Consider the following 72,089-nt stretch of genomic DNA (forward strand, 5'->3'; position numbering starts at 1 on the left):
CCCCTGCATGGTTAATAGCCTCCTCACATAAGTAATGCTGTTACCTGTGGGGGGCACTATTACTGTAATAGTGCTGGAATAGTGCACCCACCAACAGTTAATAGTTCCCTTCCCCACAAAAGTAATGCTGGTCTAATAGTGCCCCCCACAGGTTACACATAAGCAATACTGTTACCTGTGGGGGCACTTTTACTGTAATAGTGAGATAGTATTCCCCCTCCCCCCCCCATACTATGCCATATTATGTTGCTCTCTGTATTTAAACTATACTTACAGAGCAGTGATGGGGTTGGTGGGGCCCCCTCTTGCAGCCTGTGCGCCTCTTCTATTTTCTTCCCACTGGAAACATAGAATAGATATCAAGTTCCCGGTGGGATCTTCTTCACACAGACTTTCCTTCTGGAACCAGTGACAAGAAAATAGAAGATGTGCACAGGCTATGTGCAGGAGGAGGAGGTACTGCTCACCTCATCACAGATCTGTATGTACAGGTTATTTTTATGGCAGAGCAGGAAGCTAATAGCTTCCTGAGCTATCACGTATTTCAGCTGCATCTGTGTGCTGAAGATGCCGATATAGTTGAAGTTTTTGTGTGCACTGGTGGTGGTCCTGGAGTGAGCCCTATAAAGTCAGTTGGCCCGTGGCCACCACACCTCCTGTCCATTACAGTGTATGGGCAAAATACTGATATAGTCCAACTTGTCTGCAGTCGTGCCATGATGTGAAGAATAGCACGGCAGCATCATGACCTCCCCATGCATAGGTGTCTACTCTCTGAATCCCAGACCATTTTCTGGTGTCTGAATCCGAAAAGATACACCATTATTAATTGTTATTGAATACAATTGTATATAATGAGACCGTTTTTATTCATATGCTAATTAGCTTCCAGCAAGCACAGGAAGTTCTCAGTGAGCACCCTCTGCTATACTCTTCTATGTGTGTGAAAGCAGGGAGATGAGTCATCAGCAGCAGCAGCCTGTCCTGTACATACAGCAGATAGTGCTCGCTGAGAACTTTCTGTGCACACTGCCCCCGCTCCCACATTACCCCACATGATATGATGTCATCTCAGGATAACTTTATAGGTCCAAGCTCCATCCACATGTTACAGGACACGACTGGTGACGGCTCATAAAGTTTTATGTTTGTGTAATGACAGTCACCTCTATTACAGAAGTGTCTGACCCCTGTATAAGTAATGCCGCCCCTGCTACCTCTTGTGTCACCCCCTCTACCTCATAGATTGTAAGCTCTTGCGAGCAGGGCCCTCAGTCCCATTGTGTGAAATGATTCTCTTTGTAATGTATCTGTCTGTATTTTAACCCTACAAATTGTACAGCGCTGCGGAATATGTTGGCGCTATATAAATAAAATGTATTATTATTATTATTCTGCGCACACTGGAAGCTAATTACCATATGAATAAAAACAGATTAATTTAAAAACTACAGAGGCGATTTACATACAAAAAGTATGTGTGTGATAGCCTTTGTAAAGGCTATGCAAATATGTGCTTAGTTAAAAATGACTTTTCCCAATGATAGAGCCCCTTTAAGGCAAAACACAGCTAAAAATGCTACAGAAAAAAACACATTGTGTTTGTCTATGCGGTTTTTCTTCCCTTATTAAATCCATAGGAAAAATGTGAGCATTTCTGTAGGAAAAAAATTTACATACTGCGCATTTTTCCCCCAGTTTTTTTTTTTTTTTTTCCCCACAATGTGTGGATGTGATTAGCCACAATCTCATTCACCTTGCTGGTACTGTAAAGTGCAGCATTTTTTTCTGCTGTATTTCCACAGAAGGAAAAATGCTGCATTTCTGCAACGTGAGACCTTAGTCTTATGGTCAAAGTCCCATGTTGCAAAGGTGCAGCATTTTTATTGCAGTGTTTTATTTTGCTGCATTTCACATTTCACTGGGGCCTTAGCCTAATGAAACGGATGGCATTTTTTTTTTTACATCAGTTGCAGATGGATCCATTGATTTCTATTGGGTCTGTGAAAATGGACAAAAATAGTGCAGGTCAGTTTTTTTTACGGCTATGAAAAATGGACCATCAACAAAGCTGACATATGAATGGACACATTGAATTCAATGTGTTCTCAAAACAGATGTTTGATGGACATGGCAAAAACGTCCATCACATGTCCTTTTTTCACTATCATGTGCAAGAGGGCGTCACAGACCATGAAAATATAGGTCATGTTCTACTTTTGGCAGTTTTCATGAATCCCTCCAACAGCCAACAAGCATGTCAATTTTACCCACGGAAACACTTGTGTTTTCCATATATATATATATATATATATATATATATATATATATATATATTAATAATGAAAGAAAAACGCAGTGATAAAAACTGCAGGGGAAAAAACGCAACGTGTTTCCACTGCATTTTTTCGCACAGCTTGGGGCCTTAGCCTTACTTTAGTTTTATTTGCTGTAACACTGATGAACTTAAGATTTAAAAATTCTGTATGTTTGGGCATTAACACTTTTTTCCAGCTTTTTTGAGCTTTTATTTATCTCTATATTGACATAGACAAATAAGAGAATATTTTTACATGGTGAATTCTTTTATATGCCACCATTTTTGGGTATGTACAGTAAAATGTGTTATTTAACTTTAATATTTTTGGGGGACTGCCTATAAAAGTGCAATTTAGTCATTATTTTTGTTCACTTTGCAATAAAAATGAAACTTTTGTCAACATTATGATTGTTGTGATACCATATTTAGTCCGATTTTATGTTACTCTGAAAAAAACCTCATTCCTTTATTTCTACCCCACCAAACTGTACATTTGTCACAGTGCAGTCTGGCTGGTAACATTCTACTGGCAGTCACCAAACCCAGACTCATGCATCAGATGGCCAAAAAAGTGAAACTTCATTTGTCATCCAAGAGAGTTTCCATTATTCCAGACTCCACTCTGACGCTTGGCATTGTGCTTGGTGATGTAAGGATTGAATATAGCTGCTCAGCTATGGAAACCAATGTGATGAAGCTGCTGGTGCATATTTTTCTGGTGATGTTAACGGCAAAGGACGTATTCAAAACTGCAATCACTGGAGCACATTTAGCAACATGTTTGCACAAGTTTTCGGCATGAGCTGCACCTTTTTTTGCACCTTTTTGTTGGATTTATGAAGTATTTGTGCCTTTTTTTTAGGTGAGATTTCCCTATCCAACACTTTGCACATGCACATAAATAGGTGCAAATCCACTCATCCACTCCACTCTGGGAGACCACAATTGCCCAAGCAAAACACACACACACACACACACACACACACACACACACACAAAACTATGCAAAGTTGACAACTTAAGTGGATAATTGCATGGCTATAGGTGTAGCTAGCGGGGGGCAGAGGGTGCGGCCGACCTGGCCACAGAATTGCTTTTTCTGTTTTAATTTTGTGGGCAAAGTTTGCTCTGAAGCTGAACAATTAGAGGAGCTCTTTTCATTGGACAAGTTGAATAGATTTGAAGCCATCTTTGAAGATCCAGAGAAGTCACTTGATTCTGCTTCTTTAAATACCAAGTCTGTTCTGTGCCTGCACCGTATTTATTCGGTAGTTGCGAGTATTCATTCTGTAGTCACATGGCGACGACATGTCCATGGAATTTATCAACAGCTCATAGATCTCGCCAGAAATAGAAAGGGCGCACAAAAGGCGACACTTACATTGATAAATGACCCCCACTAAGTCAGTAGAGGTGAAATTTATGAATTAGGCACCTCAATAGTCTTTGTGGCTGAGGTTCCTAAATGCTTCCACTTTTCAATAATACCAATCACACTTCATTGTGGGGTATCTAGAAGGGAAGAAGGTTCCCAAAGTGAATTGTCACAATGGTGGAATCCTATCACAAAACCACATTCTATAGAATGACCCATTCTTTCTCAAATGTTTGTAAACGCAGAGTGCATGGCTAGGTGCTTGACTTTATAGACCTGGGGGCAAAGGGACTGAATTAAAGGGGTTGTCCCATCACAAGGATCCTATCTATACTGCTTGTTAATGTCGATGTAAGTCTTTTCCTAAACACACTGCTTCAGCAAAACTGCTTTGTTTGTCCACTATCTTACTTTATTCAATCCATTGTTGACACAGCCCTTGACTTATCTGCTCAAAAGTCAAGTGATATATCTGCCTGCTCTCGGGAAGGGGGGGGGGGGAGAGGGGGGGCTGCCTGCTCTCAGGGGGGAGGGAGGAGGGGCTAAGTGCACAGGAGAGAGCTATAGCTTCTAGCTATTCCTGTGTCTACACCACGTAACCTAGCATCCTGCTCTCAGATAGGGGAGAGGAGCTGCTTTCATTTCTTCTGTTCTCCCAGTTATCAGGCTAGCTAATTCAATTGTGTTCATTATGGCAGAGACAGGCAGTCTCTGTATGTAACACAGAATGGAGTTGCTGATGCCTGTACTTCATAGTCCAATATGGGTGGGTGGAGCTACACGCTAATTTGGGGGCAGAGCTAAATGGCAGGTTGCATGTGAAACCCCGCCCACCAAATGATGCAAGAAACCAGGAAGAAAGAAGATTTTACAGCAGTGAAGACTGGTGAGTATGAGACGTGGGAATACCCCTTTAAATACCTGAATTCATTGATTTAGAGGCAACAATACCTTTGCCCATATAATGTATTTTCTGGATTTTTTTCTTACGCAATTTTTCATTAAAAATGACCTATAACGTTCACAAACTGTTGATCCTGAATATTGCACAAGGAACTTTGATACTAATATAGTTTGAAAACTATAATTACAGATAATATAACGAATAATACAGTAAAAGTAAAATTAGAGAGCGATCACCAGTATCACCAACTATTTACAATGCAGACTTATTCATTTAGAAGTCTGTAAGCTATAAACTTTTTTTTTTTTAGGATTTACAGAGTAGAACTGTTATTATGATTATGTAGCGCTTCCATGTTACATTTACCCCGTCTTTCTCAACAGAAGCTGATAGCCATTCTGAAAGGGGGCTTGGCCACAGTTTTACTTAATGAGAACAAGTATGTATGTAATTTGCATATTCGATTATCCAAATTCCATCATTCTATCTTCATTATACATTTACAGCAATGATAGAATGACAGTTTAATCTATAGTTCAAATGGACTATTTTTTTTTTATTAAAAACTTAATATTTTTACCAAACAGAAATAATGTTACTACTAGAGAAAAGTTTTATTAAAACCTCTGTTTATAGTTTATTTCCTAATATGAATCTTTGGAAAAATATAAAAAGAAGACTGCATTTGGCTAAATGACGTTCTTTGTAAGCTTTGTCCACATAAACAAATAAATAGATATTTACAATCTTTTGGCAAACAAAAAAACTTCTCTTTTAAATTTAAACAAAGCTATAAAATGTAATAGGAAAAACATAAATAATTTACAAAGAATAAAGATGTACAGTCTATTAATATTAACATCTTTGCTCCATGCAGAACTTGGTGGAGCAAATCCCAAATAGACTCCATATGAAATACAATGCATACATTTAATGAGTTAATGGTTGACAGGAGAAAACAAGACAGCTGAAGACATGACAATAATAATACAAAGACAACACATGGATTCATAACAAATGTATAAATGTGCTATATATCCTGAACATAGTTCATATTGCATAAAATGGCAAAAATGTGGATTAAAATTCTATTATAGTAACAGATGCAACAATATTCCCTTATATCCTAATTGTACACCAAAAAAAAACATTAATTAAAAAGCTTCCCATATTTTCTATTTAATGATTATATTGCAATTGAATATTTCATATTTGACATTATACTATTAGTATTACAATTATTCTTCATAATAATTAAAAAATGCCTATGTACACCAGTACTATGCGGAAAAAAACTAGGAGCAAACCAATCATAAATCAGCAGTTGATAATAAAACAAAATGGGTAAGCGGTGATTTAACAAACTGGCAGTGTTTAGGTCATACTAAAATAAATATGTTTTTGTATCTATTCTTCAGCTATCTTTGCAATATTAGGCCTTGTGCACACAGCAAATTTTCATAATAGGGAGGTATTTTCCCGTAGAAGCAATGCTTTGGACCATGCCATGAATGAAAAAAAAACAAATGGAAAAAAACCTTGGTAAAGGGGCGTTCACACTACTGCAGCTGTCCTAAACCCCAAGAAAACTGGACATGCAGGACTTTGTGTCCTTGCGAAAAAAACAAAAGCAAAACAATTTCCAGATGAAGAGACTGACAATTAACTTTAAAAACCCATACAAATGAATGGGTTTTTAATGCGGACCGCCGGCAAGCCGTCCCCTGTCCAGTTTTCCCGGGGGTTTAGGAAGGAAACCCCTGGGCGGACAGCGGCAGTAGTGGGAACGCCCCCTAAGTCTCCACATGAAAGCAGAGGCATGCAATGTTGTAGCTGAAGCCCACATAATTCCACCATATTAAAGCTCGGCACACTTTGCAGCTTGTACTAAGCTATATTACAATATTAGTTAGGTTTTAGAACATGGCAACTTCTAAAAAAGGACAAGGGAAGGCGTCAGCCTGGATATCTATTGCTTTGGCTATTGCTTTAGTTTAAAGTGCTAGACATAATAAATGTGTTCTGCTTTCTTTAGATTGGACCATTAAGTCTTTTCTTATCATGTCTGGTTGTAGTGTCCTAATACATCACTAAATGTATATTCTATACACATAAGTATGTGAGAAGCATATGTAATCCTTTAATGATGCTACTTTGCCATGAGAATCTTGCTCATGACACTTTGCTAGTTCAGCTGAGGATTTTCTTAGCATATAATAAGATGTTTATTCTTGTCATCTTTCTTACATCACAAGAGTATTCAAAATAGTAGAACAATGGTAGCGATTGTGGTTATCCCTGAGGAAGGGCATTTTAGCCTGTGACATATATGTACTTGCCTTTACTATTGAAGAATATTGTTACTATGATTAACAATGGAAGCTATTCAAATGGAAATAAAATGCACACATATTTTTCATTATGTGCTAGTAGAGTATATTTTATATGCTCTTATATTCTGTGAATACTGCTAGCGATTAGTTCTAGTATTTGGCATTATGAAGAGATGTGTAAATTATAGTGTACTTTTAAGCATTGACACATATAGAAATCTTATGTTTTCTTACTAAGTAAGTGACTTTTTTCCTAGTTACTACAATACATAAAAGCATTCATTACTGTGCAGAGAACACTAGTAAGTCCTAAAAAGAGTCTAGGATACATTGCCACGACCCGAGTTCTCATTTTCTAGCATCCTGTGACATAACTGTCATTCAGAGGTCTGCTACATTTAACAATACCATATCTAATTGAAATTTGAGATTATCTATCAAAATTACTGAAAGCTAAGGGTGCATTCACACATTCAGAATTTAACAAAGAATTATAAAGGTAATCTACTGTACCAAGGATTATAATCCACATTCAATGCATGTAAATGGAATTTATGTAATCCTATTCACACACATGGAAATAATCCACACAGATTTTTGTCTCGATTGATAAAAAAAAAAGTCTGCAATAACAAGCAGCACACTACTTATTCTTGCAAATTCTGCATTGAAAATCCAGTAGATTATCCCTATTAAATGGGGTGAATTCTGGTGCAGATCCACAGCACAATGTATAGCACAGCCCTGCCAAAAATTCCAGTGTCAGTCTTGGATTTCTGCTGTGGATCCTGTAGTAAATACATGTTAGGTTTGCTTTACTTGCCTGACAGTGAATGGCCTATCTTTAGCATACCCTTGTAACTGTTTCAACTACATTGAAAGTATTAAAGTAAGGTTGAAATAAGGCCAGACCTACACTTTACATTAAACACTTTTCCATGTATTAAATAAAAATTTGAAACAGAAAATCAAAAGTATTGTGACAATGGTATAGACCTGATCTATAATTCCAGGACTCGGGATACACAAGCACAGTTATAAAGCTTCTAGGTAAAATGTGTGAAATGGCTATTAAGGGCCGAGAATAAATTATAATGTTGCCTTAACATTTTACACAAATCACCCATCTAAATCTGCTTAATCAACCCAGTAAGAACATTTATGCCACCCCCTCTCTGATGAGGTGCTGCATTTCTGCACCTTGTTCTTCTACATTGTCCTTAGAGGTTACATTAGGCATTTCCCTGCCTGCAGTAAAGAGGTAATTTTGATAGTAATTGGGAGTCCTAGGTTGAGTTGAGGTGTCTTGGTCACATGGGATGTACAGTACACGTATCTCAACAAATATTTCTTTAAAAATCTGTAAAAAAAGAAAAATTTAAAATAATTAAAATGTTTCATCCAAAATGTATATTAAACCAAATGATTATAAATGCAGATAATGAACAACTTACAGTAACATTCTGACTACTGAACAACCATTATTATTTCTACTTATATAAGTGTATAAGGGCATGTTTACATAGCATCTGTCAATCATGTTGAGACATCCATCATTGAGCATGCTTTTGTACTGGGGATGGGTTATAAAAACTAACAAAAAACAACCCCATCATGGTTACTCAATAACAGTGTAGTTTTCATTTTACATACTAGTTTAAAGGGAGTCTATCACCTCTAGCAAACATATTCAACTATGAGTTTATGTATTTTTTAAAATCATTTTAGAACAAGTTTTTGATTTGCAAAAATGTATTTTTTGAGTGCCCTGTTGGCGTTATATATGGTTTGCACATATATTTTAATATTCTTTTCCTGATTATATGTCATATAGCTCTGATTTATTAATGCACTTTATTTAGGGTATGCATGATTAATATCTATCTATCTATCTATCTATCTATCTATCTATCTATCTATTATCTATCTATCTATCATTGTAATTAATGCAATAGTCTGTTAAATTTGTTTGTTTCCTTTATTATTTTGGGGTATCTGAGAGCTCATATTGTCATACACTTTTAAAAAATAATAAGCATTGGTGGTTATTATTTATCCTCTAAGACCTGATGTTCCTAGTTAGCTGCAGTCTGTAGGGAACACAGAAAGCCATTCACAAAATCACCTTTAACCCTAAATATTTAAAAAGAAATGGGTCTAAAGTATGACCAGAAATGATCATTGCAGTAAAAAAGATTATATTTCAAAGTGTCCATTTTTTGGCAAACTGACCTTGAAGATGCTGATAAGACTATTTCTTTTGTACATGGCCAGTATTTCCTTAATATAGAGGGGAATATTTGGACGTGTTGCACTGTTTTCCACCAGTCTGAATATTAGAAACTTTCAAACTGTTTTGTTGTGCTATAATCTGCCAAGGCGTACCAAAGTTAACCAAGATTATAGAAGTCATTAAATGTCCAGCTTTCCATCTCATATATAAAATTGCTGTAGGAAATTTCAACAGCTGAGGAGCATCTACATTCCTCAGAGACTCTGTATAGTAACTTTACAAGATAGCTTATTTCTTGGATGAACACAGATAGATGACATAATGCTTTGAATAAACATATGGAGTTATGATTGTAAATTCATATAGATTGGGCTTTATTCCACCCCAACATTTTAGTGAGAGCAAGAACCACTTTATAGATTTGCCAAATCTGTTGTCATAGCAATATATTTTCATATTCTATTTATCCTAGTTAACTTGGATATTCTCCAATATTCCATTCCTAGATAGTGTCAAGAAGTGTCAAAAATACAGAATCAAATAAGTTTTAGTCTATGAAGCATCATTTGAAGGGTGTCAGTTATATTATTTATAGTCTTGTTTGTGTGATGTCAAGCCCATTTTTATACCTGGCATCTGAACAGAGATATCCATATATCTATCCAATTGTATTTTACATTTGAGCTTTTTTAATTTATTGAAGATAAAAACATGACACGTGGTTAAATTTACATTTTTCAACATTACAGTACCAGGTTTTATTAAACATGAACATTAAGTTGTCAAAAAGTGTTAATTTTAGGTGAGTTCCAGGTAATTATTCTGTTATCAATTCAGTGGCGCTATCAGTAAATTCCCATCTCATCGTACCAATAATAACACAGTATTTTTTTGGCATATTCTGTATGCTCAAATTTTTTTCTTCACTAAAATATCACAATTTTTCAAAAAAAAAAAAAAAAAAGGTCTACAGTAGGTAGCTTAAAACGTAACACTCACCTTTACATTCATACTTGAGATCAGAGAAATACACCAACTCTTGGGAGAAAACAAAGAGTCCCAGTCGTCCACCTGCATATGTCTTGTCAAATAGTGGGCCAGAGTCTGCCATAATCTGTTTTCCTTCATAGACGACAACTCTGAGGCAGAAAAGAAAGTTGTTATGGTTTACAGTATGCACAGCACAAAATACTTTTTCTGAAGCAAAAGTGCTATTTTTAAGAGTTTTAAAATTCAAATAAGTGAACTGATCCATTTCCCTGCACTTTTATAACCGTGCACTGAGCTGTAGAAAAGAAATAAGCAAATACGTCCTCCTTACTAGAAAAGGGAAGCTTGCTCTAGCACCACCTTTTGAAATGTAGCTCCCTAGCGATAAATACCTAGCTTTCTTGAATCCTATTGGCATAATCTGGGAATAAAGTCAAGACAGAATAACTTCTCAAGGGTTTTTTTATTAGCAGAGCATGCATAGTTTAATAATTCCCAGTACGCTACAAGGCAACCTTTTTGAGGCAATGTCTGCTTAAGGAAACATAGCCCCTCTTCTGATCCATGCACTGAGATGAAATAGTGCCCTGTGGACTGCTGTTTCTTCAGCTGCTTTAAATGTATATTATAAATGTCTAAGCAAGCATTATTTGTCACCACTCTGTGTGCCAGGATCAGTGAGTATCCTAACACATCTTCACTGATTAGACTTATAGTCCTTACAATGCATATTTGGTGGGAAACCTGCTTTAGGTCGGGGTCCTATGTAGTAAAACGTGGTACATTTTCACAGACTTTTCCTCTGCAGATTTTCTGTCTGTATTATACCTATACGGAAAATTCCAGCGGGTATAATGCCATGCAGGTATAAGCAACATGCTGCGATTTTTAAAAATGTGTTCATATTTGAAAACACAACTTTTCCATTGCAGATTTTATCCTGCAATGTGTAAATGGGATTAGCCAGAATGCCATCTACTTCGCAGGTACTGTAAAATGCTGCATTTTTACAACGTAAGGCCCCCAGGCTTTATAACATTTAAAAGACAAGCTATGATAAACTAAAATAAAGCATACAGTGAAAAAAGTAAATTTTGTAAGAGAAAGCAAAAGAAATAGTAAATGTCTACGATGCATAATGTAAAATATAATTAGTAAATTGTTACACTGGATAGAGAAGAAAGGAGGAAGTGGAGCACTTTTTGAAAAAAGCGGCCATGTCTTTATTGTGTGAAGGCTATCACAGCTATTTGAGGAAGATATTTATGAAGTTTAGAGAGCTTAGAAAAGAACAGTTTGGTCTTCCAAAGATTTGTAACTTTTATTATCAAATATATCATGCATGCACCATGTTAAATAGTATAGCTTTCAGACAGTCCACTAGTTGTTAGCTAGAATGAAGTTCTCTCTGTATAATATTAGAAGACAAGAAGACTGTACAAATTCAGGAACTTTGGGACACAGTTATTCTTAGCCAGCAGCTGCCTTTCGTTTCTGTAATGTTTTGATGATCTTCACCAAAAACAAATAGAATAACTTCACCAACACCAGTTGGACTTTTTCTTTAGTCTCGACCATTCCTTATCATTCAGCGCTGTTAGCTTTTGCACTCAATATGCTAATTATCCACCCTAATGTACGGGGGTGGTTCTGGGCTGTATTAGGCTGCTAGTGACCACCCACCTTATAGTAAAAACCCTAGTTAGCATATTGGATACAGAAACTAACAACACCAATTGCTGAGGAAAAGTAGGGTCTAAGAAAACATTTCAACTGTGCTGGAATCAGTGGAGCAGCATCTATTGAAGGATGCAAAGAGATGGAGTTGGTGAAAGGTCCTCTTTAATTGAATCCTGAGTCTATAGTGGGCCAAAAGTCCCCCATACAAATTAGTTTTTTGATTTTTTATTTTATTTCATACACAGTCAATTGAAGTAATCCACCAATGACATAATAATATCAATGATACTTATAGACTGCCTGGGTGTTTGCTCTTCAGTGTAATAATTTTGTACATATTTAATCAGTCTATTTGACACATCATGTCATATGTCTTACCTAATAAAACCAGTCTTGGGTCTATGAGTTAGATGCCACCTATATGCAGTGTAATCTTTCCAGCCAATATTCTTGGGATCATGCCATAATGTTCTCACCTAAAGAAGTTAAGTTTGAGCTGTTAACTGAAAACACAAGCAACACTTCAATTTCAGGTAGCAAACGATATATATAAATATATTTTATATACCTCTCCTGGTGTATTTCCGGTATGCCAAAGAGCATTTCTCAAGTGCTCACCAGTGCCTGTTGTAGAATTGACAACTTTTAAGGAAACTCCAGAGTAACCGTAGGCCCTGGATGGTTTATCCTCCCAATACGTCTGTGTGACTTGTTTCCACATGAGAACATAAAACCTGCTGCTAGACTGATAACCAAACACAAAACCAGCATAATCATCATCCCGGTCTGTGTTCACAAAAAATGTTCCACTGAAGTCCACTGCAGTGAATTCATCATAACCTAGGAGACAAATAAAAATCCTGTAAGCAGATTCAGTATCTATGCCGTGAATAAGTTAAATGGTCACTGGATTCAGCAGGGCCGGCTCCAGGTTTTTATGGGCCCTTGGGCGACAGAGCCTCAGTGGGCCCCCTTGTAAAGGAGGCGGGGGAGTCGAGACACTGTGCGTCACAGATGAAGTGAGTGACGTCATGCAGGAGTGTGGCGTCACCAACGCCATACCTCCCAATTTTTAAAGAGAAGAAAGAGGAGCAAAATGTGCGGCGCGGCAAATTTGGCTCTGGCCAATTTTGTTGATTCCACCCATTCTCATTCATTTATCATGTGCTCCCACACAGTACAATCCTCCTACAGTCACCCGTAAATTATATGCCCCTCCTCCATCTCTCCCCCAGTTTCATATACACCCTTCCTCTGCCCCAGTTTCATGTCCCCCCCCTCCATCTCTGTCCCCAGTTTCATCACGTTCTCCCCCTTCATCTGCCCACAGTTTCATGTCCCCCGTCTCTGCCCCAGTGTCATGCTGTTCTCTCCCCACCCCCTTCATCTGCCCCAGTGTCATGCGTTCCCCCCTCCCCTTCATTTGCCCCCGTTTCATTGGGCCCCCTCCATCTCTGTCCCCAGTGTCATGCCGTTCTCTCCCCACCCCCTTCATCTTCCCCAGTGTCATGCTGTTCCCCCCTCCCCTTCATTTGCCCCCCGGTTTCTTTGGGCCCCCTCCATCTTTGTCCCCAGTTTCATGCCGTTCTCTCCCCACCACCTTCATCTTCCCCAGTGTCATGCCGTTCCCCCCCTCCCCTTCATTTGCCCCCCAGTTTCATGGGCCCCCTCCATCTTTGTCCCCAGTTTCATGCCGTTCTCTCCCCACCACCTTCATCTTCCCCAGTGTCATGCCGTTCCCCCCCTCCCCTTCATTTGCCCCCCCCAGTTTCATGGGCCCCCTTCATTATGTTCCACCTTTATATTTAATACAAAACAAACACTTACACTCACCTTCCATCACTCACCTTCCATCGTTCCCCCGACGCTCCTCTCTCCAGTCACATACGCGATTAAAGCAGGAGCTGTGAGTTCAGCTCCTGCTTAGCTGCGGCCCGGTTTGCGTGTGTAGGCGTGATGACGTCATCGCACCTACACACGCAAGCCGGGCCGGAGCTTTAAAGTAGGAGCTGAACTCACAGCTCCTGCTTTAATCGCGTATGTATTCCAGCTCATCGGCGGACGGACGCCGATGAGCTGAAATCGTGACAGGCAAGTGCCGGGGGGCCCCCAGAGGCTCTGTGGGCCCCGGCACTTGCCCGACTATGCCGTGCGCTGACGCCGGCCCTGGAATTCAGTATATTATTTAAGTCCATTACATACCATCAACTGATTAATTTATATTAATTACAGCTTAGAAGGTATCAAACAAGTTGGAACTAAAGACTGCTTACTAGTTGCTGCAGTACAGTTACTCATGTAGCCAACTGCTAGTACAGTAAGTGCTTTGGTAAAGAAAGTATGATGCTAGGACAGACCAAACAAGTTTTTATTATGAGTGTCCAGTGTTGTCAAGTGCACTATAGAGAATTGTGTGCTTCTTTACTGGGAATTTACATTGTAGTGATTCCTTGTGAATTCATTATGAATGATATATAAATGAAATAAGAGTAGGAAAGACTTTTGTTTACATCAGTGCTGTAAGGATGATTTATGGTAGGATGGATAGCTTATTATATTTGGTGGCCTTCTCATTGCAATGTGAGCCAAGCCCACAGAAGGCCACCACAGAAGGCCAGGTTTTGGTCACTCATATAAGGTTGAGTGCATTTCCTTTTTAAGTGTTCTTCATGAAAAAAAAAAATAGTTCGTTCTTATTTTACAAATTGTCTTAAGTAAAATGATCAGTTATTTGTGATGTGATATTTTTAATACAACTGATAAAAGTGCAAGCACATTGCGTTGAAAAAGCACTGCGGGAAAAACAGCGGTGGTAACGCATCACGGTTCTTCCCTCAACGCTTTAGACAGAAAGTTTGCGTAGTTTTCCTCTGTGGACTTTCTGCTTCCATTATACCTATAGGGAAACCGCCGGCATTTCCGTAGGTATAATTGACCTGCTGTGATTTTCGTGTGGTGTTCACCCCGCGGTTTTTACTGCAAAGTGGGCATGGGATTTGCTAGAACCATATCCACTTTGCCCTTACTGTAACGCGCTGCGGGCAAATGGCGGCGTTTCCGTTCCATCTGGCCTTAAAGTTTAATAATCTGTTTTATGTATTTTTTTTTTTTTTTTAAATGTATCTCCTAAGAAGATAAACAAAACATTCAGAATAATTGTACATTTACATACCCACAGCTATTCCAGGATCAGAATTGGCAGTCTGAACTAGCTCTTTGCCCTGGTGGCGAATGACCCAATTGGGATCGATTTGTGCTGTTCCCTTAGGATCCAGAGGAACCATCTGAAATTTCCTAAAGTCTGTCTCACTAATTCCACTGTATTCCGGGCAGACATCATAAATGTCAGGAATACCATCATTATCAAAATCATCTTTGCAGGCATCACCCCGGCCATCACCTGTAATATGAAAGAAATCATATGACATTAATATTTATCAGTCAGGATTGTATGTCACAACTGAGCACTTCAATGACAAAACAAAAGACTAAATGAATTTTGTCTGAGATTAAATACTATGAACCTTTTGCCTTGCTGTGAGCAGTTTTGGCAGGAATAATGGATAGTGGTAGGTCTCCCTGATTCATTATATTTTGGCATGCTGCAAGGTATGTAATTTAGCAATGACTGGCTTAGGCTTTTTATCCCTGACACTGTTGCCTGGAGGAACATTCCATAATAGATATTTAATATCAAGCGCATACTACTGTGGCTTCGCTATTAGGACCAAGATACTGTAAATCATAAATTTAAGCTTAAGGCCATTTGTGATTGTATGTGAAAAATGAATATCTTTCACAAGTACAGGCTATTACTGTTAAAATGACATGGAAACCTAGAATCCAAGACATGAAATAAACAAAAAGATTATGATTTGTATGACATGGTTTGTATTATTATTTAAATACAAAATGATTTATTGTATTAAATAGCTGTGAACCGTTCTAGAGAACACACACATTTATTAGCAGTCTATATACCATTAAACTTGCTTACAATAGGCCACATTTATATTTTGTAGATTGGATGTTACATTGATAGTTCAAGTGCCTTTGCTGTCTGTGAATAGAGATCATTGTCTTTTCCTTTATTTAAAGTTTAGCACATCTTTCAGTGAATCTAATAACCCCAAATAAATAAAAATCTTAGTAATAACACTAATTTGCATAGTTTATTTGTCTAGAAATCATCTCATTACAAACAACCACTGGGGGAGCAGTATATCAACCAGGGACAGACATAGACTTGGCAGGCTAATCTCAAGGGCCAGCTCTGTCCTGGGGAGCCCCCTGGACCCAGTACAGGTGGTGGGTGACAGAAGGATACTGTCTGTGGTGAGCTCCATGCGGGAGAATAAATTCCACCCTATGTATGAGACCTTCCTGCTCTACAACGCATGGTATAATCCTGAAAGCTAGTGCAGGAAGGCATTTGGTCAAACAATATGATAATTTAAATATGACCTTTTGACAGGTCTGAAAAGCCCAATGAAATACATAGTCTGATGAATCTCTATCACCCCAAGTATTTTGCTGTTTAATTTTTAGAAACCTGTTCAGCCATTACAAACATATAAGTCCTTCTATTGTTTGTTTGTTTTTAAAAAAGGGTATACTAGCCAATTAGGTGGTATCATGATGGTTTCTTTGGGTCCCCTGCATGCTGTAAGTCAAATAGGGTTACCACCCACTTGGCTAGTTTACAGCAAATTACTGACATCCTAGACACCAACAGTAGGCGAACATTAAAGACTCTTTCAAAACAACAATCTCTCACGCAATGCTTTGCAGAAATACAGTGATGTGCTTCAATAAAATGTATAGCTAGAGGGGTTGAGTCTGTCTTGTGTGTTAAGAATATGAGTGCATTTATACTTTATATCTGTCATGAATGACCTTATACAGATAAACTGAGTCTGTCCAGGATAGCTCTGGAATGTCTCTATGCTAAGATAGCAATATTGTTTTTATTGCTTCATTAAATATTGTTTGGTACAGAACACAATTCACTGAAGAGGAAATAGATTTTGCAACATACTGCAGAATATCACTGAAAGGGGCCATACCTACTGATACAAGGGTAGCTTAAAGCATTACTTCCATCATTCTGTAATGGTATACGAGATTGGTCACACATGTGCAAAATACTGTATATTGACTCATACAGTACATCTACCATCCATGGAGATGCCTAGTTTTCTAAATGCATACAGATAAGGATTATACACATTTCTATTTGTGCAAATTTAAAATATTAAGAATTCAGTACGGCCTTCTCAGGGGTATGTAATGAAATTATTGGAATATCACAAGAAAAGGTGCTATTACACGTAGCAGGTAGCGATTGTAGGATAGGAAGTGTGCCACATAGCAAAGCTTCAGGTAGTATTACAACAAAGCTACAGACTTCTGGGGCAACTGCACTCTAGTACACGGGTAGCATAAAAAGCATGAGGTATCTGACAGCACTGGAATTTTCATGGTGAATTTTGTGCAACATTTATGATGCAGATGCAGCTAAGTAAATTAGGCATACTGAATGACAAAGCTTCAAAAAGTGCGTGCTAGAAAAAGCACAAAAATATTTAGCAGAAATAATCCTTGTGGTGTTCATTGGAAAAAATCTGCTGGGTGAGAAACCACCCTTTCCCCTACTTGTATTGCATTTCAAGAAGTAGAAGCGAACAATCTCATCTGAGGTACCATTTAAACTCTCCCTCATAATGGTCTAGTGAGCACAGGAAGGGGACACCAGCAATCATACATGTTTCACCTATCTTGTGCATAGTTGATAAATGTCCAGAGGTAGCAAAGTTAACCTGAAATTCTGCAATCTACAAATCGGGAAAACATAGCATAAAAAAAACATTAAGCTCATATCTAGCATAAAAGGGCATTACTGTTGTATCCTACCATTGGAGTCCAGTTGGTCAGGGTTATACACCAGCCGACAGTTGTCCCGATCATCTGGGACACCATCATTGTCATCATCTGAGTCACAGGCATCTCCTCTTCCATCCTTATCGTGATCTGCTTGATTTGCATTAGGTATGTATGGACAGTTGTCCAGATTGTTCTGGTAGCCATCGTCATCAATATCCTCATTGCTATCACACTGGTCTCCCACAAGGTCATTGTCTACATCAGTCTAGAAGTAAATAAAATCATTACGGAGGAGAAAAGCTCAGTTGAGTACACAGCAAAGAGCTGATATGAATTGCCACAAATATCTGGAGAACTCTTTAGTGACACAGGGGCCACAATGCTTTTTTTTATTATGCATGATTTATTCTAGAAATGATAATGCACTGTTCACATTTGCAGACTCAGAATCTGAATAGAGCTTTCTCTAGTTTATATGCATTGTGGAAGTTGCTAACATTTTTTTTTATTATTATTATTTCTTTATTTATATTTTTCAAAGTGCACCAAAAAGATAAAGACAGTTATACAACATGATAACACTGATGCAGGGTGTACTAAATCAATGTGAACATAGTCACATGTCAGTTTTGAATCGGCGGACACCCCGTGGATCCCATTATAGTTAATAGGGTCCACCAGTGTTTGCATTTAGCAGTTTTCTCCTCTGAAGCTCTACCTCAATTACTCAGTTACCCCTGAGCTGGGTAGTTGGGATACGCTACTATAATGTCTCCCACAGACAGAAAACAAAGAAAATGGGAAATTCTTCTTCACAACTCTTTCTCATTTAGGATGTCATGAAGGGTGAAATTTATTAATCTGTACTGATGTACAGTGGGGCAAAAAAGTATTTAGTCAGTCACCAATAGTGCAAGTTCCACCACTTAAAAAGATGAGAGGCGTCTGTAATTTACATCATAGGTAGACCTCAACTATGAGAGACAAAATGAGAAAACAAATCCAGAAAATCACATTGTCTGATTTTGTAAGAATTTATTTGCTAATTATGGTGGAAAATAAGTATTTGGTCAGTAACAAAATTTCATCTCAATACTTTGTTATATATCCTTTGTTGGCAATGACAGAGGTCAAACGTTTTCTGTAAGTCTTCACAAGGTTGGCACACACTGTTGTTGGTATGTTGGTCCATTCCTCCATGCAGATCTCCTCTAGAGCAGTGATGTTTTGGGGCTGTCGCTTGGCAACACGGACTTTCAACTCCCTCCAAAGGTTTTCTATAGGGTTGAGATCTGGAGACTGGCTAGGCCACTCCAGGACCTTGAAATGCTTCTTACAAAGCCACTCCTTCGTTGCCCTGGCGGTGTGCTTTGGATCATTGTCATGTTGAAAGACTCAGCCACGCTTCATCTTCAATGCCCTTGCTGATGGAAGGAGGTTTGTACTCAAAATCTCACGATACATAGCCCCATTCATTCTTTCATGTACCCCGATCAGTCGTCCTGGCCCCTTTGCAGAGAAACAGCCCCAAAGCATGATGTTTCCACCCCCATGCTTTACAGTAGGTATGGTGTTTGATGGATGCAACTCAGTATTCTTTTTCCTCCAAACACGTAAAGTTGTGTTTCTACCAAACAGTTCTAGTTTGGTTTCATCAGACCATAGGACATTCTCCCAATACTCTTCTGGATCATCCAAATGCTCTCTAGCAAACTTCAGATGGGCCCAGACATGTACTGGCTTAAGCAGTGGGACACGTCTGGCACTGCAGGATCTGAGTCCTTGGCGGCGTAGTGTGTTACTGATGGTAGGCTTTGTTACATTGGTCCCAGCTCTCTGCAGTTCATTCACTAGGTCCCCCCGCGTTGTTCTGGGATTTTTGCTCACCGTTCTTGTGATCATTTTGACCCCACGGGGTGAGATTTTGCGTGGAGCCCCAGAGCGAGGGAGATTATCAGTGGTCTTGTATGTCTTCCATTTTCTAATTATTGCTCCCACAGTTGATTTCTTCAATCCAAGCTGGTTGCCTATTGCAAATTCAGTCTTCCCAGCCTGGTGCAGGGCTACAATTTTGTTTCTGGTGTCCTTTGACAGTTCTTCGGTCTTCACCATAGTGGAGTTTGGAGTCTGAATGTTTGAGGGTGTGCACAGGTGTCTTTTTATAGTGATAACAAGTTTAAACAGGTGCCATTACTACAGGTAATGAGTGGAGGAAAGAGGAGACTCTTAAAGAAGAAGTTACAGGTCTGTGAGAGCCAGAAATCTTGATTGCTTGTAGGTGACCAAATACTTATTTTCCACCATAATTTGCAAATAAATTCTTACAAAATCAGACAATGTGATTTTCTGGATTTGTTTTCTCATTTTGTCTCTCATAGTTGAGGTCTACCTATGATGTAAATTACAGACGCCTCTCATCTTTTTAAGTGGTGGAACTTGCACTATTGGTGACTGACTAAATACTTTTTTGCCCCACTGTATATAAATGTTTTGGGATAAGATTAATCTTCAGTAAAAACTCTCTAAATTGTCTCTGAAGTAGGCAGAGTTGTATAACTTCAATGTACGTGTTAAATGAAATAAGTAATTTAGAACTCTGTAACAGAAAAATGCATCTCCCATCCTAAAGAGATGATAATGAAATAAACACTGAATTTTAAAAAAAGATGCTAAAATATCACCTCCACACTACGTCTAAAGCATCATCCCCTATAAAACAAATGACCTTGTATTATCATCAATAGATATTTCTAAATGTTGGATTTTGTGCTACAATTAATGGAGCTTTCCATGGAGTTTTTGCCTTTACATGTAAACATTTTTGGAAAATGTCAGCACAACAAATGAAAAAAAATCATCCGCCCCCCACTATAGTTTTATTAAATAGAAATATCCTATGTATAATAGTTATTTGTGCATTGCACAAGAGTAAGTTTGTACGCAAGACATTTAGAGAAAGAAATGTGAGGCTCTGAATTTCACATTGAACTGTCTTGCCCAAACAAAAGCCTCTGGGTATGAATGACTGCCATTGACTTTCACAATTTTCAACTGTTCAGCCTGGAGGTATAATTTCTGAGTAGTTCTACATTCCACAGATAATATGTATTAAACCAAACTACTATATTTGAGGATGAAATGAGAGAATCCCATTATATATTTATAAGTACATGAGTCTGGCAGCAGATATATATATGTTTGTGATTTTTTTTTTATAACATACTTGGTCAGGGTTATGCATCAATGGACAGTTATCACACTGGTCTCCCACTCCATCTTTATCTGTATCCATTTGGTCTGTATTGTACACATATGGACAGTTATCCAGCTCATTTAAGATATCTGAAAGAACATAGACCAAATTATTAATTAGCTATTAATATTTAAAAATATATAGGATTTGTAAAATTTGACATGAATGAACTTCATTGCTATGAAATAAAGACATTATTTTTAACAATAATCCTATATATTGATTTTACAGATTTACATCCCTGTGTGCACAAACTTTGTACAGTTTTGCACACAGCGTCTGGCAGGGCTAGAATGCTATGTGTGCTGCCATATTGAACATTCTACATTAGAATAGCTCTGGACCATGGCATGCGCTGAAGCATGCCACAATTTTTATTCTATATGAATACAATAGAATACAGTAATCTATAGTATGGAATGACAATAGGCTAAAGGGGCTATATTCAGCAGCAAGCTTTGTGATACGAATTCCAAATACTGCAATGTGTATGATCACTAAGGCCAAACTTACACTGAAGTGAAAGTCAGAAGTCAGGAATTGGCCTTGCTTGCTCTGCTGTTTTAGCTATTTCTATTCAGCAGTTCAGGTCTCAGATTACACGGAAGCAGGAAAAGAGGGGGAGCAGAATACACACTGGAATTAACCCAGTAGTTTGGGTAGACTGAATTTAGAAAAAAACTAATTCAAACTATTTTTCCCCCATTGATATTGTCTTGACAGACTTGATGCTCGATCATTTTTTAAAATGAATATATTCAGGAATGTTAATATTTTCAAGTCACAAGGCAAATTATAAGGCATATCTGTAATGAGACACCCCTTAAATAAGATGAAAACAATAGACACTGCGTACAGTGATATCTTAATGTATCTATTGATTTATAATGCCGTTGTCTGGGTTTGCAGGATGGAAATAGCAATGGAAACTTCAATGAAAAAAATGTAATGGAAATCTAAACAAATGTTTAAGCCTCAAAACACAATATATTGCTATTTAAAAACTAACAATCCTTTGACATTTAAAGGGAAAAAGAAAAAAGAACATACCATCGCCATCAATGTCCACAGAACAAGCATCACCCTCCCCATTGTTATCAGTATCTATCTGAGCAGGGTTGTGCACATAAGGGCAGTTATCACATCGATCTCCTACTTCATCCTTGTCGTAGTCAAACTGACGAGGGTTAAAAAGCAGTGGGCAATTATCCTGCAACACCAACCAGAAAATGTATTAATATAACAGAATAGATACATAATTGATATAGATATAGATAACGTATTACATGTTATTGCTATGTTTCACCACTGTGCCAGTAATACTATTTCACTATAGGCTGTATTTATTTAAATTAAATTTCTACTGAAAGAGAAGCTGTTACATGAAAAATGCTATTTAAACTGCAGGCAGCATGTTATAGATCAGGGGAAGGTATGCAGATTATATTAATAGATATTCTTGCTTTTTATGGGTCAATTTATGTGGAAATATCATTTAACTGATAAACTTTACTGTCAATGTGATAGGGGATAATCATACCCATTAGGGAGAGTGTGCACCTACACAGGCGTACAGAGACTTACAAGCCATTTCTGCTCCGCTAGGGATTATGGGTAAAAAAATATGCAACTCTGTTCTCCAGGATGTAATTAGGAGATCGGTGCCTCTGTTTGCTGCCCTCTAGGGGCAGCCCCCTTAACATCATGCATGGCTTGTTTAGTGAGCCTAATAACATAATTCGGGGATTATTGCCAAACTAGTATTTCTATTCCAAAAGGAACAGATTCCCAGCTATGTACAGCGCTGTTTCAATCTGTTGGATCTTCTCAGCATAGCGCAGGGATACTAGTTTGGCAGAGTGAGAGACTATAGACCAGAATCAGGCGATAATCATACTCATTAGGGAGAGTGTGCACCTACAAAGGCATACAGAGACTTACAAGCCATTTCTGCTCTGCTAGGGATTATGGGTAAAAAATATGCAAATCTGTTCTCCAGGATGTAATTAGGAGAACGGTGCCTCTGTTTGCTGCCCTCTAGAGGCAGCCCACTTAACATCATGCATGATTCGTTTAGTGAGCCTAATAACATAATGCAGAGTTTATTGCCAAACTAGTATTTCTATTCCAAAAGGAACAGATTCCCAGCTATGGACAGCGCTGTTTCGATCTGCTGGATCTCCTCAGCATAGCGTAGGGATACTAGTTTGGCAGAGTGAGAGACTATAGACAACAATCAGGGGATTTTGTCAATATGATAGTAAATATCATCAAGTCAAGTCAAGTCAAGGTAGTAAAGTTAATTTAACTAAATTTAAGTTATGACAGATTTCTTAACTGCACACCTGTAAAGTTATATATTGTGGTGGGTGAAAAAGGAAGTATGCTATAAGCAGGTGAACTTTAAATTCTGGTAAAGCTTGGTGATTGTATATGTAAAGGTATGTATATTGATCATTCCCCTGATTACTCAAAATGAAACATTAAAGGGGTATTCGAATTTCAGCAATTGTCATTCTTTTTACATTGAAACGTTATACAGTGTTCCAATTTACTTCCTGTTTCATTTACAGCAAAATAAAATCAGAACTGTGGGCCTATGTGTCTATGACAACATTAAAACATTGAAAGTTGAGATCTCAGACACCGTAGGGCACTGATACAAAGTATATTTAAAAGTTTATTAACGTTAATTGTACAAATTATTATTATTTTTTTTAAAACCAGAACACATAACTATCTAAGAAATGGTGAGCTAAAACTTTAGTAAACCATGGGCTGTTTTTTGCTAACTCTCTATAAACACTTTCAGAATAGGAATCTTATTTCCTTACATCTCATGAATAGTGGTGTGCTGTAATGAACAATAGCTGGCATTGTCATGATTGATATGTTTTGTATGTAACATGATAAAGAACAGGAAATGTGATTTAGGTTGAGTATTGAGGGCAGAATACAGAAATTCAGTTTATAAAGCCTGACTGATCTGTTTCTTCTTTACATTTTTTTCCGGCATCTTTTATTGCATTTTGAGGGAAACATATATGTGAGATTATTAGTAAAAGGAAAATGTTTGTTTTGGTACCGTGTTAGCCAGTGGTTATAAATTATAAAAAACAAAAAAAATGAAGACTTGCAAAAATTATTAGTATTAATATACAAGGATAGTTAACTTTTAACACTATATAATACTTTAATTATGAATGCATTATTTAGGAAACTCGCTTTTATTCAGCAAAGTTGATAAAGTTATCAGACTGGGCAAGCAGTCTAAAACAGCAAATATTACCCATAACAATTGTAAGAGGACAGAATGCAAGTTTTTCCCTAGACATTATCAATTTTTCTAGACAATCGTTCTCGGGGGCTTTTAGTAAAGTCACACAGTAAATAACCAAATAAGTAATAACATATATATTTTATATAAGTATAAATCTTCATTTGATTTTGTATCAGAGCAGATGAATCTTTTCTATGTGAACATCTGTGTTTAATACATGGAAATGCTCCCAAATGAAAAGCATTCCCATGTATACCGTGTACTATGGAAGACAGTCGTGGATAAGGATATTATCGTTTACTTGATTGTGAAATACACTGCAGAAGAAAAACAAAAGCTTTTCACATGACAGATTTACTAGTTATAATAACTAGACATATGCTGTGAGCCAAATGTCTCTGGTTCAAACCCAAATCTCAGCAGGCAGAAGGGAACAGGATTTGTCTGGATTTCCAGGAAAACCCAAGGACAGTCTTATGCCTTTAACAGGTATGTTGCTAAGATTTAAGATCCAATACAATAGCCAAGATGACACAAAAAGCAAATTTTCAGCAGGAAGTCAAGAGCATTTAAGACTTCTAGAAAGTAAACAATGACCATACGCAAGTCAAAAATTCTCATTTCAAAAGCATCTAGGCTCCATACTCGCATCACCCAAATTCAATGTTACATAATCACAGGGAGCTTGTTCAGAACTTGTGTAATAACTGAACTGCAGGTGCAGACACTGGTCCTGACTACAGCATTATACAATTATGTTACATAAAGCTGCAGCACGTTAGGAAAGATTGAGAAAGACCAGTTGGAAGTGGAATCAAAAAGAATTTGCATCTCTCTAAAAAATCATTTTCTTGAAGTTTTTATGTACTTATGTTAGCATACTCAATAATAATAATAATAATAATAATAATAATAATAATAATAATAATAATAATAACAACAACGTTGCAGGACATTACAAGGTTACAGGTGATGTTATTTTTTTCACATTTGATGAATTTTTATTGAGTTTAAAGGTTTTGGTACAAGCATAAAATACAGGAAATAGAAAATGATATCATGAAGTGAATCAAGTGAACAAAGATCATACATAAATAATCTTTTGTCTAGAAAATGAGTGCAAAGCATAAGGAGAGTCAGTCCATTAATCAACAATGGCCGGTTAGCATAAAATCTAGATAAAGAACCAATAGCGTATAATATGTTATATAAGCACAAACTTGAGTGAACGTTCACAGGGGCACCAGAAAAGTTGGAATCTCTTTAACGAAAAACCAGGGAAACAAAGAAGAAGGAACAGAGTAAAGAGAAAGAAGTACAAAGAAAGAAAGACAACATGGCCTGCCCTAAGAAAACGCCCAAAGATAAGAACCTTCAAGGATCATGGAGGTATTGAGAGTTTGTCATTTATCACTGTCCAAGATAGTTTTGCCTAAAGAAGGTCAAAACTCCAATTGGAACTCTTCCAAAATCAAGCAATTGTAATTTTAGAAGCTAGAAGCTTAGCAATTTATTTTTAGAAACACTCTGTGCAATTGTATTATGCTTGAAATATTTGGGCTATCAAAAACATCTATAGATTTCAGAGACTATCTTACGGAGGAGCAGTCTGCGAGCAGAGCAAGTATTAGCGGTGGGAATTATACCTAGTGGCATTCATTTGCAATAGTGTGGTTAGTATTAATGTCAGGGTAAGGAAGAGGAATAAGACTGTTGGCCCATGGGGAGGGGTGGGGGGCCTTGCTGGTGGCTGTCAATGCTGTATCTGTGACAGGTGTGGGAATCTATAAGCTCAGACTACCACCAATCACATTTGTTGACATATCTCAATATTAAAAAAAATATTAAATAATGAACAACATATTTTTTTAATATTACATTATAGAAAAACATATTTTTTTACTTTATTTGTTAAATACCATGTTCTTAGCATGAAACAATTTACCTTATCATCTTCTACTGAATCATTATCATCATCTTTGTCACATGCATCTCCAATGCCATCCTTGTCAAAGTCTTCTTGTCCTGAGTTAGGCAGCATGGGGCAATTATCCTAAAAAGCATCAGGCATAGTGAAACAAGTGTAAAATACTTCAGACAATAAGAGATATATTTAGATAGCTGTAATACATTTCCTATTTCTGCTTAGAGACTTCAGATATTAGAAAATGTTTCAGTGTTTATAATTATAAATTACAGTTTTCTTTAATAAAACACAGAGATATTATCATACAGCTGTAACAGTCTTAAATGTCAATTTAACAACATGCTTTATCGCGATATCACCCAACAAAAGCCACAGAAAAAAATGTAAATATTGCAATAAAGATAACCTAAACTTTGCTACATCTGTATACTTTTCTCACCTTTATACAATGATAAGTAGCATTGGCAGCACAAATAAGATTAGTATTAGGCCATCCATCCAGATCAGAATCTTCCCCACAGATTATGCCATCACCGGCATATCCAGTCTGACATTCACACTTGAAGGATGGTTCACTAAAGTGACCAATGTAAATACATTCGGCGTTCTTATGGCAGTTGTGCGTTTTGTCCTTACATGGGTTTATTGGTTCACATTCCTGCAGAAATATATAGCTTTATTATTTTTGTATATATTAAATTTTAAATGTAAATAAAAAAATAAAATAAAAATAAATTAAGAATTTTTTTCCAGACAATTTCCCCACTGGCTACTTAGTTGCAAACTAAACATTAAAAACGCTAACTAAATTAGGTTACTTAAACTGTCCACATTCCTGTCTCTGCCAACAAGCACTGCTCTATGCATTCCACTACAGACCTGTCACTCTCCATAGTAAATATGTACAGCTTGATATTGTTATGACAGATGCTATTCATTAGCATTCCTCAAAGGAGGTTGAAAACATGGAGGGAAGATTAATGACAGCATGTCAGCTACCCAAAACAAGGCAATCTGACCTCATAATGGAGAACTGCTACAACCTCCTCTCACTGTCCCAATGGTAAGCAGAAGGAAACTGTGAGAGAATTCTATACAATGTGCAAGCATCAGCATACATTTTAACTAACATCTTGTCTACAGCCTTACCTTGGGAATACCAGTCATTAAATTAATACTATTTTAAAACAACTTACTTGCTTGTCTTTCCTGGCAACTTCTAATCCAACACCAAATGGCTGACTTCCTTTATAACGTGGGGGGCATGGCAGGCAGTGGAAACCTGGATCTGTGTTCACACAGCGATGGACACCTCCCAATCTGAAGCAGGCATCAGAAACCAGTGCACACTACAGGTAAAAGGGAATCGTTATTAAAACTTCAAACAACAAATCTGTCACCGGCATTTATTCCAGTTTTAAGCTACATTATACCTCATCAAGATCTTCACAAAATGTTCCATTCCCAAGATATCCATCAGGGCAAGCGCCACATGACCAGGATCCATCAGGATAGCTACTGCATTCAGCTCCAGGAAAGCAAGGATTAGATAAGCATCCATCTGGTTAAATATTAACAAAGAATAAAGAAAAGGTCAAAGTATAACCAAATGTAAAATACAAGTGTATATATTCCTGCGCTAATCATAATATACACTGTAGATATCAGACTGCCACTATTTTGCTAAAATCCTAAGGGGATGACTAGTAAGACACTTTTAGCTTATATATGTCAGATCATTTTAAAGCAATAACCATGTCATATCTTACCGTGTTACAATTCAATATAACCCCAGAAATCCTATCCTGAGAGAAACGTTTTCACAAGCCAGACCTTATCATTCAATCTCTTTCCCCAAGGCTAACTTTAAACAATGATGTTATATAACATACAGTAAATTACAGGTCACTTGCCGGATGAAAAAGTCCTACAAGCTCGACTTTTTTGTCTTGTGATTTCAGTTAAAAAGATTAAAACCCTATTATAGTCGATGGTGAATGGAAACCATGCAGGTGTGAACCTAGCATTAAGGGGTTCTAGAGGGCAGATGAGAAGAAATATTGCTGGATAGCTAAATAATGATATTCCCATCCTCAGATCATGTGATATTGGTTTACATAGAAAATACGTATAATAAACAATGATCACCATTTTAGTACAGGGGAAATTATTAGCCAAGTATGCATTTAATTAATTATACAATGCCAATAACTGAATAATATAATTAAAAATAATGAATAATTTAATTTGAAGCCAGAGTTGGTAGCAGTTTTCTGACTCCGTCTCCAACCCAAAATCTAACCAAAACTCTAGTACTTACTACTTTTTGATCAAATTTTATTAATTTTTTTATGGGAGGCATGGTGACCAAAAATATAAATTTGTGCATTGTGTTTAATTTCACCGTTTTGTATAAATAACAGTATATATGAGGGTTTGGACTTTTATACACGCGGCTTTACCTACATTTTTCTGTTAATATATTTATATTGGATATGGAATTTTTTTATTTTATTAAGATTTATTTGTTATTTTCCTTTACACTACTGGTCTTATTTTTTACTGTCCTACAAGGGAACTTAAACATGGGATTGTATGATCTCCTCCTGTATAATATACTGCAGTATATTGTATATAACTGTAATGGTGTATTAGGTCCTGGCAGGCCTTAATGCACTTCTGCACATGACAGCCAGAAATTTGTTGATAGGCCTCATGGCTGCCATGTCAACCCCCTGGAATCCGGTGACCCTTGTGAGTTCTCTCCAACTCCAGCATACAGTGCCTGGTTCTTGCTGTATAATACATCTGGAAACCATCAGAAAAGTAGCAGGCTCTGCTTCTGTACATGTTATATCACAGCACAGCTCTATTATTCTACTAAGCAAGAAAAACGGTTAAGAAGCTTTGTGTCATGACTTGGTAAAGTCAAACCAAAATATCATGTCTATAAGGAAAGGCTATGAAGCTTTGATATGACTTGGAGGAGTAAGAGTCCCAAAATTAGTGACTGACAGTCTTTATAGCAATTGTTTGACCAGCGACTCAAAAGCGCACTGATTAGGATAAACTATTATAAATTATTATTTTATCATCGCTTGTACACATTGTTATTGGTTTTGTTTAATTGGATTTGTCATAATATGTAGTAAGGTTCACTGTGTTAATAGCCATAGTAATTTATTACAGGTTAGTATATTGTGTGTGTACAGTATCTTATGATCATTTGCGAAGCATGCAAGTCCTCCATGCCAAATGCTAAAACAAGGCTGTACTGTGCATATACACTGTTTTTTATAGAAAAAAAAAAAAGACTAAATACCTAAAAGAAGGCTGAAAATTTATAAATTAGGCTGCTTTAACACAGAGTTTTTTGGTCAGATTTTTTAGGCTGAATTCGCCTCAAAATCCTGACCAAAAAGACGGCTCCCATTGAAATCAATCCCATTGAAAGCCGTTTGTTCCGGATCCTGGAAAAAAGAACGGACATGCTCATTTTTCAGGCCGATTCGCCTCGCGAATCCGCCTGAAGACACTCCCTCCTCCTGACTAGGCCCATTCATTGGGCCTAATCCGGAGAGGAGAGCGGGAGTGGATGCCGATACACTGCTACCCGTTTCCGCCTCAGTTTCCGGACCAAAAAACCATGTGTGCACTCAGCCTTAGACTTAAAATACTGAAGTGGTTGAATAAATGCAAAGCATTAAATAAGCCCTTTCCAACACAGTAAAACACCACCAAAGATACAAAAACTGCAAAACTAAATTCAATGACACCCATGACAGTCAGCAAATCTACTGCAAGAATTCATGAACAGACTGAGAATAAACTATTCTTACAATTTCTACACAGATTTTACTAAAAATGATATTAATGGAAAAAATGTTTTATTATATTATTCTACTGACTACACCGCTTTCTACCATAGGGCATAAAACGCATACAATGTTGCATGAAGGCATGCGGTCATCTTCCAAACACGACTCCCTGGCACTTTTTCAAGGCACCTCAGTTGGGGGTTGCTGATGTAATAAATAGAAATATGCCTTTGTGACCATGTCATGAAATATTATTTCAAAACTAGTCATTGCAAAATTTGTGTTGTCATCAACCATTAACATTTTAATATGACATACAGCAAGTATGCCAAGTTCTATTGATTATGAAGGTGTTACATTACATGCAGAACATATAAAGTGTCTGCCCTTAAGCTTAGTATTATCCTCATTTCCTTATTAGCTTTCACAGAAAGAACTTTTCAGTTACCACATCTGACATTCCTAGTAGTCCAAATCTTTGGGTTTGACTTCAAGTTCAGAAAATCATCTCTGGGAATTTCCAGGAAATTGCAGTAAAGCTTAAACTATAATATTGTTATTTACAATCTGGTGTGCACAATGGCAGACATTCTTCAGAATGCACACAAAACCTTCATTTTAAGCATATTCTTTCAGGGATACAGAAAAGCAGCTGTTGCAGATCTCTGCTCTCCCATACATGCACAGAAGTTAATGAGAATCCACTCATAACTTTGAGAATTATTAAAATACTTTCTTTATGTTTTCTTTAGCAAGTTTAGCCCCTTGCTAAGTTTTATATAAAGCAGATGGATTAAATGACAGGGCATGGTGTTTACTGTAAAAAAAAAAACCTATGAAATATGACGCATTTTCTCCAGTTAGGCTAGGTTCACAATACATTTGGGCTCTAAAAGTATTACTCAGACACAGAGTATGGTACAGTGCAAAAGTTTTAGGCAAATGTGCTTTTTTTTCTCCTACCAGTATGTCTTTATAGAATGGGAGAAAAACCGTTCAAATACAGGGAAAACATACAAACTCCTTGCAGATGCTGTTCCTGGTGGGATTTGAACACGGGACTCCAGCACTGCAAGGCTGCAGTGCTAACCACTGAGCCACCATGTAGCCCCAATAGAGATTTAAATTGTGAGCCCTATTTGGGACAGGGACTGATGACAATATCTGTAAAAGCACTGTGGAATATGTTGGTGCTATATAAGTAAAATAAATTAGATTATTGTTGGGCAGATAGTAAGAGAGAACTGTTCAACTATAAATCACTGTAGAGTTCTCTCCATGACAGGAAGTTGAACACATTGTCCACATCATGCTCAATTTCCCCTGCTTCCCTGCACTCATCTGAAAGACCAAAGCTAGGAGAAGAGATGAAGAACAGTGTGGCTATGTACAGATGTAAAACATTTGAAAATAGATTTAAGTAGGAAACTTTAACTATGACACTTAACACAGCGCCCTAAAAATGCCCAGTTAAGGTCTGAAGCATCAGTCTGAGGTTACATAGGTGACTTTATATAGCCTATTCTTTAATTATACAAGCTCACTAATAATTAGTAACAATAAATACATGTTTTCTTATTACAATGTGTCTCACCTATAGGACAGTCTTGCTTGTTACACATTTCTTTTTCTTTAGTATCTCCTCCACATTTCTTTCCTCCATATTGTGGCCTTGGGTTATTACACATACGAGACCTCTCTCGTAGACCTCCTCCACAGCTCACTGTGCAACTAGACCATGGCGACCAAGGTCCCCATTTACCGTTAACTGAAATAAGGCGAATAACAATTGAGAGTTAATTTTTACTATGATAGCTGAATGATGTGATAAGCAAGAACATTATGATATCTAGTTCTACAGTTAGGGTAAAATTGTGTTATACATTTCATTGTATGCAGAACTGCATTTTATACATGGAAATATGTGGCCACCCACAACTGATATTTCCAGAGTGTAAGTTATATTTTTGGTTAAAATGTACATATACACACATACTTGGGCATGGAACTCCTTCACAATCTTTTGTTTCACGTCCAGTTCCAGTGCAGTTTTTGCCACCAAGCTGTGGCTTGGGAGAATTGCACAAACGTATACGAGTAATATTACCAACTCCGCAGGTTACAGAACAAGCTGACCACGGTGACCAGTGACTCCAACCACCATCTTGTCGTACTTCACAAAAAAAAAAAGAAGAAAACAATGTATTTTAACAAATAAAGGAAAAAAGATCATATTGTAAGAGTAGGCATTAGTCTGCACTTACTGCGGTTGTCACATTTTCCCAGACTGCATGTCCTTGTTTGGATGGATGAACCAGTGCATGTACTAATGGTAGCATCACATGACCTTCCACGTTGTTGAGTTCCAGAGCCACAAGTTACAGAGCATTCTGTCCATTCAGACCATGGAGACCAGCCAGCTTCACTATCAGATACTATCAAAAGCCAAAGTATAATAACCAATTGAATATTGGAAATTATGTTTTGAATTCAAAATAATATTTTATTAGCATTTTCAACAAAAAGTTCAATAAAAAATTATTATTTATTTTAAATATATTACGAAAAGTATATAAAACAGCAATGTTCACTCCGGTCATTTTTTTCCCCATTCAATATGTACCTAATCCCCCAACATATAGAATTCAGCCAGTATCACCTCATTTAGATACTCCTTTCTATGTGAATACTTCTCTTCAGAAAAATCATGTGACTGTCACTCTGACCAGATAAATGAACATGGAATAATGCACAGATCCCTGACTACCTTTATATACTACCTGTATATTTATAGCCTCTTAGATTATTGAGGAGAATAGAGAAATAAGGATAATTACCCACAGCGGGTAGATATAGTACTGTATCCAGCTGTCTATATTATGCTATGTTGATGCACCATGTGGTTGACAGCAGAACAAATAAAAATAAAAATATAAAAGCTACGACAATGTCTGATCAAGAGGAGTAGAGGAAATAGATGGCAGGGAAAGAAGTCAAGTATACATAATAGAAGCCTTGAATGTGATATCAGATGATGGAAAAAGATGGTTTTCCTGGAATGCTTCTTTAAACTATTGATACTTACGCACACAGACAGGGCAACACTCTCCTTCCACAAATGATGGACTGTCACAGTGCACGGTTGGGCATGTTATCTGGTGGCAAACAGTTTTTGAACTCTGTATAAGAAAATTAAAATTGCACGTTAAAAAATTACAAATATGGTAATCAAATGCCAAAAGATACAAAAGAAAACAAAAATTCTAATTCTAAAACAATCTGTACTGTATACTCTGTTAAAAAGACTATGTTGTTACCGTTCTCCTAAAACACAAGTCTCCACTCTGGCTGTTGGTGAGCAGGAAACAACCTTATAAGTAGTCTATATGTCCTAGTAGGAACTGACTTCATGAATCAACCCTTTCATTTGGGGACCCCAATTAACCTAGTAGCATGCTTCTGGGTAGGGGAAAAGAAACACCATAGAATACAATATGAATAGAATGCATTATCAGCAAATGTCTTTTGTTGCCAGATACTGGTCTACAAAGAAGAAGGATTTGGGGGTAATTGATGATAATAAACTACAATATAGCATGGAATGCTACCCTGCTGCACCCAAAGACAACAGGATAGTGTCCTATATTAGGAAATTATTATTATTGTATCCCTCTAATAAGCACTGGTGCAACCAAATCTATAGTATATTGTCCAGTTTTGGTACCAGTTCATAAAAAAAGACATCAGAGAACTAGAGACATTTTAGAAAAGACCAACCAAAATAATACACAGTATTGAAGATCTCAGTGAAGAAGACAGGCTAGAGAAGAGATGATCTAAGGGTGATATGATATCTTTATTTACATGTTCTTGTTACGGAATAAGTTAACAAAGAACACAGGGTCACTGCTTACAGCTATAAGCTTACCTTACTGTCCAAGACTTGTAATAGTGGACAGTGTGTAATAGTAATAGTGTGATCAGCTTAAAAAAAGAGCTGGACATGATATTCTACCAAATAATGGTGAATTGGGTATGTTCTATTGACAGGATGCTTTTTGCCTTCCTCTCAGTTAAACTTGGGTTTAAACATATAAAGCTCTACTCTATAGTATACAGTACACAGTAGTATATAGTGTACACTGCCTGGTTATATTTAAAAGCTATATACAATCTGCTCACCTGATCAAATCTGAAAACAGAGCACAATATTGCTGAGCTTATATCATTATGTTACAGTGGATCCACTGCTGCTCAGGTCTGCTTGCTGAAAGCATGGATTGTCATGTCCTTATGAAAGCAAACCAAAGGAAAGGGAGATGCAGGTAATGATGGCACTGAGTGAGTATCCTTCATTGCACTATGCTTTAAAGGGGCTCTATCAGCAAAATTATGCTATATGAGCCCCACATACACGTGAATAGCATTTAAAAGGGCTATTCAGGCATGTGCAGTACGCTCGCGTAGTTCTAAGAGGCACTTAGAACTACAACAAAAATGATGCCAACGCGTGTGCAGTAGCGCTCTAGAGGGAGCGATACTACGCGCGCATGGGATTTGACCGTAACACGCCGGAAGAACAGAAGATCAAGGCGTGGAAGAGACGTCGCTGAGGGATGTTTAAAATAACATTTGTGGTGCCTGAATAGCCTTTCTAAAGGCTATTCACACATATGTGGGGCTCTTAGAGCATAAGTTTGCTGATAGAGCCCCTTTACCATTATAAGGTATCTGATGAAGGTGCCAGTTTGCATGGTAACATTCAACAAGCTTTTCCTTTTTCTTTGGCCCACTATCTAAATAATATGACAGTATTAGTAGATCTTCCTCATTTTGCTATGTAACATGATGCTATAGCACATCTTTATCAAAGAACAAGGCTTGCTATATGTGGTATGGAGTCTTGCTTGCTGAGCTGCACAGGCATAAATAAAAGTTGACTAAACAAAATTCATTCAGTTGCAGATTGGTGCTTGAGATCATCCTGTCACTTCCTGTTACAGAGCCAGGAAAGGAAGATGCCTTTTCAGTGTCTGAGGATAGGCTGCTTATATGGCTGCTGAAGAGAAATCACAATGAAATTTCATAATTAAAAATCAATGGTGATGAATTATACCATATAATTATATTACCTGACATGTGCATTTTGTGCAGCTGTCTACAATCCAGTTCTCATTATCTGCAAAGACTCGGCCATCCTGCCAGCAAATTGACTGATTCCTAAGGGTTCTGTTGGGGCCAATCAGTTCCCATAACTCTTGATTTTCTTCAGACTGAAATCATTTATGAAATATAATTATTATTATTTATTATTATTATTATTATTATATTATTATTTTTTTTAGAGTACCATATAAAGTACCATGGTGCTGCACATTTGAGGGTTGACATACAATACACAAAATACACAAAGAAATATTATTTTAATATACAAATAATACTTTTTTATGATATATAATTTTTTTTAATGTAAATTACTGGACATTAAATAATGACAACGATACAGCTAATAATAATCTAATATAGGAATATATAAACTATTGTGTTAGTTCACACGTAAAAACCTCCTGGCTTATTTTGGTCCTGAAAAAAAACGCTTCCTAATTAGCAAGCGGTTTTTTGACTTTGAAGCGGTTTTTTGGAGCAGTTTTTGGTAAAAACTGCTTCATAAAACGCCAGAGAAAACCCCTCCCCTAAAGTGAATGGACTGTAAAAAAAAAAAAAAAAATGCTAGGCGTTTTCAGTCACTGTTTTTTGCAAAAAAACCTAGGCTTTTTTTGCAAAAAAACGCTAGGCGTTTTTCGCATCCCAGTCAATTCTATGGCTTTCCTCAGGCAGAATCCGCCTGAAGAATGGTCATGTCACTTCTTTTTTCTGCTAGCAGTCTCCATAGACCACCATTGTATGGAGGCAGATTCTGAGGCGAAATCTGCTGTCAATATCTGCCTCATTGCCCCCCGTGTGAACTAGCCCTAACCTGTAACCTAGTCTGTTAAACTTACCACTTTCTGAAGGTTTTCTAGCAGATTATTGACAATGACACGCAGTCCAGAAAGTTCAGTAAACATAGTCCCTAATTCATCACATGATCGGTCACAGAAATCCAGTTGTCTATCTTCTTTTCTACCAACATATTCAGTGAGGGGGGTGAGATGGATCATTTCTGTTTTCTCATTTATTGCATTATCGCCTAGAAAGATCAAGGAATTCCAAATATTTTACTGAAGGCAAGTGAAATGAAGCAAACATAAAAAGACAGTTAAAGACATATACGTAAAAGTAAAAGTTCAAGAATGGTTAGTGACTAGAAAACAATATCATTTACACCATTTTGACATTTTTAAAATCAAATTTTTCAGCTAGAGATATAGAAAGGATACCCTGAACTTCTGCAACTGGTTATACTGCTGCAGCGTGAAATCTTATCACAGAAGACAAAAGTGTTTTTTGTTAGTTTTCCTTGCTAAAATTTTAACTAAATATGAAGGGGCACCTAATGCAAGCTTCACAATATACCTACATCCAGTGACAAATAGAAATATGTAATAAAAATAAAATAGAAGAAAACAAAGTGCTAAAGTCCGCAAACAGCAGCTTACAGTAAGCAATATTTTCATTGGATTAGCATACAAAGGCTGTCATAAAGCTGCGTCTCTAGTGAGTTTACAAAGCAGTACAACGAATTTGGGGTCAATCTGACTGACATAGGGAACTATTCCTTACACAGGAGTATACTACTGATATATTTTATGTGCAGTTCAATAAGTTTCCATAGTTCAGTAAAGTTCACCTTTATTTAATCTTCTTGATAGAAGTCATATGCAATATATAGTTTATCCCAAAAGTATTGATGCATTTGTTTTATCTGAAGCCACGTAAGTAATAAAGGGCTAAATAAAATGTTCCGAAAAGATAAAACTTTGCTTGGAAACATTACATGGCACTGTCAGTGTTCCAGCTGAATTATATTTAGCAAGAACACACAATGAATCATAAAATACATATGTACTATTCATCACTAGAGATGAGCGAACACTAAAATGTTCGAGGTTCGAAATTCGATTCGAACAGCCGCTCACTGTTCGTGTGTTCGAATGGGTTTCGAACCCCATTATAGTCTATGGGGAACATAAACTCGTTAAGGGGGAAACCCAAATTCGTGTCTGGAGGGTCACCAAGTCCACTATGACACCCCAGGAAATGATACCAACACCCTGGAATGACACTGGGACAGCAGGGGAAGCATGTCTGGGGGCATAAAAGTCACTTTATTTCATGGAAATCCCTGTCAGTTTGCGATTTTCGCAAGCTAACTTTTCCCCATAGAAATGCATTGGCCAGTGCTGATTGGCCAGAGTACGGAACTCGACCAATCAGCGCTGGCTCTGCTGGAGGAGGCGGAGTCTAAGATCGCTCCACACCAGTCTCCATTCAGGTCCGACCTTAGACTCCGCCTCCTCCGGCAGAGCCAGCGCTGATTGGCCGAAGGCTGGCCAATGCATTCCTATGCGAATGCAGAGACTTAGCAGTGCTGAGTCAGTTTTGCTCAACTACACATCTGATGCACACTCGGCACTGCTACATCAGATGTAGCAATCTGATGTAGCAGAGCCGAGGGTGCACTAGAACCCCTGTGCAAACTCAGTTCACGCTAATAGAATGCATTGGCCAGCGCTGATTGGCCAATGCATTCTATTAGCCCGATGAAGTAGAGCTGAATGTGTGTGCTAAGCACACACATTCAGCACTGCTTCATCACGCCAATACAATGCATTAGCCAGTGCTGATTGGCCAGAGTACGGAATTCGGCCAATCAGCGCTGGCTCTGCTGGAGGAGGCGGAGTCTAAGGTCGGACCTGAATGGAGACTGGTGTGGAGCGATCTTAGACTCCGCCTCCTCCAGCAGAGCCAGCGCTGATTGGCCGAATTCCGTACTCTGGCCAATCAGCGCTGGCCAATGCATTTCTATTAGCCCGATGAAGTAGAGCTGAATGTGTGTGCTAAGCACACACATTCAGCACTGCTTCATCACGCCAATACAATGCATTAGCCAGTGCTGATTGGCCAGAGTACGGAATTCGGCCAATCAGCGCTGGCTCTGCTGGAGGAGGCGGAGTCTAAGGTCGGACCTGAATGGAGACTGGTGTGGAGCGATCTTAGACTCCGCCTCCTCCAGCAGAGCCAGCGCTGATTGGCCGAATTCCGTACTCTGGCCAATCAGCGCTGGCCAATGCATTCTATTAGCCCGATGAAGTAGAGCTGAATGTGTGTGCTAAGCACACACATTCAGCACTGCTTCATCACGCCAATACAATGCATTAGCCAGTGCTGATTGGCCAGAGTACGGAATTCGGCCAATCAGCGCTGGCTCTGCTGGAGGAGGCAGAGTCTAAGGTCGGACCTGAATGGAGACTGGTGTGGAGCGATCTTAGACTCCGCCTCCTCCAGCAGAGCCAGCGCTGATTGGCCGAATTCCGTACTCTGGCCAATCAGCGCTGGCCAATGCATTCTATTAGCTTGATGAAGCAGAGTGTGCACAAGGGTTCAAGCGCACCCTCGGCTCTGATGTAGCAGAGCCGAGGGTGCACAAGGGTTCAAGTGCACCCTCGGCTCTCCTACATCAGAGCCGAGGGTGCGCTTGAACCCTTGTGCAGCCTCAGCTCTGCTACATCAGAGCCGAGGGTGCGCTTGAACCCTTGTGCACACTCTGCTTCATCAAGCTAATAGAATGCATTGGCCAGCACTGATTGGCCAGAGTACGGAATTCGGCCAATCAGCGCTGGCCAATGCATCCCTATGGGAAAAAGTTTATCTCACAAAAATCACAATTACACACCCGATAGAGCCCCAAAAAGTTATTTTTAATAACATTCCCCCCTAAATAAAGGTTATCCCTAGCTATCCCTGCCTGTACAGCTATCCCTGTCTCATAGTCACAAAGTTCACATTCTCATATGACCCGGATTTGAAATCCACTATTTGTCTAAAATGGAGGTCACCTGATTTCGGCAGCCAATGACTTTTTCCAATTTTTTTCAATGCCCCCAGTGTCGTAGTTCCTGTCCCACCTCCCCTGCGCTGTTATTGGTGCAAAAAAGGCGCCAGGGAAGGTGGGAGGGGAATCAAATTTTGGCGCACTTTACCACGCGGTGTTCGATTCGATTCGAACATGGCGAACACCCTGATATCCGATCGAACATGTGTTCGATAGAACACTGTTCGCTCATCTCTATTCATCACTAAGTGTTCCAACACCAAAACAAATCATAAGTCCCCATAGCACTATATCCTCTTTAACACATGGATTTGTCCTTTCACACTTTTAATGAAGCCCTTGAGATATCAGTGAGTACAAATACAGTTGCATTACAACCTAAACTGTCCTATATATAAACAAACCAGTACAAGGTATTTTTAACCCTTTCCCAACATCCACCATAATAGTACGGTGGAAGCCAGGTCTTTAAAAATGGCGACTGCCCTGAAGTAAAAGTGGGCGCCAAAGCCACTGGGAATAAAGTCTGCAATCAGAGTTTTAGGATTGTTTTATGCAATGCTCCCCTGAAGCCAGTGCCTGCCACACCTGTATTTCTTGCTGTGCAGGACAGCTCCCATACAGCAAGGTCACAAGATTCGTCCTGTTCCTATGATAGTCAGGAGGCTCCCAGGCTTGTCATTGAAATATAGCTGTTGCGGCAGGTCATAGATCAGCCTCAATACCTATGTAGCCAATCTATATTGCAGTCTATGGGGCATACAATAAAAAGAATTCAGGTTCAAGCCCCCTAATGGGGCTAATAAAATAGTAAAAAAATATTTTTTACAAAAGTGTTTAAAAATATAATAAACAAATCAAATCACCCCCTTTTTCTTTAGATCTGAAATTAAAATAAACAAAAACAACTTATATATCCACGCATTCGATCTACAAAAATATAAAAATATTTTTTATATTGTACACTGTAGTAGGAAAAAATAAATCAAAACGCCATCTTTGCCTCCCAGAAATATTTTAATAAAAAGCCATCAAAACATCAGGAATTCTGTCAAAATGGTATAACTAACAACCATTACCTGGCCCCGCTAAAAAGACGCCTTATGCAGCCCCGTACATCCAAATATATCAATGTTACAGTTGTCAGAATATGGCAACCCCATGAATAATTTTTTTTTCTGCAAAGTTTTTGATTTTTTAAGGGGTTAAAATGTACCAGTGAATGTCATAAAAACAAAGCCCATAAGAATGTCACATTAACGCAGTTTTCTCCAATTCCATTGTATTTCTTCCCACGTATTATTATTAAATAGTACCATTATGACATAAAATTTGTCCCATAAAAGTACTCATACTGCTCTGTGAATGGAGAAATAAAGAAGCTATGGCTCTTGTAAAGCAGGGAGTCATAAATGAAAACTGAAAAAATGGCCAAGGCGGGAATGGTTTAGGTGTAACACTACCATGCCAAAACTGTACTCTCCTAAATACAAGGGTGGGATCCTGCTCACCATCCCATAGACCACATTAGACCTATAGCCTGTGAAACTCAGGATCATGTAGGATGACACCATTGCATCTACCTGTATTAGGTGAGAGCAGCTTGTGCCAAAAGAGTTTTCCAGCCTATAACATGACTTGCCTGTGCAATCTGCAAGCAATCTACACCCAAGATCCTCTATTACTAGTACTATTACAGTACTATTACTATTATAGGTTTATAGGCACTATAACTGATGTAGAAGCACAAAAATTGATTGGAGGCATTTATAGCTTGTGAGGGCACAAGGAGGGCTGTTAACTATTCTAGAGGAAAAGGGGATTTTGTAAATAGTAACACTCCCTCTACTACTCCATGTGCTCTAACTTTTAATGACAGCCCTCTTAAAAGGGAGACTATATAATTAATATTTTAATAACTCATCTGATTTTATTAGCATATACATGTGTGGTCACTATTACTCTATAGAGCACAAAAGGGGGAGCTATTACCTTTGTGGGGACTACTACAATTTGGGGAATAATATTTTGTGGCAGAACTGTTATTTGCTGTTTAGCTGCTGTTGCTGCTGATGACTCCTCAGCCTCCCTGCTCTCACCTTCTCGTCTGTTTACACATAGCACACAGTGCTCACTGAACTTCTGGTGCTCATTGCTGGCTAATTATCATGTGGCTAAAAGCAGGGCTAATACAAAATCGACTGAGGGGATTAACATACAAAAGGTACATGTGGAATAGCCTTTCAAAAGGCTATGCAAGTATGTGTTTAGTTAAAAATAAGTTTTCCTAATGATAGAGCCCCTTTAAACACATATACCATTTTATAATTCAGATAAGATACATAAAAACACAGATATTTGTCCAACCAACACAGGATAAAATAAAAATAATTACCTGCTGTAGATTATAAAACCTTCCAGTCACATATACAAATATTTCATAACTGTCCGCAGCATATAATAAATAAATAGCAATAAATATCTACAGTATAGCAAATACATCATACATCTGATAGCACATAACAATAAGCATAAAAGGGCAGAAGGAAAACGTTATACTGTGCACAGGGGTATAACTTCAACACGTTTCGCTCAGCTTCCTCTGGGGGTCCAATCTATGGTATCTATCTACCTGTGATTTATATTGGTGTTCTAATTGCTACACTGCAGCACAAATTTCTGGTGTTTTGTAGATCCAGAACCTTAGTTGTGGTATTGATCTTTGCATGTTGTGTTTTGTACAATAACAGTATGATTAGTTAATGCATGTATAGTAATGTGATAATATGGTGATATTTGGTCCTGGTATAATTTGATTATGATAGACAAATTTACATTTTTGGTGTGAGTGCGGGCAACACAGTTTAAAGACTTTCAGAAGATATTTTATGTACCCTTTTATGTACTTTTATGTACACTTCCTACTGAGTTGACTGAATGCAACTGTATTATTAGTACAATAATGTAGCATTTTTGGTCCTACTTTTTGTTTTGCATCACATATTTTATCCCTGTCTGTGGGGATAAAACATGACTGTGGCACACTAGCCTGTCAACTATGTCTGGTTTGTGGATAAGCCTTAGTAATGGACATAGCCCAAGAGCAAGAAAGGCACAGTTTCTAAAATAAAATAACAGATTTGGAGTCACATTATTATGACCATCAGCTAAAGACAAGCAGCATGCATGGGTGTAAGTCATCTGTAAGGATACATTTAGACCCAATTCAGTTCAGAGTACCTTCCATATAGATTAGCGGGCCCAGAGAATACCATGAAAAAGTTCCACAGACCATAATGCTACCGCAACCAGCTTGGGCTCTTCCAGCAATGACTGCAGGATTTTGTTCTATGATGTTTCTTGCCTGACATGCAAGAAATGTTCAGCTTTTCGATGAAACAAAAAATGTGAATCATTGGAGAACGGTCGAATTCCAATATGGCCATGAAAATTGAAGTCTTTTTCTCCGATGCACTTTGTTAGAATAGATGCAGTGACCATCCATCTACTTTAGAGTCCCATACGCAGCTGTTGTTTTAGAGACACTTTTGGTAGTCCACTGGTTCATTTTCTTGGTGCGCCGCTCTACTATAGCATGCTTGTAAGTCCCTGTGCTCCTTTATAGCTGGAATTCACATCCTATACTAATGGCACATGGTGCCCCACCGTTTTCACATCGGTTATTGCCAATGGTGCCATTTATCCACTCACAATACACTTTCATGTGACATTAGGTGAACAGGTCACAAACTGTGCTGTTTGAGAAATACTGCCATCCTTGGCCCAGAAGCCAACAATCATCTCTTTTTGCAACTATGATAAATTGACCTTCTTACTCATGACAGCAAAGAGCTATGTGTGTTTAGACAGCATATTGAACAACTTCTATACCCGCCAAGCCATCCAACGACACTTCACTTTCTTTATGGGCTACACACTTTCCATAATAATGTGACTCAACAGTATATTTTTTATGATTGCTTTCATATTCTCAATAGGTGATATGATGCATCCACTTTATAATGGATTCTAATGGATCCTTGCATTTCTCCATGACTTATATGGCCTTACTAAGTTTCTTTTTACACTAAATACTGCACAATGCTGGCAGTTACAAAGGAAAAGTGGAAGCTGACAACTAAACAACAACTTACTTACTCCTCTTCAGAAATAATCACTGTGAAATAATTACATATCTGCCTTGAAAGGTTGCATAGGCTTGTATCCAATATTAATCTCTAACTTGTAGAGACAAAACCATCAGTATCTTTTCACCTCTAATGTCACTTACTTAAAGATGTTCTTAGAGCCCTCAAAGCTTTTGTTAATCTCAGACAAAGAAAGAAGAAGAGTGGAGCTGCTCTTTGACCTACACACAAAGTCCTGTGAAAGACCCCTGATCCTTTAGGGAATGCATCAGGTTTCCTAAGTGCGAGCATGTTATGGTACACATTTGTTTATATAAGGTCAATACATGTCTATTACTTATTGATGGATAATAAAACTGGGCATGCATGTAAATGACCGTACCTGCATGGCTCAGTTGACAGCCTTTTTTCCTTAAAACATCTTCAACTGTGGTTTCAAATATTAGTTTAACATTTTGAAGCATTCCCTGTAAATACAATGAAAATATATTAGGAGCACATACAGCAAATAATACCCCAAATGTAAAGCACCATGGAATTAATGGTGCTATATAAATAAACAATTATTATTATTATTATTATTATTATTATTTACCATATAAATGGATCTGTCACCATTCCTAACAAGTCTGTGTAAACATTTGTTTCTGAAATACCAATTCTAAATAATCCTTTAGAACTTCGTGGTAAACTGTTACTGTACTATTCCCCCTCAAAAAATTTTTTTTAAAAATTAACAACTGGGTAATACCATTCTCCTTGAGAAAGGGGTATGTCTGACACTGTCATCACTGTTTTTACACATGCCCAGTTGTCAATTTATTCATAGATTTCAGGGAGCTATTTACAGTGACAAAACACAAGTACTTACAAAGAATAATTAAGAATCGCTTTTTATATGTCAGTGTTAATTTTTGGTTCACCCTTCTCCGATTTGCTACAAATATTAACTCTTTCCTGCTGCAACCATTTTGAATTTTCGTATTGTATTGAATTTCTTTACATTGCATTCCAAAAGTCATTTTTAGATTCAGAGTCCTTTAATGGCTTATTTTCTGTGGTATAAATTTTACTTCAAAATGATACCATTTAATATTGTGTATGATGTAATAGAAGGTGTAAAAAATTCAGAAAGGGGTAGAATTATAAAAAATGCATTTGCGCCATTTTAATATGGGATTTGCTTTTACAACATTATCTTTGTGGTAAAGATCCCTACACAGCGATACCACATACATATACTTTTTGTTATGTTTTATTACCTTTATAAAAAAAATCCAAACTTCGAAAAATGCAAAAAATCATTATAGTCATCATGTACAGAGCTAAGTAAGGTGCATTTTTACAGCACAAGATTTTTTTTTATATTTACAATTTTGGAGATTGACTGACATTTTCATAACATTTTATTACATTTCTTTTTAATAAATGGGGGGAAAAAAAACTTTGATTCAGCCATTTTGATTTTCTTTTTTTACCGCTACAGTGTTCACGATATAAGATAAATATTTTTTTTTTCAGGCACATGGATACTTAATATGTTTATGTATATGTAGTTTATTTTTATATTCATTATATGGAAGGGATGGGTGATTAAATTTTTTTTTTTTTATATATATTTTTTATAACTTAATTTTTTATTTTTTTTTTATTTTGCTTGATTCTGCAACCATTAAGTCACTTGTACCATAGACTGTAATACTGCAGGACAGTGGACATTACCACTGGATCTCCGCTGCATAAAACTGTTGCAACTACTTATTGGCCTCAGCATTGTCTGCCTCTCCAGCTTGGTTACCCCTCTCATTCCTGGTTCCTAGCATGGTTCCCCATTCATTCCTACACCCCATCATGGCTCCCCTTTCCAATTTCACTTCTAACATTGATTATACTTGAGGATGTCTCATAGGCCAAAATATGAACTTTAAAGCCCACCTGGGAACACCCCAAAAAAGCACATTTTGGGTTGTGGTGTACATAAAACCTGTCCTTTCTGTGGTCTAGTTCCTATGTCCTGGAAACATTGGGACTGTACTGTAGGCACCTTAGTGACAGATTGGATTGATTATGATATAGACTCGCAGCTTTGATATGATGCAGTTGACTCTTTGCAAGTCTAGTGCAAAAATGATGGGCACTGGACCGTGGGGCTTTTTTTGTACTGCAACTGCTGTTTTCCAGTCTGTCTCTCCATTATTTGTGTCCCCCAATGGACCCAAACAATAGAGACACAACACTAGTGTGAACTTTGTGTAAGTAAAAATTGGGTCATAATGTAAGTATTAGTATAACTTGAATAATTATTATTGCTATATATGCAAACATGTAAATAAATATGTTGAGAATGTATAAATCTCTCTCAAGGCTACATGATAATCTTACATTCCTCAGCATAAACTAAGTAAGGCTTAAGACCCAATGTAGCCACAGCTAAAAAGCGGTGCAACACATTGCATTTATTTTCTGCAGAGCTTTTCAAATAAGGTCTGGCCCTATTATACCTATACAGAAAATGCCAGCATTTCCATAGGTATAATTGCCAAGCTGCGATTTACAATACAACGCAATGGTTTTGAAATTGCAGATATTTATCTGCAATGTGTGGATGGGATTAGCCAGAAATCACAACATGGTTTTAACAACATGGTGCTCCGTGCTTTTACTCATTTTCATTACTCACTTTCATCACTGTAAAATGGGCCTATTAAATACAGTATTATGAATCATAGTTGGGAACATTTATCAAACACTTGCATGCTGAGTTAATGCAATCAAAAAGGTAGATTTTTGCAACTTTTTTGGCCTTATTTGTGCTAAATCTTTGCAACATTTCAACTTTTCCGCTTTAAAAAGTGGGAGGGAAAATGAGGATAGTTAGTCTGGATAGCTGATGTAATTTGTTTTTTACTTCAGTAGTTCTCAGAATTACAACAATGCAAAACTGACTTTAAAAGACCTCCTTATGCTAAATCTATTAGTATAGTTAACAGAAAAAATAGTTTGCTTACCCGAAAGTGGTTTTCACGTATTGAGCCTTTAGCCACATACATTCTGTTGTTAACTCCCCTTAAATGCTCATAGAAAGTTTCTTCCAGGCGAAAGCTGTCCATAAGGTCACAACCAACATACAGGTTGAAGTTTTCACCTGTCAGTTGAACAGTAATATTTTTCCAATGAGAATCTGCCAGGTCAACATCCTCCAAGGAAATCACATTCTGAGTACCTTCTACCCAATATATTAAGTCCAGAGTATTGGCTCGTCCGTTTGAAACAAGCTCAAATAATCTGTTAGAAATTCCAGGGCCTTCTACAGAAATAAGTGTCCCTCGGTTGTGTTTGTCTTGCCTCAGGGAAGCAGTAAGGATAAAGCCTTCATTCAGTTGCATCAAGTCAATAATTTGCTTCAGCTTTTCAGATTTAACAGGCGGTATGTGATCAAAGCGTAAGAAACGATATGCTGGAGCATGCGGATCTTGTCCACGAAATAGTTTGACTCCAATGGTCTTCTTGTTTATGTTGCTGATGTCAAACAGATCAAAAGTAGTCTCTTCTTCTTTCTCTTCATCTAAAACAATTATGGTTCATTACATTATTTTCCATAACTTACAATTTCTTGCATTGTAAGACCATACATTTAGGGTGCTAAGTTAAACTACGTCAATTCATATAGCCATAACCTGCTAATATATGATATTTCTTTTATTTATTAAACTGGAAAGTTGGAATTTGAATCCATATAAACAAATACCATGAGGTAGATTTGTAGTTTGTATTATTCGTTGCACCTCTTTTTCATGCTCCATTGTTTCAAATAAAACTATATAGATCTTATATAAAGATCTATATAAAGATCTTAAGGTGGCCATATATTGTTTTGCTAATGCAATTATACACATTTCATACTACTGGCCTTTACCGTGGTTTAAAGAAGACCTTTCACCACCTTCACCAACTGCAAGTCATTACACCCTCCAATAGCATCTGCTCCACTGATTCCTGAGCTGTTAGTTGTTTTTTACTCTAGCCCGAACTGTTCCCAAGTAATCATTTCTGTTATTTACAGCACAATTATGCTCTCTAATGTCAGGTGGGCAGGCCTAAGCTGAAGCAGAGAGACGGGCCCGCCCACCTGACAGCATAACTGTGCTGAAACTAACAGAATTGATTGTTCTGGAATGTGAGGGCTACAGAAAGAAATCCAACTGTGCCAAAATTAGTGGAACATATGCTATTGTAGAATACAAAATTAGCGTTGGTGTGGAGGCAGTGAAAAGTCTGCTAAACTGGCTATGCATGATCAATGACAAAGGGCAATAAACATAGATATTTGAGATAGAAGTTCTTTCACAAACAGAATTTATTTTCATGCACTAGTGTCCTTGGCACAACAATGTTAAATACAGCTGACTTCTTTGCAGGTGATGACAGTCTGTCATCACCAGACGGACAATAGTTTTAGGCCAACTTTAGATTAATATGTGTGACCACCTTTATTTTCTCTTGACAGTAATAAAAATCATTACCTGGTTATGGTATTGCAGCTAGTGATAAACTTACTGAATGATACCAGGGGCTTCGCATAGACTGAAGCACAGTATCAATTATACGTGCAATTGCACATACAGTGCTGCGGCTATGTAAACAAAGGGATACAGCCAGTTTTCTCCAAACATTTATAATTTACAGTCCAAGAAAACATTATGTTTTCCATGTTAATTTGAAAAGCTTACCTTGAGCATGAACAGAAGCACAGAATGTAATAAAAATGGGTAGCCACACCAGGTTTCTTTGCAGCATAACGCCTATGTAGAGAAAATGAATTAAAGAATTAAATCTGTAAATGATGAACCTTCAGTTTATTGTAACCCTGCATTATAATGTAAGCCTAATGTATAAAGACAAGAAGTCGAACAATCTGAACTTCTGTCTTTGCATGAAATCAGAAAAGGATGATTTGTATCCGTCACTCTACTGCTGTTAATATCTGCTGCTCTCGTACTATGATGGATGAGAGCAATGGACTTCATAACGGTAGTGTGAACTTCTCTCAATTCATTATGGTTGTATCCTCATGAAGCAGAGTAGCAAGAGAGCTGTGCACAATGGTCCCTCCATTTTAAATACAATTTCCCACAAGAGTCCAAGAAGCTTGAATGTATAGTATACTGCTATTTACAGGATCCTTGTGCTGAGGATTTGGTGGTAACTGAGACTGTAATGTTTATATGGAGGAACAAAATAATCACCAATACATATATATTTCTTGCTACAAAAAATAGCAGATTTGCATAGTTGAACAGTTATAATCTATTCCGACCCTGCAGGCACCTCATTTTGTTGCAGAAATGAATGCAGGTTTTGATACTTTTAGTCTATTGGAATAGACCACCAACACTTCACTGTACCCACGCAATCCAGCTGATTTCAATAGCTCAGTAGGTGTTTTGAGAGTCAAAATAGGCAATGAATATCAAAGTCCTGGAAAATCCCTTTAAAATCTATTAAGAATTACATTTCATTTTTCTTTGAGGCACTGAAGACAACAGATAAGTCTACTCGCTTTCCAGGCTCAGGCAATGTAACTTGTTGGAAAAACATATTTTAGAAATAGGCAGCAATACATCTCATAAAAGTTCAGGCAGTTCAAGTAAGTAGAGCACTGGGGAGCATTATTAAGTGTCTGGGGAGCATTGTAATGTGTTGGGACACTATGGAGCTATATATGGTGTGGTGGGCCACTGGGTAGCATGATACTGTATGCGGACCAGTAAGGAAGCCTGGTGATGGTAAAAGGTGAATTTTTGTATGTAGTGGGTGGAAAATATAGGCTGGTGTAGCTCTGAAGGTACATTCACAAAGTACAGTTTATGTGGTTTTTGTCTAGATTTTATAAATTTACAAGTAATACAAATTTATCTTAAGTCTGTATATTAAAATATTGTCCGAAAAAAACATCAAAACTCCTGTCTTTGTTTTTTGGTAAAAATTATTTGGTAGAGGTGTCCAAAGAAAATTATTTTTCTAGAGGTGCCCCGAGTCTGGGAAGCGCTGATACAGAGGTTTTAGAACAACACGTGCTCCCATCCAGACAATGTCTCTTTCTGGAAAAGCCTTGTATATTTCAGCAATTTAATACTAAACCACATACTGTATCCATCACAACAACATGATTTGGTAGATCAAGTGGTGAATCCGACATACGCAGTACAGACCTTTCACCAATAGAAAATATTTGATGCATTATGAAGCATAAAATCCAGCAAAAAAAAAAACAGGCCTGTTGAGCAGTCAGAATCCTACATCAGCCATGAATGGGACAACATTCCTCTCTCAAAACTCCAGCAATTGGTCTCCTCACTTCCAAGACATTTATAGACTCTAGTAAAAAGAAGAGGGGATGCAACACAATGACAGACATGGCCCTATCTTACCTTTTTTTTTTTTAGTTGTGTTGATTTCATCAATTTTTTAAATAAATAATTTTTTTCAAATAAAATGGAAAATGTCTAGTTTTAAATTTATGATATTCGTTCCATGTTCTATTGTGAATCAAATATGGTTAGATGAGATTCCAAAATCAATGCATTCTTTTTGGCTTTACATTTTATAGTGAGGGTGCGGTAAAAACCACAATTCCAGGAGCCTTGATGGTAGGCTCCAGTGCTTGTAACATAGCCGACCATGTACCATCTACCATCAAGGCTCCAGGAATTGTGGTTTTTACCACACCCTTCCTCATTTATCTTATCTTTAATTTTCTCCTGATGATTTTACGTTACTATTAGGGCAAAAGAAACATGTTGAGAGATACTTAATCTGAATGGACCCTAGGGGCATACATTATTATTCATGACCGGACATGACCGTGTTTGCTATGATTCAGAGCATGATGACCACTGTATAATAGGGTGTAGGTGTTTTGTTTTGTGTCTTGGTGGGACAGCCGATTATCCCCTGGCCACAGTTGTATCGTCTCACTTACCTACCCATGTACTTCACCTGTACATTCAGGGCCATGTGTATCCATTTTCACTAGTTATTGGCTTGTTGATGGTATACTGGTCAGTTTTCCCCCTTTTATATATAAGGGTCAGTGTGTGTATTTATCTTACATCTTTTGGAGGAAGTTTATATACTTCTCACTTGCTGTGAGGTGATAGAGTACATTCACTTAGGGGGCTATGCATTATTCTTATCTTTAACCAGTTAGCTACCCTTATAGGAGAAATTGAATATATTTTATTAAGTGAGTGAGTTTAAACAGTACTTTCCCCACTCCTGAGTCCATAAGCAATCCCAGGGCATTCAGGAAAGATAGGGAATCTAATTACTAGCTGTGTGTCTGCTATCCCCTCTGATTTTAATCTTATTCATTAAAGGTTATGTTTTATTTTATTTTTTGGAAACCCCATTCTGGGATTATGTGAATTATTCTGAGATTGTAACCCCATTCTCGGATGATGTGAATTATTCGGAGATTATAATCCCATTTTCGGATTATGTGAATTATTCTTTTCAACCACTGTGATTGGGTACTAGAATAAAACTCAAATTTAGAAGATTGTTTATGCTACCTCAAAAAAGTTAGCCCAATCTCCCAGCTCAAAAGCTTGTAATATAAGAAGACAAAAAGATTAAGCTTAATGATACATCTTTAGCCCTGTCAATCAAGAAAATAACCCAAGGGTTATCGTGAAAGACTGTCAGCCTAACTGTTAAACCCATAAAAAGAAAAAATAACTACCATTCTGATGGAGATATAATGACACTTTTTGAAACATTTTTGTAGACTGTAAATGGTACTCAGAACTAAAAAAATATCCATTAACAGTTGTTTGATATTTTTAAACCAATAAAAACCCATAACTGCAGAAGATGAGAAACAAAACACTGCATTATTACACACGTTATACAAAATGTAATTATTCCACGGTACTCTTAATTCAATTATTGACAGTCTGGAACTCAAACCTAAAGTTTTTCTACACCCATCAATTACCGTATATACTCGAGTATAAGCCGAATTTTTCAGCACAGTTTTTGTGCTGAAAAAGTCCCCCTCGGCTTATACTCGAGTCAAGCAAGAAAATATTTTTTTTTTTTTTTTTGGGGGGGGGTCTATGACCACCCGCAATAGTAATGTATAGCATCTCCCATAAAATAGTGAAAAAAAGCAGCTTTAAAAAAATATAATAAAAAAATAAAGTAAATAAAATCACTCCTTTCCCTAGAACACATATAAAAGTAGAAAATGACTGTGAAACACATACACATTAGGTATCCCTGTGTCTGAAAGTGCCCGGTCTACTGAATATAGGGTATCTGCAGTGCTCCTGTTCTGTCTGGAAAGGATTAATAGGAGCACTGCAGATACCCTATATTCAGCCAGGCTGAATTCCAAGTGGGGAAAAAAAAAACAGCCCTCAAGCTCAGGGAAGGGGCAACCAAAACACTCCCTCCCCTTCCCCAGCACCCAGCAACTACTGCACCCAAAAAGTCTGACCATTTTAAATTTTGAAATTTTCCGTAGCTGCTGCCACACCCCCCCCACCACCACCACCCCCTCGGCTTATACTCGAGTCAATAAGTTTTCCCAGGTTTTTGCGGTAAAATTAGGGGGCTCGGCTTATTCGGGTCCGCTTATACTCGAGTATATACGGTACATTACTCATGCACTTCTTTACCTTTCTTATTGCCCCCCCAAGTGCAGTGAGAAGGACCATTAAAAGTGATTGTTATTTGTCTTTGTGATTCTTATTTGTCCTTGTAAAACATTTTATTTTAAATTTCTATAAGAAGTATGGCGATCCATTTTTCAGTCCGAATATAATGAACTTACCTGCACGATCTCCAATGGTGCTCCATCATGTTCCTGACAACCACTGAGATGAATCTAGATGCACATTGTTTGAGAGTGCTTATCACTGTGCTTGTTTGCTAGTTTCCTGTGTTGATTTTTTATGTCTGACTAGTCCTCAGTAACATAAGTTTGTTCTTGCTTACAGGCTTTCTGAGTTTTCATGAAAAGTTGAAATTTGTGCAGGGTCTTGCTGGGCAGTCCTGCTCTATGACTGTATAAACCTTCACGGTTTCCTATCAGTTTTTCTGCTGTTAATACTCACATCATGGCCGAAACACAGTTGACATGTGTCTCTCAGCCAGGGAACGTGTACATTAAGGAGCAGTCTGCCCACACCTCCCTTATCCATTGTTGATAATGTTTTACCATGCTGCATACCAATACCTGCTAAAAGCCCAAGCTACCATAAGATCCAGTAACATTTAACTATAGATACACAGCAAAACAGGGCTTATACATGCGACCAAGCAGATAAAACACAAGAAAAATAAATCTATCAGCACGGTTCGTAAAACTGCTGCTGTCTGTGAATAATATCACTTATTCACAAGGGGAAAACACTGTTTGAGTCTGGTGATCCTAACCTCTCTATTTGCGAGGCCAGGTTTATATACTGATTTTGGTGACAAGCTAGCTTTAAGTGTATGAACAGTAATGTAATGTCATAAACAGTATGTAAGCATACATGTGTGCTTGTATGCAGTGAGTTTTTATCCCAGTAAGTGACATGGTCTTATCTGCTCCAGGCAGCACTGACACACTGGATGGGAAAACACCTTTGATCTAAATTGGCAGTTTGCCAATTTTAAACATTCCAGGGAAAAAGAAAATCTAATTTTGTCTCAAAATTCTAAAACAACAAGAGCTATGAAGGCAACCAGAAGTCACAGAGTTCTACCCAAGCGGAGCTGAGGGAGATCATTGACGCCAACAACACGCTCATTATATGGCGTCCCAGCAAGCTGCTGAGACGCCGGAAAAATCACAGGCACCGTGCAAGGAACAAGTTCAGTGGCAGGCCAGCTTGAGAGATGACAAAACGCCGAAGAAGGTAGATCATTCTCGCCAACAACACACTCATTATATGGCATTCCAGTGAGCTGCTGAGATGCAGGAACAATCACGGGCACAGCACAAGGAACAAGTTCAGCAGCAGGCCAGCTTGACAGCTGCCAAAACGCCGAAGCAGGCGGATCATCAACGCCAATAACACTCTTTATATGGCGTCTCAGCAAGCTGCACTAATGAACAATGCTAAGATTTACCTGCTTCACTACAGTTTACATACACGTTTTCTTACCTGAAAATTGTCTTTCTTTAAACAGTGTTCAATAAAAGTACAAAACAGGGTGTAATTATTCTTAGCATCCATACTAAAAGGGTTGTCCTATGCGTAAAGTATGCCATCTATGTTGGTTCTCATTCTGGATATTGTGGGAAACAAATCATTACAAATCAAATCAGTCTCTGCCAGATGCAAAGGGTAGGAGATGAATGAAAGTGGGCTTGCTAGGCTGCTGGATATCCTCTATTACCCCTCCTAATTGCTGGCCCACATATAACGCAATAGGGCACCATACAATTCATGTTCTTTTGACAAGTGAAGACATATCTTCTGCATGATGCTAGATTTGTACCTCAAGATCAGAACCAGAAAAGAACAAGTTGTGCCAATGCACAAATGTGGAAACGAAATTAACCATTCAATAGACTTCCATTTCTGTACTTTTAGTGTATGACTAAGATTAAGTTCTGATCAGTTGAAATTGAATATTGTGCAGATTCCTGTGCTATATTTGGAGAAGCAAGACTGAACTAGAATAAGAATTTTGTGAAAACATTGGACTCATTTGGTAATGTTAGATGCCTGAGGATCTAAACGGATTGATCAGTTACAGGAATGATTTTAATGATGTTTATTGAAATGTGGTACATCCAAATATTCATGTCTAATTTCGTGTTATGCTAGTGCTAGTTGGAACAGTTGTACTGAAAGATATACTTTAATGAAAACCCCTAAATGTATACACAATTTATTGTCTCTATTGTGCACTTGGAGGAGAGAGAATATGATGAGGATACACAAATAAACATGTCCAGATAAACACCACCATTAAAGGGGTTTTCTGGGCCAAAGGTTTGTTGTGCTATTAATGTGTTAAAATTACACCCATATACTTTTAGCAGTGTTTTGAGTGATGTCTGGGTTTCTTTGGGAGCTCCTGGCATCTTCTGCATATGTTTATTAGTGTTAGCTTCCTGCTATGTAGTTTCCTGTGTATCTTCCATACTACCTCCCTGTCAGTGCTCAGTCCCTCCTCTCTCACCCCATTACAATTCCCTCCCTGTCTCCCTAGCTAAACTAGCTATTCCACCCATTACTCAGAACCCCCCACCCCATCGCATCATACTTACCTATCTTCAACTCTTTGAGACAGCTCTCCTTTCTCTGAGCACAGACCAGAAATACCTGTGAGGCCTGCGCAGTAGAGATGGAGTGCCATCTCTACTGTGCATATCTCACAGATACAGCATCTCCAGCCTCCAGAAAGCACTTTTTTTTTTCTTCTTTTTTTTATGTAGGTTGTGAGCCCACAGAGAGCTCACAATGTACATTTTTTTTTCCCTATCAGTATGTCTTTTTTGGAATATGGGATGGAAATCCATGCAAACACGGGGAGAACATACAAACGTCTTTCTGATGTTTTTTTGGGGGTGTTTGCGGGATTTGAACAGCAGGACTCCAGCGCTGCAAGGCTGCAGTGCTAACCACTGAGCCACCGTGTGGCCCCGCCTCCAGCAAGCACTTGAAGAGTGGAAGAGGGGAGGAACATTCCCGGACATGAAGGTAGGTAAGTATTGATGGGGTTGGGGGGGGGGGGATGAGAGTGCTGGTGACATTCCATTTCGAAAGCGGTGGAACAGAACATCGCCGGATTATCAGAAAGTGTACCAGAGGGCGATCACGTGACCACTCCAAAGATATGGATAATTATAAAAAAATGTTTTAATAAAAGTAAATTAGAAGCTAGGTGGGAGAGGTGGTTTAGTTTAGGAGTTCATTTGTATTTTATTCTGGACAAACTCTTTAAGAGAACAGGTACAAATTTAGAGTGGCTCCAAAGCCACAATAATAGTGTTACACATGGGGACCATTAAGTCTGAGAAGGACTGTAGCTGTGTGGACTGTATGAAATTTTTATGGACAAAACTGAGCCACAGAGTCGTCCCTACTGTATTTATTTTTTGTCACATTTTGGTTAGTAAATTTCCCACAATGTTCCTATGGATAACTGTTGTTACCATACTAAGGCATTCTTTACACAATATAAAAACCATATGTAATAGAAAAATATGATCTCTAGCCATATAGCTGTTAAAAATGAATAAAGAAAACAAAAGAAATAGGCATAAAAAAATGAATACAAAAAAAAGCTATGAAGCTAGTGGGCATTACATCAAAGTGACAGCTCAATATGGGTTTGGTCCTAAGGAATGTGGCTTCTAAACCATGTATTTAGGAATCCCTTTACGTAATGCCAAATAAATTAGAGAGTGAGTTTCTGTAATATGAGTATACTTATTTTTTAGCCAAACTGATTACATCGTATTGCACATAGTTTGGCACATGAGAATAAAGTATGTACACGTGCTAAATTATAACAAAGGAAACCACTTAACAAAACAGCCAAGTCAGTACGAATGGAAGGTCTGTAATAAAATTCTATACTTGCTGAGGTGACCAGAGGTCATTCACAACTAGCATGTTATTAACCATCCAAATACTTTCTCCTGGTTCAAGAATCACTAAACATTTTTACTAGGCTCCTATAATAAAAACTGTATAAAATTAATACTACAGTAATCGTACTGACCCGCAGCTTTCAAATACATTGTAGAGTGTTAAAGTGGTGCCATTAGAGAGTACAACTTGATCTTCAAAAAAACAGCCCTTACATGACTATCTCTGCGAATAGAAAAATAAAAAAGATATGGCATTTCTATGGCATTTGGAAAGCAGGATGTAAAAATTAAGAAAACAAAAACGGAACATGGCTGTTTCAGCAAGGGTTTAAGATGGTAGTGTTTATTTCCAGACCTTCTTGTGGCAATGTACATGAACAAGGGGTTTTCATACAGTGTAATTTGCTTAAAGAGGACGTTTCACCGACTCAATCAACTCCAATTCTTAGAATCTCTTAATGTAATAAGAGATTCCACTTAAGTGCAGTTCCACTTAACTTTTACACTAGCTCCCACCATTCCCCACAAAACAATGGAGCCAATTTTGGTGCCTCATATACTATTTAAACTTGTACTGTCAGGTGGGCAGTGTCAGTCAGGAGCAAGTAGAGCTCCATTCAGAGGTAGACTGTGTCAAGGCTCAGAATCACATCCTTTGTCTGTTCCTGACTAACACTTCCCACCTGACATTGCAGAGCTTAAATAGTACATGAGGCATCAAAACTAGAAGAACTTATTTCTTGGGAATCAGTCGAGAAGCGCCTACTAAAAGAGTTGGACTTGGTAGAGTGCTCTTTAAAGAGTCTGGTCTTTCTTGGACTATATTGATGTCCTATTCTAACACCTGAGACCCCACAGATCAGCTGATTGAAGAGGCTACTTCCCAGAGTTCCAGGGACAGTGAGATTCATATTGTAGGTGCTGTGTTTTGCGTTGTGACTCAGCTCCATTGACTTGAATGGGACTACGCTGGTACTCCAAAAAGTGACCAATGAATGTGATGTCATCGGTACAGGAAAGAAACTGCAGAGCTTCTGAGAGCCACAAACTCTTTCAGCTGATTCCAGGGGGTCTCAGGTGTCAGACCTACCAATTGCATAATGAAGGACAGGTCATCAGTATACAGTATTGTTCAAAAATGCTGCAAAGTGTTAATAGTTTATTTTTGCCAATTAACAAAACAAAATAAATTAACAAAGGTAACATGTAAATCAAATCGATATTTGGTGTGTCTACCCTTTGCAGGAGGTATCCTAAACATGATGAAATGGCTTCCACTGAACCTTGATGTCAACATCATCTAGTCTGTCTGGGATTACATGAAGAGCCAGAAGGATTTAAGCAAGCCTACATCCACTGAAGATTTGTGGTTAGTTCCCCAAGATGTTTAGAACAATCTCCCTGCCAAGTTCTTTCCACTACCGTATGCAAGTGGACCTAGAAGAACTGATATTTTCAAGTCAAAGGTCACACCAAATATTGATTTACTAAAATTTACCAAAATACTAAGTGGATGAACAAAAGAGAAATCTAAATCTAATGCATTAAAACTGCATCTATTCTACTTGATACGTTACACCTATGCTGCCACTACTGTGATGTATCAGTACTAAAAGGACAGCAGTTGCAAGATCAGTCTTTCACCTGACCACTGGATGCGGTCCATAGAGCTGGCGAGTCGTGTTCAGACCCTGTCTGCCAGTTGAGACCCCTGCTCATATCAATGTTTAATCCATTAAGGAGTCTTGAAACATAGCCCAGGATATGAGTCAGACCAGAGCCACCTATTGGTGCGATGCAGCGCAGACTGGAACAAAGTGCCATAAATATCACAGTTGTACTAAGCAGCACAGAAGCGCAACATACAGTAAAGGCACATATCATACACCATATATGCGCTACACATGCTTGAACTACATCAACATTGCAATAAAGCTTTGCACATCAATCAGCATCAAGGTTTTTGCTCCTCATCTCTACGTGTTAGAATTTTGTTTTGCCAGGTAAAATGCCTTTGGAGAAGTTCTTGGAAGGTTCTCCTTGAAGACATCCATCTGATATACTGAGACTTACAATCTATGTTCCATGAGAAAGGTTATGCAGATTGGTTATACATGGGATTTTAAATAGCTATATAACAAGCTTTCTCCCGTCCATTTTTACACAGGATTATGAGTCACAGCTAAATATCTAAAATGTCTGCAATCATAGATATCTATAGACAGCTGCGCCTAGCACATATACTAACACCTCTAGGTCCAGTGCTCAACAATTGGACCTCATATATAGGACCCACTTCAAACTCTATCCATTACTGCATATGGCCTGATGAAGGGCAAAGGAGTTGCTCAAAACGTTGCACTTATTAATCTATGAATTTTTCTACTGTTTGCTGATATGTTATATGCAGCTTTGATGAACTTTATCCATTCTTTAATATTTAAATAAGTCAGCTCAATTTGAAACTATCTGGAGTGCTGTCCATCTCTCACATATATTTATATTTGGAGGAGTCCCGCCTCTCCTCCTTGGAATTGTGTGCCCAAGTCCTGTACCGTGAGAGAGCTGCCTATTATCCTCTTTGATAGATATCTATAGAGACCACCCCAATGTTCTCATCAAAAAATGTGTTCTCTACCATATGTGGCTGCTGTGACCAATCAATAGCCTTAGCAGCCACGTGAACGTCATTGCTGCAGCCATATTAACCAAGACCAGTGGGAAGGACTGGAGTATCAGCGCTGGAAGGGCAAGAGAATTTAACCTATTGAATGTGTGTTCTTTCACTACCTTCTAACATTGTACCCCTTTGGACAAATGTTTCATCAGAAAATGGAGCTAGACGCTTATTACAGATCATTTATTACAGATAGAGCAGAATATTCATCATTTTAAGCACACATCTGGACAGCTTACATAGATATTTCAAATGAAGGGAAAGATTATTTAATACTTGGACACTACACTTTCCATGAAGGTTCATATTTACTATAAGGCATTGTGCTTTTATTCTGGTGCATTCAATGAAGCTCAGCATTCCCTGCTGTAGCAAAGTGGAGTCTCACACAAAGGTGCAATTTTTGACACGTTCCACTAACCATCACAAACAGAAGGCAGTGCAGGAGAATTTCTTCATTTCACTGTCACGTTTTTGCTCTTCTCACAACCGTAATATTATCCAGAACAACCAACATTTGAAACAACTTAACAAAACAATAGGAACAGTCATTTGGCACATACACAAATGAAAAACAGCTTTCTCCCTGTCACAGTAAGATAACTTTTGAGGATCGGATCCCATGTATGCAGTCAGTCATATATGTAACATGTAATCCATTCTGACCAATGAAAATCCTTAATCTAAAACTCTGGACACAACTGGTTCCAACATATTAAGAATTGTGGCACTTCGTAGGTCCTCTGTCCGAAAATTTGGCACAAAACCTAGATATACTTGGCTTGTTTTAGTTAGGGTACAGTAATGGTCCCAGAAAAAAAAACAGACCCTCAGAGACTGAATATATTTCTGCAGGATATGGAGTCATGGGTTTTTATGGAGTTCCTCTAAAATCTCAATAATTCCATCAATCCATTGCCCTCACATTGAATTATTATTTATTTTTAGAGAACCATTAATTCCATACTGATTTACAATTGAGGGGAATTTTCGAGCACCGTTTATCCCATGGTGCTTTACATTGAATGTGGCTCACAAATTCCCAGGTGTGGAGATCGAAAAATCATGAAAATATCCAGTTGATCTGATAAAATACTCACAAGGTGGATGGAATATTGGTCATATTATTATGGAAATGAACACGTCTAATAAACATCCCAGGACCGAATTACATAACAACTACAAGTATTTCTTTCTAAATATTTATTTATATATATATATATATATATATATATATATATATAAAAGTTGTATCTATCTTTTATCAACATTGTAGATAGGGCTTAGGCACGTGACAAATGCAAGTAAACTGAGGTCCATCTCCCCTACGTATCCAAAATCCAGTCTTATAACTCACCCTATGTATAGCATGAGTGAATGTAGCGTCCTATACAGAAGTCAGGCACAGAGCAGTCTCCCCCTGCATCCCTTTAGGGCCAGCTATAGCTTCATTAGACCAGTAACAATGTAACAGAGCAGCCAATCCCCAGCAATGTATCCAGCTTGACCAAGTTCTCCAATGCCAACCAAGCCATCCATCATCTGTAAAGCAATCCTAATAAAATGCCAAATCTTTGTATGGTCATCTGTTCGGATAGAAAACTGAGGGCTATACTTAACAAAGAGCCCTATATATGCGGTGTATAATGCATGCCCATATACATTACTACTAAATATTCCAGAAGTATATTCAATTTACATAGACTAAAAATTTTTCAAAACACTGTATCTGCATATGTACACACTATATATATATATATATATATATATATATATATATATATATATATATATACAAATATATCATTGCAGATACCTCAGGAAAGGATATCCCAGTTCTTACCTGCAGATGATAAAAGTGCTATAAATGATGTGTAGTCCTAGGCTAATATCCTAGCAGAGTGGGCTCTTTGGTTCCCTTAGAGGCAGACTCTCCTGTCTGTGCTTGCCTGTGGGGAGCCTTGTCCAGAATACAGAGGGAGACGAGCTCAGTCACTTATATACTCGGCTCTCCAGCTTAGCTGTCAATCATCCCCATAAGGAAGCACTTTCAAGAAGTTCGAAAAAAAACTCCAGTGAGGAATGACATAATTCCAGTCAGAGCTGACACTATTCCCTGGCCGTGCCGAGGTGATGATGCTGAAGCCTTCCCCCTTCTGTGTGTGTGTGAGGAGGACATTCCCGGGCTGTGTGAGGAGGGGCGACGGCCACAGCCCGGGAACAAGGAAACTCTGCTGGGATTCTTGTGTGGAGACTCTATAAATATAAGTAGCGGTGACACTGGCGCTGGCCCGGGCTCCTTTGTTGTCCCATATAATTTGGAGGTCATCTCAGGGAACCGCTAGAAATCTGTAGTGTCTGCACTGTGTGGAAGGATTCTCCTCAGGTCTCTAGCAGTGGACAAAGCAGTGCAGCAGCAGCAGGTCTGCCCATAGAGAAGACTGGAGACTAATCTTATCGTTTTCTAAACTTATATAAATAAAGTTTAAAGGGATTCTACCATTAAAAAAACTATTTTTTCTAGGTAACACGTCGGAATAGCCTTTAGAAAGGCTATTCGTCTGATACCTTTGGAAGTGCTCTCCGCCGCGCCGTTCGTTCAAAATACTGGTTTGTACCAGTACTGGTATGCTAATTAGTTCTCTCGCAGCAATGGGGGCGTCCCCATTGCTGCTCGAAAACCGACTGCAGCGCCGCCTCTATGTTCTTCTGTATCCTCCCCTTCCTTCTTCAGTGTGATGTCAGACGCCTGCGCAGTACGCTCTGTTCGGCGAACTTTGCCGAACGTACTGCGCATGCCCACGGCCATAGTGTCGACACCGCAATTTCACGCATGTGCAGTACGTTCCTCGAAGTCTTCGCCGAACAGAGCGTACTGCGCAGGCGTCCGACGTCACCCTGAAGAAGGAAGGGGAGGATACAGAAGAACATAGAGGCGGCGCTGCAATCGGTTTTCGAGCAGTAATGGGGGCGCCCCCATCGCATCTCCTGCGCTGGAGGACGCCCCCATCGCTGCGAGAGAACTAATTAGCATACCGGTACAAACCGGTATTTTGAATGAACAGCGTGGCGGAGATCACTTCCAAAGGTAGGAGACGAATAGCCTTTCTAAAGGCTATTCCAACGTGTTACCTAGAAAAAATAGTTTTTAATGGCAGAATCCCTTTAATAATTCAGTCTGTGCCCTGAGCTACATTTACTAATCCTGTTTTACAAATCCTAGTTTTTACAGGACATAGTATATGAAAAGGATTACATTTAGGTTCACATTAGCGCTTGGGTTTCCGTTCTTGGGGTCTGCTTGGAGACCCAAAATAAAGGAAACACAAGATGCTTAAAAAGTGGTTACCTGTGGCAACCTGCAGACCACATAGACTATAATGGGATCACCCGAAAAATGCAATCTCTTCATTTTTCATACAAATTAGGGGATGGAATCCCCGAACGGAGACCAGGCACAAGCAGGGGCTTAACTACCGGGGTAGCCACAGGGCCCAGCACATTAGGGTAATAGGTAACAGGCCCTATTTACCGATCCTGGCTCCTGGTCACAGCCGCCAGCGCTGCTTCTTCTGTGGAGGCTGTGAGCAGGAGCCGGGATTGGTAAGTGAGGACGCGAGCCCAAGAACCCCACAAACGTTATCATTATACTTATAATGATCCACCGGATCAGGAGAGGTGAGGGAACATAAAAAACACTTTTACTTACCTCTCCTACGCTCTGGAAGGCTTCAAGCCTATTTGGTGATGTCACATGGGCCGGGACCTGCTTTCTTATGCGCCTCGACACAAGCCCGGCTCAAGTGACATCCCGTACGTCATTGACAATGGTCGTTATCAGCAAGGACTGCACCAGAGCAAAGGAGAGGTAAATAACATTGTTGTATTGTTTGTATCCTCCCATGGGTCTCCGGTTATTATACTCTGGAGTCTTTTTAGACCCCAGAATATAATAATTGGTCATGTGTAGTCAACAATGGGGTTCAATACTGTGTGCAAGGACCATTATTGGGCATAGTAATGTGTGCAGGGGGGGGGGGGAGCTATGTTAAATCTTCGCCACGGGGACCCACCATTCCTAGTTACACCTTCGGGCGCAAGTGTGAACCTAGCCTTAGATTTAATATAGTGTCTGTCATAGTGGAGTAGCAATTAACTATTGGGCTCCATAGCAAAACTTGCAACGGGCCTCAACTATGACCACCTTAAAGAGGACCTCTCATGTCACTGTCTATTACTGGGCATGTTATAAACCATAGCTGTCTGTGTGCTGAATTCAGTGCCCCTTTTATTTATTTTGGTAGGCTCCCATTTTGCAGAGGTAACAGTACCCATTCAGCTACTGATATCACTGTGCTGTGAGAGGGTGACTATAAAGCCTAGCCACATCACTATGTGGTTAGTGATGATGCTAGGTTATAAAGCCATCCCCCTTGACAGTGCAGTGATATCAGTAACTTAAACTAACATCACTGAAAGTACTCTGAGTTCAGACAGCCTTGCAATGATGTTTATACATGCCCTATATTAGAGGGCATGAAATGTCCACTTTAACCCCTTCCTGCTAGCCCATCACTTTTTTTTCTTTTCTGTTCACAGAGCCATATGAGAGCTTAATATTTATGGGGCAATTTGTTCTTCATAATGGTACCATGTACTATTTCATACAATGTTCTAGGAAGGTGGAAAAAAATTCAGAATGGGGTGAAATTGGAAAAAAGTGCATTTGTGCTACATTCTTAGATACTTTGTTTTTACGGCGTTCACTATTCAGCCAACAAGACATGGCATCTGTTTTCTGTGGGCTGGTATGATTCCAGGGATAGTACATTTATACAGTTTTATTTACATTTTAATTCCTTAAAAAAAAAATCCAAAACTTTGCAAAAAAAAATATTTTAGAGTCACTAGTGTTGTTTATTTTTCCATGCACGGGGAATGCACAGAGCATCTATTTCGTGGTGCCAGATTTATTTTTTAGCAATACCACTTTGGGAAATGTCTATTTCTATGATCACTTTTTATTCACATTTTTATCAGAAGCAAAACAGAGAAAAAAACGTTGGTTTGCCTCTTTTGAATTTTTCCCATTACTGCGTTCACCATGGGAAAAATATTTTTAGAAGTTTGTAGACCAGGGGTTTTCAGACAAATATCTAATGTGAATGTGTTTCACAGATTTCTTTTTTTTTTCTTTTATATGTGATCTAAGGAAAAGGGAGTGATTCAAATGTTTAACTTTATATATATATATATATATATATATATATATATATATATATATACAGTGCCTACAAGTAGAGATGAGCGAACAGTGTTCTATCGAACTCATGTTCGATCGGATATTAGGCTGTTCGGCATGTTCGAATCGAATCGAACACCGCGTGGTAAAGTGCGCCATTACTCGATTCCCCTCCCACCTTCCCTGGCGCCTTTTTTGCTCTAGCTAGGGCTTAGATTCTGGGTAGGCAGGGACAGGCTAGGATAGGAAGGAGAAGACAACCAACAGCTCTTATAAGAGCTAAATTCCAGGGAGAAGCTTGTCAGTGTAACGTGGCACTGACGGGCTCAATCGCCGCAACCCAGCTTTCCCAGGATCCTGAATGGAATACACTGTCAGTGTATTCCCGTATACCCGATATATACCCCGATACCCGTTCCAACGGTGTGCCCCCCCACCTTCACCCCAGAAATACCCTGCAAGTCCCCTAGCAATAGAATTGGGGCTATATACACCCACAATTTTTACTACTGGTATACAGTGCCATTGTCTGACTGGGAATTCAAAGAATATATTGGGGTTATAAATAGAGATGAGCGAACAGTGTTCTATCGAACTCATGTTCGATCGGATATTAGGCTGTTCGGCATGTTCGAATCGAATCGAACACCGCGTGGTAAAGTGCGCCATTACTCGATTCCCCTCCCACCTTCCCTGGCGCCTTTTTTGCTCCAATAACAGCGCAGGGTAGGTGGGACAGGAACTACGACACCGGTGACGTTGAAAAAAGTAGGCAAAACCCATTGGCTGCCGAAAACATGTGACCTCTAATTTAAAAGAACAGCGCCGCCCAGCTTCGCGTCATTCTGAGCTTGCAATTCACCGGGGACGGAGGTTTCCGTCCAGCTAGCTAGGGCTTAGATTCTGGGTAGGCAGGGACAGGCTAGGATAGGAAGGAGAAGACAACCAACAGCTCTTGTAAGAGCTAAATTCCAGGGAGAAGCTTGTCAGTGTAACGTGGCACTGACGGGCTCAATCGCCGCAACCCAGCTTTCCCAGGATCCTGAATGGAATACACTGTCAGTGTATTCCCGTATACCCGATATATACCCCGATACCCGTTCCAACGGTGTGCCCCCCCACCTTCACCCCAGAAATACCCTGCAAGTCCCCTAGCAATAGAATTGGGGCTATATACACCCACAATTTTTACTACTGGTATACAGTGCCATTGTCTGACTGGGAATTCAAAGAATATATTGGGAATACAAATACCCTCATTTCTTGCTACTGCCATATAGTGCCAGTTTCTGACTGGTAATTCAAAGAATATATTGGGGTTACGTGCACCCACAATTTTTACTACTGGTATACAGTGCCATTGTCTGACTGGGAATTCAAAGAGTATATTGGGAATACAAATACCCTCATTTCTTGCTACTGCCATATAGTGCCAGTTTCTGACTGGGAATTCAAAGAATATATTGGGGTTACGTGCACCCACAATTTTTACTACTGGTATACAGTGCCATTGTCTGACTGGGAATTCAAAGAGTATATTGGGAATACAAATACCCTCATTTCTTGCTACTGCCATATAGTGCCAGTTTCTGACTGGGAATTCAAAGAATATATTGGGGTTACGTGCACCCACAATTTTTACTACTGGTATACAGTGCCATTGTCTGACTGGGAATTCAAAGAATATATTGGGAATACAAATACCCTCATTTCTTGCTACTGCCATATAGTGCCAGTGTCTGACTGGTAATTCAAAGAATATATTGGGGTTACGTGCACCCACAATTTTTACTACTGGTATACAGTGCCATTGTCTGACTGGGAATTCAAAGAGTATATTGGGAATACAAATACCCTCATTTCTTGCTACTGCCATATAGTGCCAGTTTCTGACTGGGAATTCAAAGAATATATTGGGGTTACGTGCACCCCCAATTTTTACTACTGGTATACAGTGCCATTGTCTGACTGGGAATTCAAAGAGTATATTGGGAATACAAATACCCTCATTTCTTGCTACTGCCATATAGTGCCAGTTTCTGACTGGTAATTCAAAGAATATATTGGGGTTACGTGCACCCACAATTTTTACTACTGGTATACAGTGCCATTGTCTGACTGGGAATTCAAAGAGTATATTGGGAATACAAATACCCTCATTTCTTGCTACTGCCATATAGTGCCAGTTTCTGACTGGGAATTCAAAGAATATATTGGGGTTACGTGCACCCACAATTTTTACTACTGGTATACAGTGCCATTGTCTGACTGGGAATTCAAAGAATATATTGGGAATACAAATACCCTCATTTCTTGCTACTGCCATATAGTGCCAGTGTCTGACTGGTAATTCAAAGAATATATTGGGGTTACGTGCACCCACAATTTTTACTACTGGTATACAGTGCCATTGTCTGACTGGGAATTCAAAGAGTATATTGGGAATACAAATACCCTCATTTCTTGCTACTGCCATATAGTGCCAGTTTCTGACTGGGAATTCAAAGAATATATTGGGGTTACGTGCACCCCCAATTTTTACTACTGGTATACAGTGCCATTGTCTGACTGGGAATTCAAAGAATATATTGGGGTTATAAATACCCTCATTTCTTGCTACTGCCATATAGTGCCAGTTTCTGACTGGTAATTCAAAGAATATATTGGGGTTACGTGCACCCACAATTTTTACTACTGGTATACAGTGCCATTGTCTGACTGGGAATTCAAAGAGTATATTGGGAATACAAATACCCTCATTTCTTGCTACTGCCATATAGTGCCAGTTTCTGACTGGTAATTCAAAGAATATATTGGGGTTACGTGCACCCACAATTTTTACTACTGGTATACAGTGCCATTGTCTGACTGGGAATTCAAAGAGTATATTGGGAATACAAATACCCTCATTTCTTGCTACTGCCATATAGTGCCAGTTTCTGACTGGTAATTCAAAGAATATATTGGGGTTACGTGCACCCACAATTTTTACTACTGGTATACAGTGCCATTGTCTGACTGGGAATTCAAAGAGTATATTGGGAATACAAATACCCTCATTTCTTGCTACTGCCATATAGTGCCAGTTTCTGACTGGTAATTCAAAGAATATATTGGGGTTACGTGCACCCACAATTTTTACTACTGGTATACAGTGCCATTGTCTGACTGGGAATTCAAAGAGTATATTGGGAATACAAATACCCTCATTTCTTGCTACTGCCATATAGTGCCAGTTTCTGACTGGGAATTCAAAGAATATATTGGGGTTACGTGCACCCACAATTTTTACTACTGGTATACAGTGCCATTGTCTGACTGGGAATTCAAAGAATATATTGGGAATACAAATACCCTCATTTCTTGCTACTGCCATATAGTGCCAGTGTCTGACTGGTAATTCAAAGAATATATTGGGGTTACGTGCACCCACAATTTTTACTACTGGTATACAGTGCCATTGTCTGACTGGGAATTCAAAGAGTATATTGGGAATACAAATACCCTCATTTCTTGCTACTGCCATATAGTGCCAGTTTCTGACTGGGAATTCAAAGAATATATTGGGGTTACGTGCACCCACAATTTTTACTACTGGTATACAGTGCCATTGTCTGACTGGGAATTCAAAGAGTATATTGGGAATACAAATACCCTCATTTCTTGCTACTGCCATATAGTGCCAGTTTCTGACTGGGAATTCAAAGAATATATTGGGGTTACGTGCACCCACAATTTTTACTACTGGTATACAGTGCCATTGTCTGACTGGGAATTCAAAGAATATATTGGGAATACAAATACCCTCATTTCTTGCTACTGCCATATAGTGCCAGTGTCTGACTGGTAATTCAAAGAATATATTGGGGTTACGTGCACCCACAATTTTTACTACTGGTATACAGTGCCATTGTCTGACTGGGAATTCAAAGAGTATATTGGGAATACAAATACCCTCATTTCTTGCTACTGCCATATAGTGCCAGTTTCTGACTGGGAATTCAAAGAATATATTGGGGTTACGTGCACCCCCAATTTTTACTACTGGTATACAGTGCCATTGTCTGACTGGGAATTCAAAGAGTATATTGGGAATACAAATACCCTCATTTCTTGCTACTGCCATATAGTGCCAGTTTCTGACTGGTAATTCAAAGAATATATTGGGGTTACGTGCACCCACAATTTTTACTACTGGTATACAGTGCCATTGTCTGACTGGGAATTCAAAGAGTATATTGGGAATACAAATACCCTCATTTCTTGCTACTGCCATATAGTGCCAGTTTCTGACTGGGAATTCAAAGAATATATTGGGGTTACGTGCACCCACAATTTTTACTACTGGTATACAGTGCCATTGTCTGACTGGGAATTCAAAGAATATATTGGGAATACAAATACCCTCATTTCTTGCTACTGCCATATAGTGCCAGTGTCTGACTGGTAATTCAAAGAATATATTGGGGTTACGTGCACCCACAATTTTTACTACTGGTATACAGTGCCATTGTCTGACTGGGAATTCAAAGAGTATATTGGGAATACAAATACCCTCATTTCTTGCTACTGCCATATAGTGCCAGTTTCTGACTGGGAATTCAAAGAATATATTGGGGTTACGTGCACCCCCAATTTTTACTACTGGTATACAGTGCCATTGTCTGACTGGGAATTCAAAGAATATATTGGGGTTATAAATACCCTCATTTCTTGCTACTGCCATATAGTGCCAGTTTCTGACTGGGAATTCAAAGAATATATTGGGGTTACGTGCACCCACAATTTTTACTACTGGTATACAGTGCCATTGTCTGACTGGGAATTCAAAGAATATATTGGGGTTATAAATACCCTCATTTCTTGCTACTGCCATATAGTGCCAGTTTCTGACTGGTAATTCAAAGAATATATTGGGGTTACGTGCACCCACAATTTTTACTACTGGTATACAGTGCCATTGTCTTACTGGGAATTCAAAGAGTATATTGGGAATACAAATACCCTCATTTCTTGCTACTGCCATATAGTGCCAGTTTCTGACTGGTAATTCAAAGAATATATTGGGGTTACGTGCACCCACAATTTTTACTACTGGTATACAGTGCCATTGTCTGACTGGGAATTCAAAGAGTATATTGGGAATACAAATACCCTCATTTCTTGCTACTGCCATATAGTGCCAGTTTCTGACTGGGAATTCAAAGAATATATTGGGGTTACGTGCACCCACAATTTTTACTACTGGTATACAGTGCCAATTTCTAACTAGGAATTCAAAATGCGCAAGGCTCCCGGAAAGGGACGTGGACGAGGCCGTGGGCGAGGTCGGGGGAATGGTTCTGGGGAGCAAGGTAGCAGTGAAGCCACAGGGCGTCCCGTGCCTACTCCTGTGGGGCAGCAAGCATTGCGCCACTCCACAGTGCCAGGGTTGCTTGCCACATTAACTAAACTGCAGGGTACAAACCTTAGTAGGCCCGAGAACCAGGAACAGGTCTTGCAATGGCTGTCAGAGAACGCTTACAGCACATTGTCCAGCAGCCAGTCAGACTCTGCCTCCTCTCCTCCTATTACCCAACAGTCTTGTCTTCCTTCCTCCCAAAATTCCGAAGCTTTACAGAACAATAACCCAAACTGTCCCTGCTCCCCAGAGCTGTTCTCCGCTCCTTTCATTGTCCCTCAACCTGCCTCTCCACGTCACGATTCCACGAACCTAACAGAGGAGCATCTGTGTCCAGATGCTCAAACACTAGAGTCTCCTCCATCTCCGTTCGATTTGGTGGTGGATGACCAGCAACCCACCCTCATCGACGATGATGTGACGCAGTTGCCGTCAGGGCATCCAGTTGACCGGCGCATTGTGCGGGAGGAGGAGATGAGACAGGAGTTGGAAGAGGAAGTGGTGGATGATGAGGACACTGACCCGACCTGGACAGGGGGGATGTCAAGCGGGGAAAGTAGTGTGGATGTTGAGGCAGGTGCAGCACCAAAAAGGGTAGCTAGAGGCAGAGGCAGAGGTCAGCAGCTTAGGCGAAGCCAGGCCACACCCGGAATCTCCCAAGATGTTCCAGTTCGTACCCAGCCCCGAAAAACTCCCACCTCGAGGGCACGTTTCTCGAAGGTGTGGAGTTTTTTCAAGGAATGCGCCGAGGACAGATATAGTGTTGTCTGCACAATTTGCCTCTCGAAATTGATTAGGGGCTCTGAGAAGAGCAACCTGTCCACCACTTCAATGCGCCGTCATTTGGAATCCAAGCACTGGAATCAGTGGCAGGCAGCAATGGCAGGACAAAGGCCGCCTGCCGTTCACGCCACTGCCACTGCCTCTGCCTCTGCCTCTGCCACTGCCACTGCTGACTGTGCTGGCGATGCACTCCAGAGGACGAGCCAGGACACCACTTCATCTGCCTCCGCCACTTTGTTGACTTCTACCTCATCCTCCCCTGGTCCTGTCTTATCTCCTTCTCCTGCACCATCAAAGGCACCATCAGGCGTTTCTTTACAACAACCCACCATCTCTCAGACATTGGAGCGGCGGCAGAAATACACTGCTAACCACCCACACGCGCAAGCCTTGAACGCCAACATCGCTAAACTGCTGGCCCAGGAGATGTTGGCGTTCCGGCTTGTTGAAACTCCCGCCTTCCTGGACCTGATGGCAACTGCGGCACCTCGCTATGCCGTCCCTAGCCGTCACTACTTCTCCCGGTGTGCCGTCCCCGCCTTGCACCAGCACGTGTCACTCAACATCAGGCGGGCCCTTAGTTCCGCGCTTTGCACAAAGGTCCACTTGACCACCGACGCGTGGACAAGTGCATGCGGACAGGGACGCTACATTTCACTGATGGCACACTGGGTGAATGTAGTTGAGGCTGGGACTGCTTCCCAAACTGGCCCGGTGTACCTCGTCTCCCCGCCTAACATTCCTGGCAGGGACACGAGAAGAACACCCCCCTCCTCCTCCTCCTCTACCGCCTCCTCCTCCGCCACCGCCTCCTCCTCCGCCACCGCCTCCTCCTCCGCTGTTAGATTGACCCCAGCTACGAGTTGGAAACGTTGCAGCACTGGCGTTGGTAGACGTCAGCAGGCTGTGCTGAAGCTGATCAGCTTGGGGGACAGACAGCACACTGCCTCCGAGGTGAGGGATGCCCTCCTCGATGAGACGGCAATATGGTTTGAGCCGCTGCACCTGGGCCCAGGCATGGTCGTTTGTGATAACGGCCGGAACCTGGTAGCAGCTCTGGAGCTTGCCGGACTCCAACATGTTCCATGCCTGGCCCACATCTTCAACCTAGTGGTGCAACGTTTCCTAAAGAGCTACCCCAATGTTCCAGAGCTACTGGTGAAAGTGCGGCGCATGTGCGCCCACTTTCGCAAGTCGACAGTAGCCGCTGCTAGCTTAAAATCTCTCCAGCAACGCCTGCATGTGCCACAACACCGGCTTTTGTGCGACGTCCCCACACGCTGGAACTCAACGTTTCAGATGTTGAATAGAGTGGTTGAGCAGCAGAGACCTTTGATGGAATACCAGCTACAAAACCCTAGGGTGCCACAAAGTCAGCTGCCTCAGTTTCACATCCATGAGTGGCCATGGATGAGAGACCTTTGTGACATCCTACGGGTCTTTGAGGAGTCCACAAGGAGGGTGAGCTCTGAGGATGCGATGGTGAGCCTTACAATCCCGCTCTTGTGTGTTCTGAGAGAATCCCTGATTGACATCAGGGATAACTCAGATCACACAGAGGAGTTAGGGATAGCATCCGATCCGTCACAGCTGGAGAGTAGGTCCACACATCTGTCCGCTTCACTGCGTTTAATGGAGGAGGAGGAGGAGGAGGAGGAGGAAGAAGAGTTGTCCGATGATGTGATGGTGATACAGGAGGCTTCCGGGCAACTTCGAATCGTCCCATTGTTGCAGCGCGGATGGGTAGACATGGAGGATGAGGAGGAAATGGAGATTGAACTTTCCGGTGGGGCCAGAGGAGTCATGCCAACTAACACTGTGGCAGACATGGCTGAGTTCATGTTGGGGTGCTTTACAACCGACAAGCGTATTGTCAAAATCATGGAGGACAACCAGTACTGGATCTTTGCTATCCTTGACCCCCGGTATAAAAACAACATCTCGTCTTTTATTCCGGTAGAGGGGAGGGCCAATCGCATCAATGCTTGCCACAGGCAATTGGTGCAGAATATGATGGAGATGTTTCCAGCATGTGACGTTGGCGGCAGGGAGGGCAGTTCCTCCAGTAGGCAACCAAGTTCTCACCGGTCCACACAAACGAGGGGCACACTGTCTAAGGTCTGGGACACCTTGATGGCACCCCCTCGCCAAAGTGCCGCCACGGAGGGTCCTAGTGTCACCAGGCGTGAGAAGTATAGGCGCATGTTGCGGGAATACCTTTCCGACCACAGCCCTGTCCTCTC

At 39.1% G+C, this 72,089-nt stretch overlaps 1 protein-coding gene across 1 annotated transcript; it reads right to left on the reverse strand.

Annotated features, from left to right (window-relative positions):
* Positions 1–7,571: 7,571 nt before the first annotated feature.
* THBS2 (thrombospondin 2) lies at positions 7,572–60,376 on the reverse strand. The gene is made up of 22 exons (XM_075267662.1): positions 60,264–60,376; positions 47,870–47,941; positions 46,148–46,704; positions 43,522–43,606; positions 35,999–36,186; positions 35,129–35,269; positions 33,082–33,175; positions 32,261–32,431; positions 31,993–32,169; positions 31,591–31,764; positions 27,612–27,739; positions 27,375–27,527; positions 26,618–26,836; positions 26,197–26,304; positions 22,022–22,181; positions 20,942–21,060; positions 17,749–17,983; positions 15,008–15,235; positions 12,404–12,675; positions 12,214–12,311; positions 10,165–10,304; positions 7,572–8,292 (listed from the first exon to the last, which is right to left on the reverse strand). The coding sequence occupies exons 2-22, from the start codon at positions 47,934–47,936 to the stop codon at positions 8,285–8,287; spliced, it is 3,522 nt and encodes a 1,173-aa protein (XP_075123763.1). The 5' UTR covers positions 47,937–47,941; positions 60,264–60,376; the 3' UTR covers positions 7,572–8,284.
* Positions 60,377–72,089: the final 11,713 nt, after the last annotated feature.

This window comes from Leptodactylus fuscus, chromosome 3 (genome assembly GCF_031893055.1).
Source record: "Leptodactylus fuscus isolate aLepFus1 chromosome 3, aLepFus1.hap2, whole genome shotgun sequence".
Lineage (NCBI taxonomy): Eukaryota > Metazoa > Chordata > Amphibia > Anura > Leptodactylidae > Leptodactylus > Leptodactylus fuscus.

What these genes read in the sequence shown, in the direction of transcription:
- THBS2 (XM_075267662.1), bottom strand. Translation starts at nt 47,936, where the DNA reads ATGCTGCAAAGAAACCTGGTGTGGCTACCCATTTTTATTACATTCTGT. An exon ending in GTGTTGCCCTGTCTGTGTGC is followed by an intron (nt 32,432 to 33,081) that starts GTAAGTATCAAT and finishes GGCTTTTGATAG; the next exon opens with TATCTGATAGTGAAGCTGGC. An exon ending in CAAGCAAGACTGTCCTATAG is followed by an intron (nt 27,740 to 31,590) that starts GTGAGACACATT and finishes ATATTTAACCAG; the next exon opens with ATGGATGCTTATCTAATCCT.